This window comes from Humulus lupulus, chromosome 6, assembly GCF_963169125.1.
Source record: "Humulus lupulus chromosome 6, drHumLupu1.1, whole genome shotgun sequence".
In the NCBI taxonomy this organism is placed as follows: domain Eukaryota; kingdom Viridiplantae; phylum Streptophyta; class Magnoliopsida; order Rosales; family Cannabaceae; genus Humulus; species Humulus lupulus.
The window spans coordinates 29,112,257-29,184,345 of record NC_084798.1 but is presented as its reverse complement, the minus strand read 5'-3'; the positions used below and the strand labels follow the sequence as shown (position 1 = coordinate 29,184,345).

Below are 72,089 nucleotides of genomic sequence, written 5' to 3'. Positions count from 1 at the left end.
CTAAAAGATGGCATGACAAGCGCATTCAGCATAGAGTGTTTGAAGAAGGCCAGCGAGTATTACTTTTCAACTCGCGGCTGAAGTTGTTCCCAGGCAAGCTCAAGTCTCGTTGGTCGGGACCATTCACCGTAGTTAAGGTGTACCCATACGGAGCTGTTGATGTCAAAGAAGATCAGTCTGGGAGGGTATTCAAGGTGAATGGGCAACGGCTTAAACACTACCTTGGAGGGGAGGTCGATAGAGCAAAGACCTCCATCATTTTGAAGGATGCTTGAAGGAGAAGGCCTATGGGCTGCCATGTATTTAATGTATCACACTTGGGCAACCCATGAGTGAAAGAGACAGATTGTAAATAAATAATATATGTAACTAAGTTTGGGGTGTATCACCCTTTTTAAAGAAATATATATATAAATAAATAAAAGAAAAAAAAAAGAGAAAAATATGTACTATGTATATAAACTGTTGTTTTCTGGCGGTTACTAAGGATTTTGTCTGGTTGGAACAATTTTATGCAGGTGCAAGGGAATGAATGTGCAGAGTGGGGAACTTGGTGAAGCTGGTGTTAAAGGCAAAGGAATTTTTAGAAAGGTTGGGAAGTACCAGTTGTTACAGCAATTCCTCAGCATTTTGGGAAGGGAGCACAAGAGGAAAATGCTGTGCTGAAGCAATGCTATATCAACTGGGAGCACGATATTCTGAAAAAGAGATGAAGAAAGCAAAAAATTTGAAAGCCCCCCCCCCCCCCCCCCCCGTACGAATAATAAAGACAAAAAAAAACAAGAAAAATAAAAATATATAATCATACTACTCAGGGGGGCCCGTTCCTTCATCTTCTTCCTCTATCCACTTTACCCTTATGTTCTAAAACCCTAGCCACCGCATCCCACTTCTTTTTCACAGTCACCATCAACCCCGACCCCTATCTAAACCAGCACCATCCAAACCACCCCAAAAGCCGAACCAGAAACCAGCCACCCCCACACCCTCTCGGCATAACCTAGAAATCCCGACCCAGAGCCGCTTCATTCTTCACCAAAACCCAGAAAAACCAAGCACCCACAGCCACATTCCGAACACATATCTCGTTCCGTCACAGTCACCATGCCTAAAGTGAAGTACTGCGCCCACAAAGCCAACAATAAGCCATTCTCTGAAGTCCCCAAATTTGCCTCTGAAACAGCAGAGGTAAAATACTATGCTTCTATCTGCCACAAAGATTTCTACATGGAGCGAGGCCTGATAGCCGAGAATGCCATCTTTAGCGACCTACCCGACTGGTTAATGTACACTATACAAGAGAGGCGTTGGGAGAGTCTCTGTACACATCCCGAACCCGCAATCTCCGAATTAGTAAAAGAGTTCTACAACAACTTCTTGGCCAAGCAATGGCCTATAGAAATCATTGTTAGAGGAGTAGAAGTGCCATTTTTGGCTGAGGTCATTAACGAGATTTTCTTGTTGGAGCCAGTCGAGTGCGAGTTCACCAAGGGACGTGAACAGATGTCTGACGAACTGATTCAAGATATTATACCCGAGCTGGCCAAACCAGAGGCCGAGTGGGACATTGATGAGAATGGAACGTTTCGTTTTCGAAGAATGGATCTGCAACATGAGATGAAATGCCTCTACAGCTTTGTCCAGTCTACCTTGCTCCCAACCTCCCACGATTCCACAGTGAGCAGGGAGCGCATGTGGATGCTCTATTGCGTAATGAAAGGGATGTCGATTGATGTAGGTTTCGTGTTGGCGCAAGAAATTTTTGACTGTGCGCATCGGTCAAAAGGCAAGCTCTTCCTGCCTTCCACTGTTACCGCTATATGTCGCGAGACCGGTGTCCCGGTTTGGCCTGAGGAGGGCACAGTTCCACAAAAGGGCCTCATTAGCTTCGGTCCAGCTCGTGATCCAATACTGGAGCAATTGGCCAAGCGAGGAAAGATGCAACGCCTACTGTACATGAGGCAAACACAAATTTGTGAGCGTCTCCACACTCATTGGGGTTATTAGCAGCAGCGGGATGCAGCAATGAGGAGTGTGCTGCAAAAGGCTCTGCCCAAATCTGGTCCACAATTCCCAGCATTCCCGGAGCACATTTTGGAGCCTTGGACTAGCGTTGTTGACGAAAGAGAGGAGTCCCATGGTGAGGATTCCGAGTAAAGAGGGGGTTTCCTTTCCTTAGTTTATTTTATTTTCTGTTAATTGACTCTTTCTATTGTGTTTTCATTCTGTTGTTGTTTAAATTGTGTTTAAGTCATGCACTTTAGTAGTTGTGATTGTGTTTTTGTTTGTCTTTGTAATTGAGAGGTACTTTTGTTTAGTCTTGCTTAGCGTAGCGCTCGATGATGATGATATTCACTTTCCTCCATTTGTGATATGCCCTGATTTTATGTGTCGAATATGCTAATTTAGGTGCTATTGCTGTCCAAATGCCATCTATTAGTGATTCCTTCAATAGTTGTGTGCTTGTGCTATCCCACTATGCTTTGAATTTCTAGAATAACCAACACCATGAGAAAGTTTAAGCTTCTAGAATTGGTTAGTGTAATCCTTGAGGCGAAATCCTAGCTATCTTTACCACTTAGAAATGATCTAGGCTATCCTTGGAGGATTGAGCCTTTCAAGCTTTCCCGTTGAATATTAATTCCCCTTAGTTACCCTTAGTTGAGCCGATTTTCCTATTCCTTCTTAACACCTATCATTTATTCTAACCCCCTGCCTTGATTATTATTTTCATCCTTCAATAACCGAACCTAGCTGCTGAAATTTATCAAGAACAAGTTCTATACAGTTGGTTGGGTGAGTGGGTTAGTTTTTGACCATGTGGTGAGCTATTCCTAGTTTTATTTATTAGCCACATTGGGGACAATGATGGGATTTAAGTTTGGGGTGTGTGGGAATGAGCTCACAAGAAAATGTACATAATTCTCTTGCTATATATCTTTTTGCTATTTCAATGTCATGTTGTTTTTAGAAAAAAAAAAAAAAAGAAAATGAAAAAAAAGAAAAGAAAAGAAAAATTAAAAAATATATATAAAAAATAATAATAATAAATAAATAAATACAAATAATAGTAGCACGGGAATTAGAGCTAAATTAATGATTCATTGTGGGTTACAAATACATTTTGGGGTGAAAGCTTGAGAAAAAATAATAATAAGAGAGGTTCTTGATAAGTTGAGGTGGTTAGGTTAGGTTATAAGCCATTAGAAATATTATCTTTTATCCTACCCTAACCTAAGCCTTACACAACAAGCCGAGTAAAGTCCTTTTGATCTAGGGGGTAAAGCTAGACTACATTAGTGGAGAGGGTTGCACTAATTCAACCTATGGAAGCATATATTTTTAAACTTGAGGATCAAGGGTAGTTATTAGAGGAATTCAAGGTGTTGGTGGGAAGCATTTGCACACTCTAGTGATTGGGTTACTTTTGGGAGACATTAGTGATATCAATAGCACTTAAAATGAGATTGAGACATATAAAGTCAAGGCATATTCACTACCATCATATCATTCCATTCCATATAATTCTGAGAGCATTTTCTTCGCTAAGCTATGATTGATTGATCAGTACTCTCTCATTTACAAATCTGTGTTTGTTGTTGTCTTAGTGTTTGTAGTGTTTATTTTGCTTCTGTTTTTCATTACTCGAGGACGAGCAATATGCCAAGTTTGGGGTGTGATAACTCTATGATTTAGAGTTATTTTTATTAACTTTGAACTTGAATTTTGGGTGAAAAGAGTAATGAGTGTGATGTTATTTGTAAGTTTGTTTAGTTTTTACCTTTCTTTTCTAGTTAGTGTGTTAATTCAAGAGTCTTGTAAATTATTGGTAGTAATTGTAATTAATTAAGTAATTGTGTGTGTTTTGTTGTTTAGGAAAGGAACTTTTGACTCGCCAAGGGAAACTAAGGAATCCAAGGAAAAAGGGGACAAAAAGCTGGAAATGCTGCTCAAATGCTGGAGGCCGAAGTGTTAGCAAATCTGGAAATTGGGGACTGACGTGGACAAGAGCCAGCTGACCTTTCTTCACTTATCTCAGCGCCTACGTGGCACCCACTTAAAAATTAGGTCAGCTGGCTGAGGTGGCATGGACTAATGGACCAAGAAAGGAAAATGGGCTTTCTAATTAAGGAAAGAGAAGAGAAAAGTACCCTAAGGAGAGTACAGCCGTAATACAGGAAGGAAAAGAAAAAGGAGTACAGTCCTTTATTCAGAAAACAAGAAAGAGGGAAAAGAGCTGATGCAGAGAGATATACACAGAAATAGGCAGTACCCATAAGAGGAGACCCACGGCCAAGGAAGGAGGAGGACTCTAGAACCCGATTCTACTTCTTCTCTTTCTTCTATATTTCCTTTTCTGTAGTGTATACTCTTGATTCTATAATTTGTGAACTGAATATTTTCTATGGATGAACAATTTCTGTTTTGGGTTGTAATTTTCAGTTTGAACATGAGCTAATCCTTTTGAGATTTGAATGGCTATGGAACCCGATGTTATGAATTAATGATGAAAATTGCATGAGTTTAGCAACTTGCCTTTGTTCATTCAAGTGAGATGAATGTTAAATGATTGTTAATTACTGGCCATGACTAACAATTTGCTTAGCTAGATCTGATTCTGGAAAGGTTATATCTAGTGGAAATAACTTGGATGATGCAAGAGAATTACCATGTTTAGGTTGTTCTTAGTGAGTAAAATAGGAATATTTTGCTACCTTGTATAACTTGAGAATTGGTGTGTAATTGCTGTTTTGCAACCTGATTAAATATAGGAATGTATTAAATCAAGTTGTAGAATTAATTCACTGAGTTTTGGAAAAATCTCACGTGCTTATCTTAGAATTCTGTTAACTCTGTGCAACTTTGCTGAACGAATGCTGTAACAACTGGGCAGATTAACATAGGGGGAAATAGCTATTCAGATCTATCAATCCATAGACACTTTTTCTTGAATTCAATTTTGCTATCATTTTAGTTATATTTTAAATAGATTTAATTGCAGTCATTTAATTTCAGATTGATAGTACAATCATTCTCATAATTTCTTCCTTTAATTTTAAATTGTTGATTAGTTGGTTTTACATTTGCTTGATTTTGCATTCCCTGTGGAGACGATACTCAACTTACTACTATATTACTTGTTACTAACTGTGTACACTTGCACATTTTATTTGCTTAAAATTACGCAACAATCACCCCAGTAGGAAGCTGATTTCACTCTACCTTGAGATTTGACTTCGATGCGTTGAATAACGAAGCCGAATACGAGGCTCTACTGGCAGGACTTCATATAGCCAAGGAGCTCAAAGCCAAAGCGATACATTGCTACAGTGACTCCCAGCTGGTGGTTAATCAAATTTTAGGAGAATACTAGGCTCGTGGTACGAGAATGGCAGCATATTTAGAAAGGGAAAAATCAACACTGGAGCATTTCGAGTTTTATGCGATAGAACAAGTCCCCCGAGAACAGAACTTGAATGTGGATGCCTTAGCCAGGCTTGCTACTTCTACCGAGACTGATGAACTGAATGTCGTGCCAATCGAGCATCTCACGATGTCCAGTATTAATGAGCCTGATCAGGAGGATGTGTGCATGATCAATTCCGAGCCAACCTGGATGACTCTGATAATTGAATACCTTGAGACTGGCATTCTCCTGGAAGAACGGACCAAGGCTCAAAAATTGATGTATCAAATCCCTAGGTATACCATTGTAGATGGAAAGCTGTATAGAAGAGGATATTCCATGCCGCTACTCCGGTGTGTGACCCCACCCAAAGCTAAGAAAATCATAGAGGAAATTCATGAAGGGTTCTGTGGAGACCATACTGGGGGGCATAGCTTGTCCAAGAAGATCATATGTTAGGGATACTTCTGGCCTACCATCAAAACAGATTTGTTCGACTACGTCAAGAGGTGTGATAAGTGTCGGCAGTTTGCCACAATTCCTCGAGCTCCACCCTCCGAGCTAACTATGATGTCCTCCCTGTGGCCATTTGCGGTCTGGGGAATTGACCTCATAGGCTCGCTGCCGATTGGCAAGGGCGGAGTAAAATATGCATTAGTCGTCGTAGATTACTTCACGAAATGGACTGAAGTCAAACCTTTGGCAACAATAACCTCGAAGAAAGTCCTTGACTTCGTAGTGAAAAACATCATATGCCGATATGGGATGCCAAGGAAGATTGTGTCCGATAACGGTACTCAATTTGACAGCGATCTATTTACCAACTTTTGCGAAAATAATGGAATAATAAAGAGCTTTTCATGGTGGCCCATCCCCAGGCGAATGGCCAGGTCGAAGCTGTAAATAAGACCCTAAAGAGTTCGCTAAAGAAAAAGTTGGAAGAAGCTAAAGGAAGATGGCCCGAAGAATTGCCCCAAGTTCTATGAGCATATAGAACCACGGCCCGTACATCAATAGGACATACCCCATTTTCTCTGGCGTATGGTTGTGAGGCTATATTGCCAATCGAGGTCGAAATTCCCACAATTCAAACCCTCACTTATGACCAAACCTTGAACCATTCTCGGCTCGAAGAAACTCTGGACCTGATCGAAGAAAGAAGGAATGAAGCTCAATTAAAAAATGTTGCATACCAACAGCGAGCTACTCGGTACTTCAACAAAATAGTTCGAGATAGAAAATTCGGCATAGGAGATTTGGTGCTGAGGCGTGTATTCTTGGCAACACGGGATCCAGCAGCTGGCATGCTTAGGCCAAATTGGGAAGGACCTTATTAGATAGAATCAGCCATCTGACCCGGCGTGTACAAGTTGGCAAGATTGGATGGAAGTCTTGTACCACGTGCATGGAATGGCGAACACCTATGACCTTACTATCAATAGTGTAGGAAGGATGTCGCCTATAACCATGCTTGTTAATTGTACTATTTTTCTATTTTTGGATTTTTCAAATAAAGTTTGAATTCGTTTTAATATGTTGTATTTTTTGCAACCTCTCTTAATTGAATGACCTATGGTCACATTCATAGGATATTAAGGGGGAATTAGTGGTATATATACCATCAGCTTGAAAAAATAAAAGCATATACGAAAAATATACAAGTGTTTGGATATAACCAAATGCGCGGGCTAAGATAGTTTGGATATAACCAAACTATCAAAAACATACAAGTGTTTGGATGTAACCGAGATAAGAAAGTTTGAACATAATCAAATTATCAAGAGATAGAAATATAAGTTTATGGATTACAAACCAAACACAACCTTAATAGGTTTGGAACAAACCAGCTAAAACTAATCGACGGTAAGTTGGAGCATAAACCCACTTCGCATTAAGTCGAGAACAAGGCTTCGATCTCATAACCTCGGGGAGCTACCCGAGGACGAGAAAAAGTAACTAAAAAAGTAAGATATAACTAAACCATTTGCATTACACACCATATAAGTACTTTTGGGTGCATGGTAAAAGTAATCTCCGACCTTGATAAAATAACGAGATCGGAAATGGATATTTCGAGCAAACTGTGCATGAATGCATTGAACCTCGAGCTTAAATCCAAACTATGTTTGTATGAATAAACATGCATATATGACACTTTAATATAAAATGCGCAAAATATTTCAACCTAAGAAATGTAAAGCAAATGTACTAAAATAAAGTCAAAAAATGGTATCTCAAAAGGCAAATTGTCTTGGCCCCGGGGGCAAAAAAAACAAAAATCAATCATAAAAAACTGTTACAAGAAATTCAGAGGGACACAGCCCCGAGGCAAGATTTAAGAAGAAGGAGCGTTCTCCTTGGCCTTTTCAGCATCTTCCTTGGCCTTCTCGGCATCGACATCACCCTTGGCTCCCTCTGCCTCATCCCGAGCAATCTCCTCCTCATCGAGCCAAGCTTTCCATTTAGCCACGAGCTTCGCTTCAAAAGGGCCTAAGAAGTTGGTGTCGAGGTCGACATTGTTGGCCCAGATTCTGTACATGGCCAAGTTGATTGCCCGATCCTTTTTCTCCGTAAACTTTTCAAGAAGACGAGCCTTTTCACTCTCCATGATCTTGAAAGTGACGACCTTCTCTTCTTCAAGCTTGGCATTGATCTCCTTGACCTGAGCATTCTCCTTCTCAAGCTCCGCGAACCGGGCATTCAGCTTTTCAAGCTCGGATGTCTTGGCCTTTAGCTCCTCAGATCCTGCCTCCACCTTTGCTTTAGTTGCCTTGAGCTCGTCACTCAGTTTGAGCTGAAGATCCTTCGCCACCTGAGCAAGAGACATGCTCGAATAGACCTCGTTGTTCAACTTATAATTAAGCTAAGCAGAGACAGCAAGAGTCTGACATACAAAGAAATAAAATTAGCATATGGACCAAGTGAAAATACAGCTAACGACTAGAGAAGAAAGATTACCATAGCATGGAGCTCGATTCTCTTCTCGTAAAGAGTGTTGCAGTCCTGGGCATTGTTCAAAAACTGCCAGTGAAGAGCGTCGAAGTTTCCAAAACTCTAACCCACCCGAGACAGAACGTCCAAGCCTAGCGTAGCCCAGTGGGGTCTAGTTGCGTTGTCGATCACATACTCATCAACATGAGCATAAATCGAAAGCAGTGGTGTCTTTGAGGATGAGGGTTTCTTCGGGGGAGGGCCAACTGTGGGATTAACCTGGGGTGCAGGAGGAACACAAGACAAGGTCGAGGAGGAAGTCTTGACCTGAGCAGGTGGAATCAAAGCCGTGCTCGGTGCAACCGAAGCTGGGGGAGGTGGCATTTTCTTGGTCCTCTTAAGGACCTTAGCAGGCCGGTCTATTTTTCACGACCCCCTTAGGTGCTTACTCCTCTTGGTTCCGCCACTGACCAGAATGTTGTCAAGGTCGAAGTCCATCTCGCCTGCACATTTACACCACTTTATGAGTTATCCCAAAACAAAATAGATTAACATGATGCAGACATACAAGGGATAAAAAGACAAGTGGAGAGAAACCTAACTGGAACTCTCCCCCGAGCTTGTGCTCAGCGACCACGAAATTCCCCCATCTTCAGAAGAGGCGGGGGGAGTACCTTCCCTATAGGTGGAAGTCAACCTCGAAAAGTTCCTATAGTCGTTAGTTCCATATTGGACGACTATTCCGTCCCATACCTCATTCAGGCTATACATGGTGTCGTATTTCCCGAGCCAGTTATCGAACCTATGTACCCTCTCATCTACCCAAGACCATACATAGAAATGGTTCCTATCGTCCTCGCACAATATTAATCTATCGGGTTTATGTTTTAGTAGCGAGGGAGACCACAAATCTGAGCTAAGGATGACTGTATCTTGTTCATTTGAGCCCGAGCTCAAGGCCTCATCATTGGCCTCATTCCCTGATTGAGGACTCCTATGACGTTGAATTGGAGATGGAGGCCTCTCATTTCTCCTTGGGGGAAGGTTTCCGGTTGGCAGAGGCACGAGCTCCCACTGGTCATACTTCTTATTGGACCAGTCGGATGTAGACTGATCCTCCCCCAAGAGACTGCACGCCCGGAGCTTGTCTTCATGTAGGAGATAGGAGAGGGATCTCCTGCCATAGGGAAGTTGGAGCAGAGTCTCTCTGTGCTCCCTCATCTCCTTGGTGGGAGTAGGGCGATGGTAATTGGCTGGAAGATCAAACACAGTTCAGCTAAGCACGAGCCTAAATAAAATTCAAGCACAAAAAAGAATGAAGTTGAGATACTTACGAATCCATCTGAATGAGTAGAATCTAGACGGGGCTAGGCCATCTGTCCAGAAGAAGGCCTTCTTGAAATCAGGAGGATGGTTGGGAAGATCCTCAAACATCTTCTTCTCCTTGGGATATCTCGAGAGATAGTAGAAGCCATCTCCTCCCCGAGCTCGGGAGGGATTGCTTTTCAAGCAAAAAAGATATAAGATCTCTTCAGGCGAAGGTCCTTTCTACTTCAGCTCGTGGTAAAGTGACCTCAGGGCAGACAGAACCCTGTAAGAATTGGTGTTGAGCTGGAAGGGAGCTAGCCCAACGAAGTCTGTGAAGCCTTTGAAAAAAGACTTCAAGGGCAGTACTGCCCCTGCCTTCATATGTTCCTGGCTCCAAGCTGCGTATCTCAGCTTGCTGTCAGGATTTCCATCTCCCGGAGCGCGGAAACTCCGCTCATGGGAGGTCGGAGCTCGACACCTCAGCGAGCCCGATATTCCTATGCCATGAAAAGCCAAAATATCAGTTATCTGACCTAGCGATGTGACCGAGCTCCAATAATGCTCGGCCTCGAAGAATTCTCTCCTCAGCTGCGAGGTAGAAGGCTCCCCCATCAGCGAGAATTTAAGATCACCCGGCTTGAAGGAGATTATTACTTTGAGTGTAGGTTCGAGAGGAATCGGTCTAGGCTCGGTGTCTGGATCTGGATAAAGGGCGACCCTTAGTCTTTTCCTTTTCCCTTCTTTGACCTCATCTATCTGACGTCGGAAGTGGTCTCGAGTGTCCTCTTGCTCATGACTCAGTTCGTGCTCCCGAATTAAGCGCTGGTTTCGAGTAAATGGATATTCCAGGCTCGAAGCTACTGGTGAGTAAGGAATTGCGAGCTTTGACCCCCACCAGTTTCCCGAATTCTGCGGCATCTAACAAGAAAGCAAAAGGGTGAGGGCCAATCAAGCAAGAAATAATGAGATAAATAATACCTAAGCTCGAATGATCGAGGCTATGAGGCAAGCTCGATCCAAAGGATGAGGCCAATCTCAGAGCGTGTATTCCACCGAATGGAAAGAAAGTGGACATGTTATGGGAAATCCTGAAATATCAGGGACAAAAGGTGGCGGTTATTAAAAAGGTGATATTTTTGGAAATCGTGCATTCTTTAAAAAAAAAACCCCTGATTTTGTACCCGACATCTTGGTATGCAAGATATGTTCTCTAAAATTTGAAAACTCAAAAAAGGAACCATATTTGAGCTTTTTTACACAGAAACTGGGTTTGAGTCTAATATCTATCAGTCGAAGCATCCTAGTGCATTAAACTAATATATGGACCAAAAAGAATTCTAGTGTTCACGGTGCAACAGAAGGATAAACATACATGGAAAAGTTAATGCAAAGAAGCCATGAACAGAAAACTTACACAATGTGATTGACGGAAACAGAGAAATGGACGATTGTATAAGCGGTTGTAAGTGCGATCTCACAGAGTCAAAAAGTCCAACGTGGATTTGTCTTCCCGGCTTGGAGAACATGCAAGATGTGGGCAAGAAGGTTTCTGGTTTTTTCTTTCCTTTCTCTCTTGATGACCATGTTCACGAGATACCCCAAACATCCGTGTTGCAACATTTCTCTAGCTTTCATCTCTGATATGATAGGATGTCTGGGTTTCTTGCTTATGCCTTCGAACTCGAACGGATCTCCGCCTTCCGGTGCAAAGACCACTTTCTTGCATTTGCAGTCGATAGATGCTCCATATTTGGAAAGAAAATCCATCCCCAGAATTACATCAAAATCAGACAAATCTAATACAATTAGGTCTACATACAATTCCCTCCCATCTATCCATGAAGGTACAACTTTAACCCAATTGTTAGATATTACAATTTCCCCATAAGGTAACATAGTCCCAAACCCCACATTAAATAATTCACTAGGTGCATTTACAACATTTACAGTTCTACTAGAAATAAAAGAGTGTGATGCATCAGAATCAAATAAAACTTTACATGTGATATTAGCCATAGGGATCTGACCTGTTACGACGGAAGGGCTTGCCTCGGCTTCAGCTTGGGTGATGGTGAAGACTCTGGCTGGGATGTACTTGTCATCCTTCTTCTATTATTCCTTATTGCTAGATTGTTCCCATGTCGGACAATTGCGCTTCACGTGACCTTCCTTCCCACATTTGTAGCAAACTCCAGCTCTGCACTCACCAAAATGGCGTTTTGTGCATTTAGGGCAAGTTGGAATGTTTCTGCCACCATTTCCACCAGGAAGGTTGTCATTGTTGGGCTTGGGCTTTTTATCATTTCTGGCTTGGCTTGGCTGGTCCTGTCCCCTTTTCCTATTGTCATTGGAGGTGGTTGCCCCCACTCTTCTTGGCATCCCTTCTAGCAGCATTATCTTTCCAGATTCTTTCTTCGCTTCTTTCTGCCGTAAGAGCCATTTCCACCACTTCAGCATAGGTAAACACACATCTAGAAACAATCTCCACATCCCGAGCTATCATTGGTTTCAGACCTCTCACAAACCGGTCCACTCATACCTTGTCAGTAGGTACAAGACCCTTGGCAAACTTTTCCAGCCGGTCGAACTTCTGTGCATATTCTGTCACCGAGAGATTACCTTGAGTCAGCTTGGTAAATTCATCCATTTTTGCTGTTAACACTGCTGATTTATAGTATTTATCATTAAACACCTGTTAGAATCTGTCCCAATCCATAGTGTTAACATCCCATGATTGCTCCACCACCTCCCACCAAATCCGAGCATATTTTCTTAGCATGAAAGATGCACACACCACTCGTTCATTGCCTTGAACTCCCATCATGTTCAAGATCCTCTCCATCCCACTAATCCACTCCTCTGCCTGGACCGGATCGATGTTGCCTTCAAACACTGGCGGGTGTTGCTTTTGAAACCTTTCAAACAAAGGCTCCATACGATTCTCCACAACTGGTAACCCTATGATGGCAGGTGGCTGACTAACCATTGGTGCTTCAAACCTTACAGGTGGCCCAGCTTGCTGCCTCAGTTGATTGATCCCTGCGTTCTATCTTTGAATGATCTCTTCCATTCTCGCAAAACATTCCTCCCATCCTTGTGGCGGTTCAGGCTGTGCTGCATTCATTGCTGCTCTCCCCTTACCTCGACCACGTCCTACTCTGACTGATCTACGAGGGAGCATTCTCAATTTCCTGAACCACACACGTAAATAACTTATAACGAAAAGGAATTATTACAGTAAAGAGATCATTATAAGAGAACACTAAGTACGTAAATGTGCATAGTCAAAAAGCAAAAATTCTTAAGTAATCTTTAACCGCTTACAGTACAGTGAGTCAAGCTCGTCCTTGGCGATGAACTTTACATGTTAGGGCTTATCACAAATTCTTTAGGACCGTTTCTCTCTGATACCATACTGTAACGCCCCGATTTCCCGAGACGTTACTTAGGGAGTCCATTTAAAAATAATAAACAATAAATACTTTAAGACACCAAAAGAAAATATTTATTTAAAATTTAAACAGACAATGAGATCTCATTATTTAAAAATAAAACTGTTGGACGCTAGGTTTAATAACAACAACATAAAGAAAATAACCATTTAAGCCTGAAAATTTAAAAACATAACATTTATTTCTAAAAACATAAAATAACTGGAGCCCAGCCTCTAACATGTTCCGTCCATGCCTCAAGCCCGCACCATTCACTGCTTTGCTTTGCCTTCACCTACACACAGAGTACCTGTGAGCTAACGCCCAGTAAGAAAAGCTATGTAGGACATAACTCCCCAAACCAAAAAACATAAACTTTCAACTAAACATAAATAAACATCATAAGCATAATAATCATCGTGCGATATATAAACACCATATCACACTAACATAATGTGTGTTACACTCACACACATAAATACTAACAAGTCATGTTGATCGGACATGAAATGTAATCTGCCTTGCCTGCGCTGTACTCACACTCGGCATTCCCACGGTGGCACCTAGTCTAGCCAGCGCTGTATTCACACTCAGCCGTTCCCTCGAGACATCGTTGCCCTGCCTGCGTTGTACTCACACTAGGCAGTTCCATGGTGGCATCCTATTATCCTGAGTTATACACACCCAAGATAATTCCTGCAAGTGCTATACTCACACAAGCATTTAAAATCTAGCAGCATGCCTACTCCATCATCTAAGCATGTCTACTAACTAAAATCCCTAGCAATATCCTCATGCTAGTCAACCTAATGCAACAATTCAGGTCACAAATATAATTACATAACTAACAAATAAGAAAACAAGGTTGCACGCATAACGTGCACCCTGTGCGCAGATGTCCACTCTTCTTACCTTAAATAGTGTGTTTTCCGCTGACGTGTCTCGAACCACTCACTGCGCCACCTCGACGACCGCTAGCTCCTAGACGTCCAATTACACAGCGAAAATTCAGGAAAAATAAAATAGGCATTAAGGTTTTATTACGAAATCCTAATTATCGAAATAATTTAACTATGCCATTTTAACATGCATGACACGTAAATTAAAACAATTTTCCACAAAAGGTTTAAACCATCATGTCACATACACAAACAATGATGTTTCTAACATATCGCATGAATTCATATAAATACTTTTGTTGTACCCAGTTTTCGAGCCATGTTAAATGTGACCTCAAAAGTGGGATTCACAAACAATTGGACTTGTAAGGTTTAGAGTATGCTCCAGGACTAAATATCGAGCCTGCAAGACATAGACGACCTCGAATATGGTGACCTCGAAGTGTTCATGACCTCGAAAGGTAGCTCTAGAGATGCATCCATCCTCAGGGATGACCTCGGATCAGCGGTCCCGAGCTCGACGCACATACGATCTCGAAAGCCATGTGACCTCGGGAGATGTCTCTAGCTCGAAAGCTGACGAAAAACCTGGGAAGCTAAGGCCTTGGAGATATATGATAAAAACCTTGAATATCTATAAGTGTTGTCCATACGAGATGTAATCCTCATTTATTACTGTAAATCCCCTAGAATCGTGGGATATTATTTGGTCAGTTATACGTCCCCTGGTCTTCAGGGGACGTTTCCTTTTATATTTGATTATAGGCATTTAAAGCCATTTATTTTATTTACGCAAAAAGAGTAACTGCCCAAAATATGTGGGATAGTATTCTGCAGCCTTCTCTATAAATAGAGAGGTCATGCACCATTGTAATGGATCGAAATTCTGAAGCTTGAGAGAAAACTCTGAAGAATTCATGCTTAAGAATTTTCAGAGATAATCTTGAGTTTAATAACAGAGACTCGTTGACTAGGCAGATTTAACTGTTGAACCACGTAAAAATCGTGTGTTTGCATTGTCATATTGTAATTGGCCATTATCAGTTATTGTTTACGTGCTCTCCTTTCACTGTTGACGGAAAACAGCGTCAACAGTTTGGTGCTTTCATTGAGAGCCTTAAGCATTCATCCCTGAGAAAATCATGGCCACAAACAATCAGAACACACCTGAAGAAAATTACCCAAGACGTCCTGGAAAACAGCCAATGCAGAATCCGGATGTTGAAGAGAGAAGTGGGTCTTCTGATTCCTGGGGACCACCTCCTCCACCAAGAGATGAGGATATGTACTACAATCCTGAGCGGTACGTTCCTATTGTGGAACTTGAAAACCGGCAACTGAAGCAGCTGTTGGCAGAGGCCAACAAACGAAATGAGGAGTTGACAAGGATAGCCGCAGAGGCGCAGGTGGCTCAGCCCCCGCCTCCGCGCGAAAACCAAGTCCCTCCTCCAAGGGACGTGCATGTTCCTCCCCGGAGGCCCCGCGGGCGTCCACGAAAGGATGCTGCCACAAGGAGGCCGACTCAACCTCCGGCACCAATAGAGCCATCCGCTCCACCTAGGCCCCAGAGGAGTACTCGGGCTCGGGCCCCGTCTAACCCTCCTGTGGAAGTGCCTGCGGGAGCTGAGAATAACCGAACCCCTGCAGAGGCTCGTACTCAGGTACCTGGGAGCGCACCGAATGCGACTGACCCATCTCGGGCAAATTCTGGACCCTCTAGGCCGCGACAAGGGTGGCAGCCACCGTCGCCTATACGGTTCCCACCGTTACCCATAAGATATCCTTCGCCCCCCCCCCCTCCCCGCAGGAACGCTCAGCCCGTTCGAGGTCAGGATGAAGGGCATACGGGGGAAAGACCAGAAAACAGGGAGACTTTCCAGGAGTGGAGAGGCGCTCCATCTGAGAAAAGTCAAACGTCCCGGTCTCGCACTGCGGAGACGAGGCGATGTGGAAAGAATCCATCACGAAATAACCGAGCAATGAGTTTCACCAGTGATGAGTCCGGAGATACCAGGTCCATCAGTAAACATGACCGAGGTCGTAATAAAACTGGAAGCCGCAAGAATCGTCCCGACCTGCGAAATCATCTGAACCGGAGTCGGGGTAATGGAGATCAAACAAATCCGGACTTGAGGGATCGCTTGAATAGGTGTAGAGATCCCTCGCGGAGACGCGAGTCTGGGATTGTGATCGATGACAGCCAATTCCAGACAGTACCTCCTACTGACCCAGTCCAAGAAAGAATCGATCATCTCGAAAGAGCCTTTAGGCTTTTAAAGAATGAACGAGGAAATGGTCGATATGAGGACTCTGACGAGGAGCTCGAGCCGTTTGCTCCCCATATTTCCAACACTCAATTTCCTCAAGGGTTTCGGATCCCTCACGTCCCAACGTTTGAAGGAAAGACCGACCCGTGTAGCCACCTGAGCACGTTCAACACTATCATGAGAGCCAATAATGTGGGTTACGAGCTCAGGTGCATGTTGTTTCCAACATCATTGGCAGGACCTGCCAAAAGTTGGTTCGAAAAATATAAGAGACACTCAATAACTTCTTGGGAGCAGTTGTCTAAAGACTTTAAGAAGCAGTTCAGAGCAATGATGGGGGTCAGACCAGAAGCATCCACCTTAACTAACGTCCGGCAACAACCAGGCGAAACATTAAAAAGTTACCTAACAAGATTTAATCGAATGCAGATGCCTTAGCTCGACTCGCCACGTCCACCGAAAACGAAGAGCTGAATGTTGTACCCATAGAACACCTATCAACACCTAGCATTAACGAGCCAGAAGAAGAAGATGTGTGTATCATCGAAACAGAGCCGACCTGGATGACCCCGATAGTTGATTATCTCGAAAACGGAGTTCTTCCAAAAGATCGGAACCAAGCTCGAAAGTTGATGTATCAACTTCCCCGTTACACAATTTTGGATGGAAGGCTATACCGAATGGGATATTCCATGCCGTTACTCAGGGGTGTAACCCCTCCCGAAGCTAAGAAAATCATTGAAGAAATTCATGAAGGGTTCTGCGGAGACCACACCGGGGGGCATAGCCTGTCCAAGAAGATCATATGCCAGGGATATTTCTGGCCAACAATTAAAACGGATTCTTTCGAGTATGTGAAGAAATGCGACAAATGCTAGAGATTCACCACGATACCCCGAGCCCCACCATCCGAGCTAACCATGTTGACATCCCTATGGCCTTTCGTGGTATGGGGCATCGACCTCATAGGCTCACTCCCAACTGGCAAAGGTGGAGTGAAATATGTTGTAGTCGCCGTGAAATTTACAAAATGGACGGAGGCTGAACCATTGGTAACCATAACCTCAAAGAAGATCCTTGATTTCGTTGTAAAGAGCATCGTGTGCCGATACGGAGTGCCGAGGAAGATCGTATCCGACAACGGAACCCAGTTCGATTGCGACTTGTTCACCAACTTTTGTGAAAAGAACGGTATAATAAAGAGTTTTTCATCAGTGGCTCACCCTCAAACGAATGGCCAGGTCGAAGCTGTGAACAAAACTCTCAAAAGTTCTTTAAAGAAAAAGTTGGAAGAAGCAAAGGGATGGTGGCCCAAAGAATTGCCCCAAGTCCTTTGGGGATACAGGACCACAGCTCGAACCTCAACAGGACATACCCCGTTCTCTCTAGCATACAGCTGCGAGGTAATGTTGCCTATTGAGGTAGAAATCCCAACGATCCGAACTCAGATTTACGATCAAAGTTCAAACCACACTCAGCTCGAAGAAACCCTAGACTTGATTGAAGAAAAAAGAGAAGAGGCTCAGCTGAGAAATGCTGCCTACCAGCAACGAACTACCAGATATTTCAACAAGAGGGTTCGAGATCGAAAGTTCGGAATGGGAGATCTGGTGTTGAGACGCGTATTCTTGGCAACTCGAGATCCGGCAGCTGGAGTGCTCGGGCCGAATTGGGAAGGACCATACCAGATAGAGTCAGTCATCCGACCTGGTGTGTACAAACTTGCGAGATTAGACGGTAGCCTAGTACCACGAGCATGGAATGGCGAACACCTTAGACCTTACTATCAGTAGTGTAGGAAAAGTGTTACCTATAACCATGAGTTTCTATTTGTATTAGTTTGTTTGCCTTTTGATTACCATCAAATAAAGATTTATTTCATTCAGTATATTATCTCTTTTTATTTTTTATTTTTGTAATCTCTCTTAATTTAATAACCTATGGTCACACTCATAGGATATTAAGGGGGCATCATCGGTATTTATACCATCAGCTTAAAAAAATAAAAAATATATGAAGCATTTGGATATAACCAGATGCGCGAGCTTAGATAGTTTGGACATAACCGAGTTATCAAAAAACATGAAGCATTTGGAGCAAACTTAGATAGTTCGGACATAACCGAATTATCAAAAACATATAAAGCATTTGGATATAACCAGATGCGCGAGCTTAGATAGTTCGGACATAACCGAGTTATCAAAAAACATGAAGCATTTGGAGCAAGCTTAGATAGTTCGAACATAACCGAATTATCAAAAACATATAAAGTATTTGGATGTAACCTGATACGCGAGCTTAGATAGTTCAGACATAACTGAATAATCAAAAACCGAAAAACGTTTGGAGTTAACCAGATGTGCAAACTTAACAGGTTTGGAACAAACCAGCCAAAAAACTAATCGACGATAAGTAGGAACCTAAACCTACTTCGGGATAAGTCGAGATCGAGGCTGGAATGTCTTAAAGAAAAATAGTTTCGAACTCTTAACCTTGGAATGAAAACCGAGGATGAGGAAAAGTGACTAAGCAAAAAAGATATAACCAAATCATTCACATTACATACCATATAAGTACTTTTGGGTTCATGGTTAAAGTAATATCCGACTTTGAAAAATAACGAGGTTGGAAGCGGATAATTTGAACAAACTGTGCATGAATGCATTGAGCTTCGAACCTAAATCCACAATATGTTTGTATGAATAAATAAACATAAATGATTCATCCATAAAAAATGTGCAAAATATTTCGAGCCAAGAAATGTAAAGCATATATAAGTAATATTTAAAGAAATTGTATCAGCCCCGTGGGCATAAATTAAAATAGTTACACAAATAAGGGGACGCAGCCCCAATAAATGATTTCCCCAAGATCAGATTTAAGGAAGAGGAGTCTCCTTGGCCTTCTCAGCATCAGTAGAACCGGACCCCCCTGGACGAATAGCATGACTATCCTTCTGAGCAGCCTCTCAAGCAGCTTCACTTGCCTCAAGATGGGCATTCCACCGCTCAACATATGTGGCCTCGAGAGGGCCCAGGAAGCTGGTATCGAGGTCAGCATTATCAGCCCAAAGTTTGTACATGGCTTGCTCGACCGCTTTCTCCTTCTGCTCCTTATACTCGTCCAGGAGGCGAGCCTTCTCGCTCTCCATGATGTCGAAGGTGGCAGATTTCTCCTCTTCGAGCTTGGCATTGGCCTTCTCAAGACTAGTCTTTGCCTACTCAAGCTCGGCATTCGTCTTCTCCAGCTCCTCGAGACGGGTCTTCATTTTTTCAAGTTCAGACTTCGAGTCCTTGAGTTCGTCAGCCATCTTAAGCTCGAGATCCTTCGACTTTTGGGCCAGAGACATGCTCATGTGCACCTCGTTGGTCAGCTTATGGTTAAGTTGTGCTGAGACGACAAGGGCCTGAAATACAAAGAACGAATTAGATCACGAGCTGAGGAACAAACATTTAAAGGAGAGTTGTGAAGATTACCGCGGCAGTAAGCTCGATACTCTTATCGTAAAGAGTATTGCAGTCTGAGGCCTTGTGCACAAGGTCCCAATGGTCGGCGCCGAAGCCTGAAAAGCTCTGACCCACTCGAGAGAGGACATCCGAGCTGAGCATAGCCCCTTGGGTCCCAGCAGTGCCATCAAGAACGAACTCCTCGATATGAGGTTGGCCCATCGGTAGTTGGACCTTGGAAACAGAAGGTTTCTTCGGGTTCCGACCGACTGTTATTTGAGTATCGGTCGGAGGAAACGAGAGGGGCGCGGTCGAGCCAGACGCATCAACCTGGACAGTCGGTTCCGTGGTTGTGCTCGCAGTAGTCTGGGCCGTTGGGGTCGTCTCGTGGCGTCTGGGAATCTTGGATGGTCGGTCAGACCTCCGTGGTGTGGTATTCTCGGACGTTTGCTCTTCTGAGCTCCGGCTCCCCCATCACTAAAAAGCACAGCGTCGAGATCGGGATCCATGGCACCTGCGCCGTTCCAATCTAAGTTAGACAATGATAATAAGTTTGGAAAGAGAGAAGAAAACCAGGTAAAGAAAAGACCTAACTAGAACTCTTCCCCGAACTAGAGCTCGGGACCATGAAATTCCCCCATCTTCAGAAGAAGCAGGGGGAGGACCTTCCCTATAGGTGGGTGATAACCTCGAAAGGTCCCTATAATCGTTGGTCCTGTACTGAAGAGCTATCCCGTTCCACACCTCGTCCGTAGTATACATGGTGTCATACTTCCCGAGCCCACTATCAAACCTATGAACACAGTCGTCTACCCAACTCCATATGTAGAAGTGGTATCTATCCTGTGGGCATGAGACTAACCTATTGGGCTTATGCTTTAGTAGAGTGGGGGACCACATTCTCGAGGTATGGAGGGCTTTACCTTCATCCGAATCTGGGCTCGAGGCTTCGTCATTGGCCTCGTTCCCCGACGGCGGACTCCTCCTACGGACTGGAAGTAGGGGCCTTGCCTCCCTCCTCGGAGGGAGGACGCCTGTGGGCAGAGGCACCTGCTCCCAAAGTTCATACTTTTTATTGGACCAATCAGAGGTGGACTGGCCCTCCCCCAAAAGTCCGCACTTTCGGAGCCTATCCTCGTGTAAAAGGTATAATAGAGACCTCCTGCCATGGGGGAGTTGGAGCAGGGTCTCTCTATGCTCCTTCATTGTCTCGTCAGGAGTGGGACACTGAAAATTGGCTGAAAGACAAGACATATTTCTACTAAGTACGGATCTAAGAGCCAAAATCTTGAGCACAGAAATAAAGATAACGAGAATACTTACGAATCCGCCTGAACGAGTAGTATCGAGACGGGGACAGACCGTCTGTCCAGAAGAAGGCCCTTTTGAAATCAGGCGGATGATTAGGAAGATCTTCAAAGACCTTCTTCTCCTTGGGATAGCTCGAGAGATAATAAAAGCCATCCCCTCCCCGAGCTCGGGAGGGGTTACTTTTCAGACAAAAGAGATACAAGATCTCTTGAGGCGAAGGTCCTTTCCACCCCATCTCGTGGTATAAGGACCTCAGGGCAGACAGCTCCCTGTAAGAATTGGTGTTGAGTTGGAATGGGGCCAACCCAACGAAATCCGTGAAGTCCTTGAAAAAAGACTTCAAGGGCAACAGTGCTCCCGCCCTCATGTGTTGTTGGCTCCATGCCGCGTACTTCAATCTGGCGTCATGGCCCCCAGGGGCGAAACAGCTTCGTTCATGGTTGGCCGGAGCTCGACACTTCAAGGAGCCTGACAGGCTGAGGCCGTGCAAAGCCAGGATTTCAGTTATCTGACTAGTTGTGGTAACCGAGCTCCAATAGTGCTCGGCCTCAAACATTTCTCTCCTCGGCTGCGAGGAAGAAGGTTCCCCCATTAGTGAAAATTGGAGCTCTCCTGGATGGTATGCGACAGTGAGATTTAGTGCAGGGTCGAGGGGAATCGGCCTAGGTCCTGAATTGGATTCTGGATAGAGGGCCTCCCGAAGAACTCTCCTCTTCCCCTCTATGACGTCGTCTATCTGGCAGTGGTAGTGAGCTCGAATGTCCTCTTGCTCGCGCGCAAGCTCGTACTCCCTTATCCGACGTTGATTCCGGACGAACAGCGATTCTGGGCTCGGAGTTTTTGGCTCGTAAGGGATTGCCAGCAACGACCCCCACCGTCTTTCCAGATTCTGTGACATCTAGCGAGAAAGAAAAAATGGTGAGGGCCATGCATGCAAGAGTTGCGAGCTCGAAGTTATGAGCTCGGGGTTTAGGAACAAAACAAGCTATATATTAAGGCCCTTATTAAAGAGTCTGGACGTGCGTTACACGAGAAAGGAAGGAGAGTGGATAATTTTTTGAAAATCCCGAAAATCAAGGGAAAAAAGAGTGGCGGTTAACCAGGAAAGGCAGCCTTGGGTTTCGTGCATTTGTCAAGGCCAATGTTTTTTACCCGAAATCTTGGTGTACAAGAAACGTCTCTTAAAATTTTAAAACCCAGAAAACAGGAATCTTGTTCAAACATCAAAACTGGATATGAACCAGTGATGTAAATTCTATGTTGGGAGTCTAAAAAAGCACAAGAGTCTATCGGATAGAAGTCTCCTATCGTATTATGCTAAGAATGTAAACTAGTACATACACAGACACAGCAAGAAAAACATGAACAAAAACTGACAAAATGAAAAACAAAGATTGCATACTTACACAATAATGTCGATTGCAAAGAGATTGTCGATCGAAGAAGAGGTTGCAAATAAGAACTCACGGACTCGAACAAACCAAGGTTTCTTTGTTTCTTTGACTGAGAAAACATGCACAGAATAGAAACTTTATAGGAAGGTCTCTGGTTTCGTTTTTTCTTCTTTTCTTGCTTTTGGCGAACGAAGATAAAAAAGAAGATGACGAGTGGGGTCTCGTATATATAGATGGAAAAAGGGGGATTAATCCGGGGCGTTGAATGAAATCCTTGCTAGATCCAACGAATGGGGATCAATGACAAGATGGCGCCGAAAAGGTGGCAGACAGATGATCGTGGACATGTTTCCAAGGTACTCAAGTACCAAAAGTGAGCAATGCCTGGCTGACGCGTGTCCATTTTCAAAAAGTGTATGACGGTATGGTTCCCGAGGAAAGTAGTTCAAAAGTTTCCTTCTCTTAGGATTCGAACAAATACTTTTGAGGGGGCAAGATGTTGTACCCAGTTTTCGAGCCATGTTAAATGTGACCTCGAAAGTGGGATTCACAAACAATTGGACTCGTAAGGTTTAGAGTATGCTCCAGGACTAAATATCGAGCCTGCAAGACATAGACGACCTCGAATATGGTGACCTCGAAGTGTTAATGACTTCGAAAGGTAGCTCTGGAGACGCATCCATCCTCAGGGATGACCTCGGATCAGCGGTCCCGAGCTCGACGCACATACGATCTCGAAAGCCATGTGACCTCGGGAGATGTCTCTAGCTCGAAAGCTGACGAAAAACCTAGGAAGCTAAGGCCTTGGAGATATATGATAAAAACCTTGAATATCTATAAGTGTTGCCCATACGAGATGTAATCCTCATTTATTACTGTAAATCCCCTAGAATCGTGGGATATTATTTGGTCAGTTATACGTCCCCTAGTCTTCAGGGGACGTTTCCTTTTATATTTGATTATAGGCATTTAAAGCCATTTATTTTATTTACGCAAAAAGAGTAACTACCCAAAATATGTGGGATAGTATTCTGCAGCCTTCTCTATAAATAGAGAGGTCATGCACCATTGTAATGGATCGAAATTCTGAAACTTGAGAGAAAACTCTGAAGGATTCATGCTTAAGAATTTTAAGAGATAATCTTGAGTTTAATAACAGAGACTCGTGGACTAGGCAGATTTAACTGCTGAACCACGTAAAAATCGTGTGTTTGCATTGTCATATTGTAATTGGCCATTATCAGTTATTGTTTACGTGCTCTCCTTTCACTGTTGACGAAAAACGGCGTCAACAACTTTTTATGTGAAAATTACCAAAATTCCCTTTAATATCATAATTACATTAAAGACTCAATAATTTTATAAAAATTATCATATGACAACAAAATTTAATAAATAACTTTTCTGAAATCCTAAATAATCAGAAAATTCTCATATAAGACCAGAAAACAATTTTTAACATTTATAAATTATTTTTCCTCAATCTTTCAATAAAACCCAAATAATATAAATAAATACACAACCAAGCCCAAAAATCAAACTAACATACAGAACTGTTTAAATATCTAAAATAAACTTATAAAAATTATTTTAGAATTTTCTGGGAAAAATAACTATTTTTCTTAATTAATTTTATAGAAAAACTAATTAATTAAATAAAAAGTCATAACTGATTAAAAATAGAATCTAACTATACAGATCAGTTTCTACATCCTACAGTAACACATAAAAATTACCTAGGGTTCAGAACAGTAGCATTAATATTTTTTTATATTTAAAATATAAAATAAGCCAAATAAATCATGAAAATTACATAAATGATTCAAATTCAAAATAAAATTACAGAGATCCTTAAAATCTCATTTTAAACATATACACAAATTCTCAGAATTTTTAGAATACTTTAAATAATTTTTCACATGTATTTTCTTAAATCACATATTTAAAAGCAAATAATTGAAGAAAATGATCAAATACGATCAAAACTTAAATCCAAACGTACAAAGCCATTCTAAATCATACACATAGCATTGAAACATAAAATCATATTTTTCTGAATAATAAAAATATTTTTCATAAATAATCTTTATTTAAACTTCAATAAATCGTAATAATTCAAAGAAAAATCAAAAAAATATGAAATCAGTTGGAAAATGCTCTAAAATTAATGTACTAATTTTTAAGATTGAAAAACCAAAGAAAACACCTCAGTAAACACCCAGATCGGGTTCGCCGGAGTTGTTGTCTTCTTCGACGCCAACAAGGTTGTTTCTTCCGTTTTCGGCTACCCCAACGTTCCAAACCACTTGGAAACTTCCCACATGTGTTCCAGAAGTCCAAAAAGACCCTAAGACACACAAAAATCACGCGACAGACGCCTTGGTTGAAGTCTTCTTCTCCAACGCCGGTGTACCGCCAACAATGGAGCTCAAAATTGGTTTTTCTTGCTCTAGACCATTTCAGCCTGTTTCTTCACGTCAAAACCGATTCTTGGAGTCCCCTAAACTTGTTTATCACCAAACACGCACACCATACACTCTTGAACACACTTAAATCCAAAATTATCCAAGAATATGCATTTTCTTGGATAAAAATGGTGAATCACAATCTGAGCCTTTATAAATGTATTTCTCACACTCAAAATGTTTATTTCCTCCCCTTGAATGATTCTACAATGTTCATTACAACCCAAATTTTTCCCAAGTGCAAGAACTCAAAAATTTATTCTCTTTTAAAAAAAATGATAATAACACTCTCTCTCTCTTCAATCCTTTGCTTCCCTCAATATTTCCACGATTTCTCCTTCAGATTATCAGTTAAATTTTGAAAATTTAACCAATTTTAAATTTCAAAAATTTTCACGATTATCATGGTAACACGTTTTAGAATAGGTTTAGAAAATAAGTTAGCGTTTGAAGTGGTAAAATCCTCTTTTCAAGGAATACATTATTTTTTTTCTTTAAAAAAATAAAATAAAATGACTAAGTTCCACAACTGATATTATTTGTTAAATTTAAAAAATTTAACCAATTTTATGAATATTTAATCATGTTAAAACAGAAGAAATAATGTCTCTAAAATGCCCCTTGAACCAATCCCAAACTTGAGGGTATTATGGTTGTTATCCCCAAAAATTGGATATCGATGACGTGGCAATAGAGGTGACAAGTGGCAGTACATGGTCTGTAAATGACACATTAATAGTCAATAAATATATTGGCTCTTTGGAGTTGTGATAAAGTGATTTGGCTTAGGAGTGACCCGGTAGACCAATGAAGAATTTTGACTGGCCAGTCAAGTGTCATGACCGACCAGGCATGACCTTGTCCGACCAGTCATATGGTTGTCTGCCCAGGCATGACCTTGTCTGCCCAGTCATGACCATGTCCGACCAGTCATGACCTGTCTGCCCAGTCAAGTGCATGTCTGCCCAGCCAAGTGCATGTCTGCCCAGCTAGGTGCATGTCTGCCCAGTGAAGGTTTGGCTGACCAAACTGAATGTGATATGGATCGACTAGATAGAGTAGGACTACGTCGAGATTCCCAGAAACGGCTTCAACAAGAATCGGTCTTGGCATACGCGGGAATCTCTCAGTTTATCCCACAAATTTAGTGTATTGTTATCTTTTGAATATTATTGTAAATTAAATATAATGAGAATAGCAAAATATCCCGATTATGGGGGATATCATCTGTACGATCTTGAGCCTATAAATACAAGGCTTATGGCATCATAAAGGGGACTTTGGGACTTTTGGGAACTTTTGATTGAATTCTTATTTCTAGAGAGAGTACTTGTATTTGAGAGAATTCTTGTATTCTTGTAATCTCACTGAAGAAACTTAGTTGACTCAGGTTCATCTAATCTTAAGTGTAGATCTATAATCACAACTCTAAGTGGATTAGGCTATTACGAACATATTGGGGCTGAACCACTATAAAATCGTCTGTGTCGTTTATTTCTCTTGAAGGTTTTTGTCATTTTTGACGTCTACACGTCGTTGGCCAAAAATGTGGTCAACATTTTGGTGCTTTCATTGAGAGCCTGAAGAGAAAGACAGACGGTCCCTGAAGTATTATGGCGCCTAAGAGCACCAATGCGGCCTCCAAGAAGACAGGCTCCTTTAAAGAGCCTGCTAGATCAGAAGGTCCTGGCCCACAAGACCATGAGACTGAGCCTAGGGTCATGCTCGAGGACGTGACTCCAGAAGTCGAAGAACTCCAGGAAGCCATGGGAGCCTTCTAGGAGGAGATGGCATAATTCCACGCCAGACAGGAGGCGTTCGCTGAAGAGATGGCCAGGCAGAAAGCTGCGTTAGAGCAGCAAAGGCGCGATATGGAGGCCATAAGCGAAGAGCTCAGACAACAACAGGAGGAGGTCAACCGGAGACATCGTGAAGCAGCACTTGCTCTAGAAGCAGCTACCCAATTGGCCAAAGCCAATGCTGAAGCCGCAGCACAAGCAGCCACCCAGGAGCAAGAAATAATGACGCTGGTCGGAGGACCACTGACAGAGTCGATTCTCGAGGACCGGGAAGATGATGGTGACCGATCCAGAACTGCCTCGACGCAAAGGGAGCACTCTAGAAGCCCCTCCAGGAGCCACCAATCAGAGACTTCTAGATCAGGGAGTAACCGGTCAGGCAATAAAAAGACTCCACCCAGGCAGGATCAAACCAAGACTCCTCGAGAGAAGAGGACTTCACAATTCAAAGATGGGCATGGTCGTGATAAGGCTGATCATCATCACACTGATCAGTCAAAAGAAAAGGAGGGAAATGACCAACAAGGAAGGAAAGACTACCCAGGACATACCGAAAGGCCTCCACTGCACCCCGACCAGCACCGTAGTAGGAGAGAGCAAGTCCCGCGTAGTAAGACCTCTGGGAAATCGAAGAGTATGGTGTTTGATCGGGCAGGAGAGCATGCTTCCCGGAAGGATCTAAGGAATGTTATCACCAACAAGAGGAGGATCGTCCTGCCAGTCAAGTAGAAATACTTGATGACAGCGCGCCAGATGGTAATGCCCGACCAGGCAGTCAAGATCTTGGAACTTCATCAGTTGCACCAACCATCCAAGCCCAGCTTGACATGTTAGCAGCTGCAGTGCAAGGTTTGTCAAAACGACCTTCTGGGATAGATGCAATAGACCACCGGAGTGGCAGCCCGCCATTTTGTGCCCGGATTAGAGCAGCCCAACCACCGGCAAAATATAAAGCACTGGTTCTGCCAGTATATACAGAAAAGGCAGATCCCATCAAACATATTGGGAAGTTTGAGGACCAGATGGAATTGCTAGGAGTAAGTGACGATTATCGGTGTAGAGTTTTCCCGACTACATTATCGGATACTGCCCAGGAATGGTATTGGAAGTTTAAGCCGAACTCCATAACCTCTTGGGAAGCATTCAGGAAGGAGTTTTGTACACAATTCAACACTGCCCGGACTCCACCAGTTTATGCCAACCACTTGGCAAATATCAAACAAGGAAATGATGAGTCTCTAAACAATTATATACAGAGATTCATGAGAGAAGCCAATAGAGCAACTGCCATAGGAGACGAGGAGAAGATGGTTGCCATATCTGCTGGGATAACTTATCAAAGCCCTTTTTGGGATAGCATACATAGAAATCCAATTTCAACACTTCAACAATTTCTTGACCGAGCAGACAAGTATATGAAATTGGATGATGCAATAGAGAAATAGGAGAATGGCATAAACAATCCGGGCGGATCAATTGACTCTGGTGGAAAGAAACGTGGAAATAACGGGTCTGACTACCATGAGGAAAAGAAAGCAAAGTTGAATTCAAGTGAAAATCCAACCAAGTATGAGCCTCAATTCACTAACTACACCACTCTCTCGGCTAGCCGAGCGGAAATATATCTTGCTAGTCATGAAGAGGTTCCCTACAAGAAACCTCCACCCATCAGGAAAGAGATGAGGAAGAGAGATATGAATAAGTTTTGTCGTTTCCATAGAGATTATGGTCACGACACGAATGAATGTAATCACCTCAAGGATGAGAAAGAATTTCTTCTCCGGTCGGGCAAGGTTAGGAAGTACCGGGCAGAGACACCCCAAGGAGAAGGAGGTAGCAGCAATCCTGGTTTCGAGCGACAAAGATCTCCACCCTTGCAGCCCGAACCTGTGGACTTTACCTTAGACACTATATGTGGAGGTCCACACTTGGCTGAGGAGAGCAACGAAGCAAGGGAGAGGTATGCTGAGTGGGAGTGCTAGGATCAGAAACCACTGGAGTGGCGAGCATCGAAGGATATCTTATTTCTAAATACCGCTTTCAGAGTAGTAGCTTGATTTCGAGTTGTTTGACTTGTTATTTAATTTTTGTTTATGAGCTGGTTATTTGCTAACCAATCATTTTATTTTTGAACAATTTTGGTTGCTTAAGACTCGTTATTAGACATGTTTGTCCTTTTTAATTTACGAGTAATAAAAGAGACTACGCGCAGCGTAATCGATTCTTGCTACAAATGTGCATGTGTGTTAATTATCCGAACAGTGTTCAACTAGTCGGTAAAATCGAACAGTGTTCAACTGGTCGATACATTCAAGCAGTGTTCAACTGCTCGAATATTTTCCATATATTCTATGTATTTCACGAGTAATTAACTGCTCGAACAGATTCGGTCAAGTAGCAAGTGACTAAGGATCTTTCAACCCTCGATCACCTGGGGGGCACATGGGGTATACTGGTATATAATTTAACACAGGAAATAAGAGCACGAGTTAATATATCTATTTTTAGGCTGACTTGTAAGTTTTCGAAGTCCAAAAAGGCCATTAAGCTAACTTGTTTGACAAAGCTTAAGTAACTTGGAATTTTTTAAAATTTCAAGTTAGAAGCAGATATTCATGTGACAATAAACATTATGCTCATAAAATTTAGAGCAATAAGAGTGTGAGAAAGTATACTTAGTATGGACTTATGAAATGTCTAAAATTTCTAAGTTAGAAAACTAAGTACTCATGCGAAAATATAAGGCATACATTAGAGTGACTTTACTATTCACAAAAAACTTAAAACTTTTTATGTCTAAAAAGACTTAGAATGTTTTAAGTTAGAAAAGAAAAGTAAAGTATAAATGCCAACAACTCAGCTATACAAGAATAAAGAGTAAACTAATAGCCAGGTACAAGTTTAGCTGATCAGGTGCAAAGTTTTCTTGCTCGGGAGAGCAGATACAACTTCCCTGGTCGGCTAAGCATGTATCACCGATCGAGTAGGAAACTCTGTTGTTTAGAATAAATAACATCGACGAGTCCCTAGAGTGAATCAAACAAACATAAATCGATAAATGAAGAATATTTGTTACTACTCAGAAATTATTTTATTGGGTAGTAAAAATATATTTTATCCCTTAGAAAAAACATGTATGAAGGAAAAAAAATAAAAGGCCCAGGAATTTGGTGCCTAAGGTGCGGCATCTGAGCAGTTTCCCTTGGTGTGCGAGCATGGTGGTGTTGTGTCTGATCGGATGGGCAGCATGTCCGAACAGCCTGAAGGATGCTGGCAGCGTGTCCAAGCGAGGGTGCGTATGTCCAAGGAGCAGCAGTCCGTGCAATGCTGGCTGGGAGATGGTGCGTACGTCCGAGGAACAGCGTGTGGTGTCCGCTCGGAGCTGTGCGCCTGATCCGAGGAGATGCGCGCCTGGGTTCGAGGAGCTGCGCCTCATCCGAGCTGTGTACATGTCTGAGTGGCTGGCTGGGGCATCCGAGGAGCAGATGCATGGTGTCCGACCGGCTAGATGCGTCCGAGCAGCTGCATGGTGTCCGACCGGTTAAATGCGTCCGAGCGGCTGGGTGATGGTCCGAACAGATGCCGTCGTGCTTGAGTGGTTTGCATGGAGTGTCCGAGCAGCTTAGGGGCATACCCAAATGTCCAAGCGGTTAGATGAAAATGACCAATTAACTATAAGGTCCAAAAGGATAATAAATCTCAAGGACATGGGGCACAAACATGATTTCTCATCCAAAACACATACTACAACAAGATCAAACAAATAGAATTTGAAGAAATCACAAGACAAGTTCAGTCGTGGGGGTTTACGTGAAAGTTATCAACTGGATGGGAGCTTTTGAATGACCTCAAGAACATTTTGCTAGAAGAAAAGTTTATCATATGAGAAAATCGTATAATAAACTTGGGGGGCAAATGTTATCCCCAAAAATTGGAGATTGATGACGTGGCAATCGAGGTGACAAGTGGCAGTACATGGTCCATAAACGACACATTAATAGTCAATAAATATATTGGCTCCTCGGAGTTGTGATAAAGTGATCTGGCTTAGGAGTGACCCGGTAAACCAATGAATAATTTTGACTGGCCAGTCAAGTGTCATGACCGACCAGGCATGACCTTGTCCGACCAGTCATATGGTTGTCTGCCCAGGCATGACCTTATCTGCCCAGTCATGACCTGTCTGCCCAGTCAAGTGCATGTCTGCCCAGTCAAGTGTATCTCTGCCCAGCTAGGTGCATGTCTGCCCAGTGAAGGTTTGGCCGACCAGACTGAATGTGATTTGGATTGACTAGATAGAGCAGGACTACGTCAAGATTCCCAGAAACGGCTTCAACAAGAATCGGTCATGGCATATGCGGGAATCTCTCAGTTTATCCCACAAATTTAGTGTATTGTTATATTTTGAATATTATTGTAAATTAAATATAATGAGAATAGCAAAATATCTCGATTATGGGGGATATCATCTGTATGATCCTGAGCCTATAAATACAAGGCTTATGGCATCATAAAGGGGTCTTTGGGCCTTTTGGGAACTTTTGATTGAATTCTTATTTCTAGAGAGAGAGAGAGCACTTATATTTGAGAGAATTCTTGTATTCTTGTAATCTCACTGAAGAAACTCAGTTGACTCAGTTTCATCTGATCTTGAGTGCAGATCTATAATCACAACTCTAAGTGGATCAGGTTATTACCAACATATTGGGGCTGAACCACTATAAAATCGTCTGTGTCGTTTATTTCTCTTGAAGGTTTTTGTCTTTTTTGACGTCTACACGTCGTTGGCCAAAAACACGGTCAACAATGGTCTTTTCGCAAATTCAAATATTTAGTATTATGGCAAACCAAAAATTACACCTAATATGATAAAATAATTTCAAGCATATTATTATTACTATTATGCTCATAATAATAATAATAATTTTTAAGTAAATAAATAACTTAACCCGAGTCATTATTTATTCACTTGACATTATTCTCATGTTGTGATTCCACAAAAACTCAAACATGAGAAACCATGAATTTTATTTCCATTGGAAGTCATACATATCCAATAATCCATCAAAGGAAAAGGAAAAAAAAATGACAAGGATGCACACAATGGAAAAATTACGAAATTGCCCTTCCGGGAAAACGGATATTACATAAAGAGTACAAGCTCGAAATGTAACAGCCTCGATGGTATTTATCTGCTCTGAGCTGGTCTTGGAATAAGGCGGCTAGTTCGTAACTTATCCATAAACCTTGATTGACATGATGCTGGTTGCTGACCTCGAAGATTTGATGAGTCATCTGATGTAACGTGTTCCGTACGTTTGAAGATATTTATTGTTGTAACATCCCAACATTAAAGGGATATTAACAATTATGTTACCCGTGTGCATAGGTAGTAACCCCTGCCACAGTGGTGATACGTACATCACGAGCTAATCTAGGATGTAGCCCCTGAAGGAATCTCTCCCTCCTGGTCCCATCAGTGGGCACCAGTTCCTTGGCAAACTTTGCCAAACGATCAAATTTCAAGGTATACTCAGTGACTGATAAACTTCCCTGAAGTAGCCTGATGAATTCCTCAGCTTTAGCTGCCCTGATGGCATCATTGTAGTACTTTTCATTAAACAATGTCTGAAACTTCTCCCAACTCAGGGCATTAACATTCTTGGTCTGGGTAATCACTTCCCACAAAATCCGGGCATCCTCCCGAAACATATAGGTAGCACAGGCCACCCTCTCACTACCAGCTACCCTCATAAAGTCAAGGATAGTGGTAATCATACACATCCATTGTTCTGCCTTGGCAAGATCTGCACTGCCCTCAAATACAGGAGGTTGTTGTTTCCTGAACCTTTCATAAAGAGGCTCCTATTTATTTCCAACCTCAGGTAACTACCTTGCTGCTGGCACCGACACAGAAGATGCCTCTGATACACTAATCACTGCAGGCACTTGTTGCTGTCTCAGGAGACGAAGCTCCTCTCCTTGTTTCAACACTGTTGCCTACAAATCATTAAACAGTTGATGCCAGTTTGCAGGAGCTGGCTGTGGAATCTGTGACTGGTCATTCTCTTGACCCTGACTGTTATTATTATTCTGGCCCTGATCACTTTGGCCAGCAGAAGTGTTTGTCTGCCCTGGATTCATTCTTATCTGTTACTTTGCTGAAATAATGATCAATACGGCCAGTCAGGTAGTAATAACTAAACCTCTTGTCGCCTTACGGTCCAAGAAAAAGCAGACAATTATCATATTCCACAGTCATACAAATATTCAAGCAGATACATGTCTATAGCATTTAGCACTCAGCATGTATCACATAATAATTCATAATCAACAATACTAATGAGTATGTTCCAGCAATTTCAGTACTAATTAGCATACAGTTGCTGAGGATATGACGTTTCAGGGCACATGTTCAACATGGTGTCTCATGCATACAGGCAAAGCATATATACCACATTGAAGTAGTTATGCAAATAACTACATAAATAGTTACCAAACCATGAGTCGAGCTTGACTTCAGTGATGTGTGTACATGCCCAGCCAGTCTGCAGGAACCTTAACCTTGGCATTGCTCTGATACCAAGTTGTAACACCCTGGTTACCCCAGAACCGTTACGGTGAACCGGAAATTTGACCCGCTACCCGAGTCCTTTGGTTAAAAACGTGTTTTAAGTGTAATTAACAGGCTAAGGTGAAAATCAATAAAAATGGAAAGGATATGTTTTATTAAGTACATAAAACTGTTCATGAGCTCATCAAAACGTTTACAAGTTATTTACAACTCAAAATGGTCATTACAGTTTCAAAAGTATAAACCTGCCGATCTAAGCGGCAAAAATAGGGTAAACTCCCTAGTTCCTCTGAGAACTCCTTGGCCGTGGTGGTCAAGCGGCCGCATATGTACACATCACCACCTAAGCTCTCCTCTCAAGGCTGGGTGAGCTTTTCTTTCCCTTTACCTGCACCACATAGCACCCATGAGCCAAGGCCCAGGAAGAAAACACAATAAAGCATGATATAATATCAACAATGATCATAATAATCATTCAGGACTATCAGTCCAAAACAGATAGGTGACAGTAGCAAAAGTCACAAAAGTGGGTACAACTCCCTCTAGCCATGTGACGATAGGGTCACCAGGGCTTAACTGATAAGTGATCCTTTCATAAGTTTGACCAGGATAGGTGTAAGGTGAATAGTCACCAACATAACCTTCCTCATGACCATAAAGTCATAACCCTGGAACATCGTTCCCTAGCCATGTGACAACAGTCACCGGGGCCTTATGCCCTAGCTCTGAGTACTAGTCTTAGACTAGTCAAGCGCTTATAAGTTCATCGACCTTAGGGTCAGTCTAGCATCAATGTCATAGGACCATTCAATGCTAATATCGATTAGATCTAATCTTCATTTGGCTCGACGTTCATGACGCTATGCCATTTCTGACTCTTAGGTCAGTGTCCCTGACTAGTCAGTGCCATATACAGATAAACAATATTTGCTAGCATTCAATATGCAATCCATGTCCACATTTATCAATCAACATGCCTCAATACAAACACGCATGTCACATAAACTCAGGGTGCAGTTTTCTTACCTCTTATTCGAACTAGAATGAACAAAAGAACGACCCTTGAGAACGATCAACCTTTAGATTCCTTAGCGGTTACCTAATCATAACCAATTAGAAACCATCAATAAAGTAAATTAATGAATGGTTCACAATCTAAACCACACTCCCGGGATCAATCCCTCACTCTCGGGACTCTCAAACTACTCAAAAGGGGCAAAGGAACCAACCCCCGAGCCCTAAAGACAACACACCCTGAAACTGACCTAGCGCCTAGGCGCTGCCCACCAGCGCTGGGGCGCTGCCCCAGAAACAGAGAGGGCTGCTCTCTGCCCTACATAGCGCTGGGGCGTTAGGACTGGCGCTGGGGCGCCAGCTTCAGACCAGCAACTACACTGAATTTCCCTCCTTGCGCTTCCTCTTGAAACCAACCTTCCAAACCAATCCCAAACCTTTCCACAACATCCAATTCAACCCCTAAATCTCATCTACATCACCCCCTCACCAAAACCCAATCAAACATACACAAAAACTCCCCTTGATTCCAACTTTCCACATCAAAATCTAGAGCTGAAAACTAAAAGAAAAACAGAGTAACACCTTAAATTCATGGACAATTCCTTACCTCCAACTGGTTTGAATCCTCCTTAGTAGAAGAATTAAGTCCACAACCTCCAAGCTTTGATTTCCTAGCTTGCTACTTCAATTTGAAACCAAAAACCTCAAAGAAAGATAGGGAGGAAATGATGCACGGGAAGGAGAAGACCTTGCACTGTTTTTGTTCTATAACCTTCTATAGCCACTTAAAACATATATAACCCAAGCCAAATGACCTTAATGCCCCTAGGTCATTTAAAGCTTCTAAAGTCTCCCCAAGGGTAAAATCGTCATCCTTCACCTATTTCGTTAATCATAATTAACGCTCCCCAATTCCCGCTATTCTCAAAATTCCCAAACACCAATAATTCATATCCCGTTACCCTTTTACTCCCGGCAACGTTCTAATCATTAGAACATCCCGAGACTCACCCCGAGCCTCGAACTTAATCTCATTATGACTAAACCGCTACTTAACATTCAAAGATCGTCTCATGCCGAATAGCTCGAACAAATCCACATTATAATGTGGCCTCAACAATATATCATCGACATGCATACAAATATTCAATTTACCCTCAACGGGCCAAATTACCATCACACCCCTGTAATTTAAAAAATATGGACTCACATGCATGCATCTAACATCATATTATAATATAATCCACATATACATGCATTTTATCAATTAATGACATAATTAAACAAGTATGGCCCTCCCGGCCTACTAATCCCGCTATTAAACCACATCGGAGAATTCGGGGCATTACAAATGAACTCTGAGAACTCTCTCTAAATAGAGAGGTCGTGAGCATTTGTAGAGGACAAATCTTATGATATCTGGAGAGAAACTCTGGAGAATTCATCTCTGAAGGATTTCCAGAAAACTCCAAGTCTAAATAAATTAGACTCGTGGATTAGGCGGATTTAACTGCTGAACCACGTAAAACTCTTGTTGTTCTACCATATTATTCATCTGCGCCATAGCTCTTATTGTTTAATTGCTCTACATTTACTGTTGATGAAAAACGTTGTCAACACTAGGTTTAGTTACCTCTTTTTGTACTTCATTCTTATTTGTAAAAGAGAGTCTTTGTTTTATAAAGGTGAGTGAGTTCGACTCTACCTCTGTTTTTCAGTGTCCTTGTAATTGTTTTGAGTCTTCAAACAGTTCTACAAAGGAGGTGATATTCCACAATAGAAAAATAAAATGGAACGAATTTACCGAACAAAATTTTCTAGCTGAGTCGCGGACAAAGTCGCTCTCTTTAAGACGTTTCGCGGCTCTGCCCCAAGTGTGCATGGCAATTTATCAACCACGCCGTCCCCAGGATAAAACAGCCTCTGTACGAATCCTCCCTGCACCGAGAGGATCGTTCTTGTACACCCTTTATAAAATTGCTCTCTGAGAAATTTCGTAGAACCAAGAAAGAACTCTGTGTATTTGTTCTATATTTTCCAAAATGGTTCTATCTTATTTATACACAGAAAAATCCCCAAAACAGTCAAAAAACGTTTTTTTTTTCTTAATAAATCAGAGGAGGATTAAGGATTAAACGGCTAAAAAACGTTTATCTTCAATTAATAAAAATAAAACTGTTTTGGTATTATTAAAATGAACGTTTTAAAATTAATTTAATTAATAAAATGATATAAATGTTTAGATACCTTTGTTTAAAAAATAAAACGTTAATACGACACCACCCACCCGCCAGCCAGCTCAGCTCGGCTCGGTCGGACGGACGGCGGCGGCGGCGCGCGCGCGTGTGTGTGGTGGTCAAGTGTGTGAGTCCTCACCCATTCGCACAAAACTGGGTACCCCTTGGGGCACACCCCAAGTCATTGCATTTGAAATATATATACACTCCAAGAAGAGTGTTCCAAATCCATGTGGGACTTTTCCCATATCACACACAAATGTATCAATTTTTAATAATTCATAACAAAAGGTTCCAACAATCCCCCACTTGAATTTTTAAAAATATTTTCTTGAGCAATTTCAGAATCTATAAGATTGTGCATAAACAAATGTATCTTTCGATTTGAACATTTGCGTAGTGAATACAATTTAGATTATACTAGAGTGACACGTAGTCTTGAACTCTATTTCTAACATCGTACCACGCACCAACCTTTCAAGGGTGTAATCAAAACAGCCCGTGCGTTAATGGCCATGCACGTCTATCCTAGTATAGTGAATGCTCTAGAAATTTTGCCCAAATTCCATAGGAAGAGGCCCCACTTCCACATTCACGTAGGTGAGTCTATCAAGAGTACTCCTGTAGCTCGGTACTCCACTCCACATAGAGTATAGATCTCATTAAGAGTTTCTATTAACTCATCCTCTCATCGCTTCAGGAATTCATGCTTCTATTTGCTTTAATGGAAATAGCATGATTCAACTCATATCACTTCACAACTTGTTATTACCCATTGAACCTAGTTCTTGGGATCTCCAGTCTTTAGGTTGGGTTACCATCATGAGTGATTCATCATTCTAAGGGCAATAGTCCCATTCCCTTCGATGTTTTATGGACTTTCTCTCTAGCTAATCCTTTCGTCAAAGGATCTGCTAGGTTATCATCAGTGCGTACATGATCCACTCTAATAGCTCCTGTTGAGATAAACTCTCTAACAGTACTATGCTTACGACGTATCTGTCGTCCCTTACCATTGTAATAACGGTTCTGAATTTTTGCAATAGCCGCGGTACTATCGCAGTGGATCAACACAGCTGGTATCGGTTTTTCCCATAAAGGGATCTCAGCTAGCAGGCTTCTCAGCCAACCTGCTTCTCACTAGCTGTAGCTAGTGCTATCATTTCTGACTCCATGGTGGACTGTGCCAAAATAGTGTGTTTCTTTGATTTCCAAGAAACAGCTCCACCAGCTATACTAAAGATATAGCCACTTGTTGCTTTGGAGTCATCAGACAGAGAGTTCCAGTCTGCATCACTATAACCTTCGAGAACAGCTGGAAACTTCTGATAATGTAATCCAAGGTTCATGGTTCTCTTTAGGTATCTCATGACCCTTTCAATAGCATGTCAATGCTCTATACTAGGTCTGCTAGTAAACCTGCACAATAATCCCACGACATAGGCAATGTCAGGTCTCGTACAATCAGTGGCATATCGAAGACTGCCAATGATGCTCGCATAGTCAGATTGTCTTACACCGTCACCAGTATTCTTAAATAACTTTACACTTGGATCATATGGTGTGCAGGCAGGTTTACAATCAAAGTAATTATATTTCTTTAGAATCTTCTCAATATAGTGAGATTGATCCAAAGAAATTCCCTTTTCGGACCTAGTAATCTTAATACCAAGGATTACATTCGCTTCTCCGAGGTCCTTCATATCAAAGTTAGCACACAACAGAGATTTCACAACATTCACAGCTTGGATATTCGAACCAAATATGAGCAAGTCATCCACATATAGACATACAATAGTGCAAATGTCATTATCAGATTTATAATAAATGCATTTGTCACTTTCATTCACTTTAAATCCATGTGAGATAACTAAATTGTCAAATTTCTCATGCCATTGCTTAGGTGCCTGCTTAAGACCATACAGAGATTTATCTAACTTGCAAGCCTTATGTTCCTGGCCATGGATCACAAACCCTTCCGGTTGATCCATATAGATTTCTTCTTCTAATTCACCATTCAAAAAAGCAGTCTTAACATCCATTTGGTGTACAACTAGATTGTGTATTGCAGCTAGGGAAATCAAAACTCTAATGGATGTGATCCTCATAACAGGTGAAAAGGTGTTAAAGAAATCTATGTTTTCTCTCTGCCTAAAACCCTTGGCTACCAAACGAGCCTTGTATTTTTCAACAGTACCATCGGGTTTCAATTTCTTTTTCAAAATCCACTTACAACCTATAGGCTTACAACCAGGACGTAAATCAACTAAGTGCCACGTTTTGTTAGACTCAAGAGACTCCATCTCATCATTTATTGCTTCTTGCCAGAGGTCAGCATCTAGAGAGCACAAGGCTTCTTGGAGGTTAGCAGGATCCTCCTCTAATGTATAGACACAGAAATCAGAACCATAATCTTTAGCAACTCTAGTTCTCTTACTTCTCCTAGGTTCTGATTCTCTATCCTCAATATGTTCATTATTCCTAATCACAGGAATGTTGCTAGTAGATGCGCCCCCACTATTTCTCAATTTAAAAGGGAATCTATGTTCATAAAAATCAGCATCATTTGATTCCACAATAACATGCGCATTTAAATCATAGAACCTATATGCCTTACTATTCATTGCATATCCAATAAATACACATTCATAGGCTCTACTTGCTAGTTTAATTCTCTTAGGATCAGGAATACGAACATAAGCCAGACAACCCCAAGTTCTAAAATAAGACAGGTTAGGTTGCCTATTTTTCAAGATCTCATAAGGTGAAACTTTACTTTTAGACTTAGGAACTCTATTAAGCACATAACAAACAGTCAAAAGAATTTCACCCCACCAATGAGATGCAGCACCAGAATTCTATAAAACAGCCACAACAGATTCAGTAAAAGTTCGATTCTTCCTTTCAGCTTTACCGTTCATTTCAGGTGAATATGGTGCAGTGGTTTCGTGTACAATGCCATGTGAATTATAAAAATCAACAAACATGTTTGAATCATATTCAGTTCCTCTATCACTACGAAACCTTTTAATTTTCTTATTGAATTGATTCTCAATTTCAGTCACAAATAATTTGAACATGTCAAGCGCATCACTTTTATTTTTCATCAAGTACACATAAGTAAAGTCAGAACAATCATCAATAAAAGTGATAAAATAACGTTTACCATTCCTAGTTAACGTTCCGTCAAGTTCACAAATATCTGAATGAATTAAATCTAGTGGCTCAGATTCTCTAGTAACAGACTTATGAGGAGTCTTAGTTATTTTTGCTTGACTACAAAAATCACATTTTTCAAAATCGTTTTCTGACACTTTAGGAATCATTCCTATGTTACTCATGTTCTTAATAATGCGCTTATTCACATGACAAAGTCTAGCATGCCAACCATTAAAATCACACAACATATAAGCAGAAGGAGAAACTTTATTGGATTCAACATTTAACTTAAACATACCATCAGTAGCATAACCCTTCCCAACAAAAATACCATTCTTAGTGATGGTGTACAAATCAGCCCCAATAGTTTGAGTAAACCCAGCCTTATTAAGCAGAAAACCAGAAACCAGATTCTTTCTCATCTCAGGAGTATGCATTACATCTTTCAGTAATAAAGTCTTTCCTGAGGTAAACTTAAGCTCCACATTTCCCATCCCAGCAACAATAGTGGTGTGGGAATCTCCCAACAGCACTTTCTTATCATCAGCAGCAGTGTATGTTTTAAACATAGCACGATCATAGCAGACATGGCGAGAAGCGCCAGTGTCTACCCACCACCCATCTGATCCACCAATAAGGTTGATCTCAGAAATCATAGCTATAAAAGCTTCTTCAGTCAAGTTAGCCTGCGGAGCAGTGCTTGGCTTGTTCCTACACTTACGTGCCATATGACCTGGCTTGTTACAAACGTAACAAAGGAATTGTCCAGAGTCATTCTGTTTAGGTGGAGGCTGCTGCCTTCCATGTTGGTTCATGTTATGGTTCCAATTCTGATTGTTGTTTCGAGGATTGTCCTGGTTGTTGCGGTTGGAATTTGAATTCACGTTTCGGTTAGAATTTGAATTCGAGTTGCGGTTCTGATTCTTAAAGGTTTTGCCATTTGGCTTCAGAACCGCAGGTGTGGGCTTCTTAGGGATGCTGTTAGAGACAACAAGCACCTCTTCTTTCTGGTCTTGTTTCCTTGCTTCCTCCTCGATACGAAGGCGGGTGATCAAACTTTCTAAGGAAAATTCCTTAGTCTTATGCCTGAGAACATTTTTAAAGTCCTTCCAAGAAGGAGGTAATTTGTCAATTAAAACAGCAACTTGAAATTGTTCATCAAGGGCCATACCTTCTAAGATAATCTCATGAGCAATTTTCTGAATTTCGTGAGATTGGGCCTCCACAGATTTATCATCAACCATCTGATACTTCAGGTAGCGACTAACAGCGTATTTTTTAGTCCCCGCTTCCTCTGTATCATATTTCTTTTGCAACGCCTCCCAAATCTCCTTTGCTGACTTGTCTGAGTTATAATAGTCATAAAGATCATCAGATAAACCGTTAAGAATAAAATTCTTACATAGGAAATCGTTTTCCACCCAGGAGTCCAAGTCCTTCTGTTGCTTCTCACGTTCAGTCTGATTGTCCTTGTCAGTTGAGGCTTCAGGGACAACCGGCTTCAGAGCAGTGAGCACAAACGCCACCTTCTTCATGGTCAGATAAAAAAGCATCTTCTGTTTCCAACGCTTAAAGTGCAAACCCTCAAAGCGAAATGGTTTGTTAATATCAACAGAGGTAGAACCAGAAAATTCATCGGTCGCAGCCATAGCAGAACAGAACGTCTTAAAATTGATATTCCACAATAGAAAAATAAAATGGAACGAATTTACCGAACAAAATTTTCTAGCTGAGTCGCGGACAAAGTCGCTCTCTTTAAGACGTTTCGCGGCTCTGCCCCAAGTGTGCACGGCAGTCTATCAACCACGCCGTCCCCAGGATAAAACAGCCTCTGTACGAATCCTCCCTGCACCGAGAGGATCGTTCTTGTACACCCTTTATAAAATTGCTCTCTGAGAAATTTCGTAGAACCAAGAAAGAACTCTGTGTATTTGTTCTATATTTTCCAAAATGGTTCTATCTTATTTATACACAGAAAAATCCCCAAAACGGTCAAAAAACAATTTTTTTTTTCTTAATAAATCAGAGGAGGATTAAGGATTAAACGGCTAAAAAATGTTTATCTTCAATTAATAAAAATAAAATCGTTTTGGTATTATTAAAATGAACGTTTTAAAATTCATTTAATTAATAAAATGATATAAACGTTTAGATACCTTTGTTTAAAAAATAAAACGTTAATACGACACCACCCACCCGCCAGCCAGCTCAGCTCGGCTCGGTCGGACGGACGGACGGCGGCGGCGGCGCGCGCGCGTGTGTGTGGTGGTCAAGTGTGTGATTCCTCACCCATTCGCACAAAACTGGGTACCCCTTGGGGCACACCCCAAGTCATTGCATTTGCAATATATATACACTCCAAGAAGAGTGTTCCAAATCCATGTGGGACTTTTCCCATATCACACACAAATGTATCAATTTTTAATAATTCATAACAAAAGGTTCCAACAGGAGGAGAACAAAGTGCAAACCTTCGAGAGAAGGTTCTTCAAGCCTTCGGGAGAAGGTGGTTCAAGTCTTGCTTCGGGAGGAAGCAAGCACACTTCAAGCATATCGAAGGGAGTTTGTATTCTTGAAGGTTCAGCAAGGTTCATTTGTCAAGTTGGAATACATCAAGCTTGTGGCATATAATAAGGAGTCTATTTATGCATAAGTCAAAAACTTTGTATTTTTGAGATCTTATTAATGAATCTTATCTCTAGGCGTGGCCCCGTGGACTAGTAGCAATCCTTGCAGATTGCTGATGCCACGTATAAAAACCTTTGTGTGTTTTTATTTTCTGCACTTTAGTTCTTTTCTGGTTTTCTTGTATGTAGTTATAGAACCCTGGTCTCTAGCTACAGAATATTCGTTTCAATACCAACTTAATTATTCCACATTTAATTAATTGATTAATTAAATAATAAGTTGGTAATTATAAAATACGAAATTTCAAAAGGGTATGAATAGACTTCACACTACAACAAATGCAGGTAGTTGCGGCGAGGTCATTAGCGGCGGGCTCAGTCCGCCGCCATTGTAGAGGTTATTAGCGGCAGACTAGGATATTCCGCCGCTAATAATATTTATATTTTATTAGCGGCGGATATACGATTATTCGCAGTGGACAGTCCGCCGCCAATACCCATAATAAAAAAGCCCAGGAATTTTTCATTTATTATTAGCGGCGGGTAATTACTATAATTAGCCGCGGACTACCCGCCGCTAATAATATTAGCCGCGGGTATTTACTATTATTAGCCGCGGATGGCCCGCCGCTAATAATATTAGCGGCGGGTAATTACTGTTATTAGCCGCGGACTACCCGTCGCTAATAATAATATTAGCCGCGGGGACTAATAATAGCGGCGAGCCCCGCCGCTAATGCTCTTGAGCAGTTTAAATTTTCCATGCATCCCTTCTTCTTCCTCGCGTCTCGCATCCCTTCTTCAACCGTTCTCTCTTCTTCATCTCCAACGTTTCTTCACAGTTGCAGAGAAAAACATCCGAGACAAGTAAGTTTCTTGAGAAAACTTAAACCATTTTCTTCTTCGTTGAGTTCTTCAATATGATTCTGAGTCTTACATCTTCTCTTAATCATTCTTAGTCTCATTGTCTCTGTTCTTGCTTTCTCTGTCAAATATGTCCAGGTTCAGGGCTCTCTGCTCGCACTGCAATCTGATTCTCTCTGGTTTAGCTGCTTTCTACAAAGGTAAGCAAGCAAACTCCATTTTCATATTCTAATTCTCAGATTAATTTGTTAATTTATATTTTAAATATCTGAGATTATTATTTGAACAGATTCTTTTATTATTATTATTATTATTATTATTATTATTATTATTATTATTTGTAAAAAATGCTAATATTGATTGATATTATTAATAATGATTGCTTTTGCCATGGAAAATGTGTTGATATTTGCCTACTTTTTACGTTCATATTTCTTGTTCCACGTATTAGTGTTAGATTTTTTATTTGGTGCTTCTTAGATTTTTTTAAAATTTTTGCTCATATATGTTAGTGAGACAGCTATTGAGAGATTTAGGAAAGGTCTTATTCTCCTATCTCTTGCACTATATTTACAAAAAGAAGACAGGAAAAAAAAAAAAGCTTTTGGATTGAGATTGTGTGTGTTGTTTAAGGTCGGGGGATTGAGATTGTGGGTGGACCGGGGGCATGGGTTTGGGGTTGTGATGTCAGGAGGTTTCGAGGTTGGGGTTGTGGCTGAGTGATGAGGTTGGTAGGGTTTGCGGTTGGGGTTGGGGCAATTTTTTGTAGCAATTTTCTGAGTCTCTGTATTGAACTTGTTTTATACAGAAAATATAATGTAATGATTTTTTATGACATTAATTTTATTTTGTGATTGTAGATAATTTTTTAAATATGTAACTGAGTCAAATTATTTAAAAATTTAGCAATTAGTTGTTTAAGTTTGTGACTTGATTTTATGCTTAATTTGTTTAAGTTTGTGATTTTTTTTTATTTTGCATCCATACATGACATGGAAGGTTTCATTGAAGACCAAGAAATTGAAAAAGAGAAAAATGAAGAATATAGATGAAAGTTATTTGTTTCTTCTATTTTAGACTTTATGTGTATTAGATTATTATCTGTAAATTTTGTGTATAAGGTTTTAAATATTGTATTGTGGAAATATTAATTATATTTCATAAAAGTATAAAAAATTAAGAATAAATATAGAAATTGATAATTATAGTTCATAAAAGTATAAAAAATTAAGAATAAATAATTATATATATAATAAATTATTTGTTGATTAATTTTTAATAATTTAATGAATTAAATAATAATAGTTTGATATAATATTATCTAAATAAATAATTTAATTTAATTTGTTTATTGAATAATATTGTTAAATATAAATTACATGAATATAGAAATTGATAATAATATTTAATAAAAGTATAAAAAAATTAAGAATAAATAATTATATAAATAATAATTTAATTTTTGATTAATTTTTCATAATTTAATTTATTAAATTATAAAAGTTTGATATATTATTATTTAATTAAATAATTTAATTTAATTTGTTTATTGAATAATATTGTTTAATATAAATTACATTAATATAAAAATTGATAATTATATTTAATAAAATTATAAAAAATTATGAATAAATAATAATTTATTTTTAATTATTTTTTATTAATTTAATTAATTAAATAATATCTAATTAAATTATATAATTTAATTTGTTTATTGAATAACATTATCCAATATTAAATAGTTATAAATTACATGAATATAGAAATTGATAATTATATTTAATAAAAGTATAAAAAATTATGAATAAATAATTATATAAATAATAACTTATTTTTTGATTAATTTTTAATAATTTAATGAATTAAATAATAAAAGTTTGATATAATATTATCTAAATAAATAGTTTAATTTAATTTGTTATTGAATAATATTATCTAATATTAAATAGTTATAAATTACATGTATATAGAAATTGATAATAATATTTAATAAAAGTAGAAAAAATTAATAATAAATAATTATTTAAATAATAATTTAATTTTTGATTAATTTTTAATAATTTAATGAATTAAATAATAAAAGTTTGATATAATATTATCTAAATAAATAATTTAATTTAATTTCTATTCATGTCAAGTTTTTATTTCATATATTTGTTGGTAGCTTTCATTTATATCAGCAATAATAAATTTCTTTATATTTTTTTATGTAACTTATCCATATCATATTTTATACTTTCATAAACTTAATTCCTAGAATTTAGTTACTCAATGTAATTGATTTTATTATTTTAATTTAAATCAAACAAGTGCATGGATTTTAAGCACTTGCAAAAGTTAGATTAATAAATTGACTAAAATAAATATACTTGTGTATGTCATTGTTGTAAGTGGTATAGAAACACTTATTTTATACTAGCTACTTTTGTGCTCTCTGCTTTAATCATCTTCAATGGTGAATAATGGTGTATTTTATACTTATTTGCAATGTAATGCCTAACCAACATATTGCATTTTTTTTATACTTAGTTTTATATTATTTTGGTTTGAATTTTTTTCATGTATCTTTTGGTATTAATTTTTTTTTATCAGGACAGCGACACACCCATGACCCCGACACACACACGACCTTGGCACACCCTCAACAGGTGTGGATATATTTTTCGTAATTAATATCTTTTGTATTTTTTGAATAATTTATTTTGTATTTGTTTAGTGTATAATATTTGAGTTTTGAGTCCTTTAGTTAGTATCCTTGGTATGTAAATCTTGACATCTATTGTTAAGATATATGTGTTTGTTCTTACTTTATTTTTTAATCTTGGTATGTAAATAATTATAGGACTGTTTTGGTTAAAAACAAAATTTAAGTGATAATTTAAATTAATTTATAAAATATAATAATAGATGATTTATTATTAAGTAAAATATAGTGTTTTTGTTAATATTGAATAAAGAAGATTTAAACTTGATCAATCAGATTATTAGCACCCATATTTTCTTTATCACCATTTTCTTAATTATATAATATTAATTAAACTAAGTGCTAGAAAAATATACAAATTCAATTAAAATTAATTTAAATTTTAAAATATTTTTTTAATGTTTGAATCATTTTTAAATTTTAGTAATAAATTTTGAATTATTTTTTATTTTAAAAAAATTTGTAATTATTTTTTAAATTAAAATTGAAACAATCTAATTATATCACGTCTGTGTTACTCCATTGCCATTATTAGCGGCCACACCAAATTTTTTGAACTACTTATTAATTTTTGTCAAAAAAAAAATGTATTTAGTCAAATAAGTGAAAGTTTTTATACTACTAACTAACTTTCACCGCAACTTGATATTTTTAATAGGAAAACTAGTTTTGTTTAGATTGTGAAATTTTTTGAAAAAAATTTAAGATAGTTTATTTAATAAAAAAAAAGTGAGTATAGAAAAAAAAAAAAACAACAATAAGTGCATATTATCATGTTATTTTGTTCTTTTTTCTCCATTTTGCTTGAACATATATTATTATTATTATTATAATTTGTAAAAATAGAACAAAAAAAATTAATTAGTAGTTAATTTATTTTCTTAGTCTCGGTATGTTTGTGATTGATGGTTGTTGACTACAACCATCAATTACATGGATATCGGCACATAAATTATAAGTTTAAAATATTATTAATAAAATTTATCTAATTATTTAAAAATATAAATTAGTCTTAAAGTCAAATAATAATTAATTTATAAAATTATTATTATTATTATTAAAAATTAAAAAATTATGAATAAATAATAATTTATAAATTACATGAATATAGAAATTGATAATTATATTTAATAAAAGTTTAAAAAATTAAGAATAAATAATAATTTATTTTTTAATTAATTTATAATAATGTAATTAATTAAATAATAAAAGTTAGATATAATATTTAATAAAATTTTAATAAATAATAAATTAGTTTAGGAAAAAAAAATTAATTTGTTTATAAATAACATTATCAAATAAAACATCATAAAATAGCATAAGATATTATAATATTGCATAAGATTTCAAAAATGATAACAAATCTCCTTTGTTATCCATTTTTATTCACATTACTAAAACTCACACTCTTATAACACTTTAGATGGCGATTGACAAGACTTGGACAACATTGAGAAATCGTGGTTGTCAAGAATATTGGAATGGTCTGCAAGCTTTTTTGAGGATGGCGCCGGAACATAAAGATTCTGATGGAAGAATTAGGTGCCCGTGTGTGAGATGCAATAATAATAGATTTGAATCTTTGGATGTAGTTCGGGCACACGTATTCGATAGGGGTTTTCATCAAGCTTATGATAAGTGGATTTTTCATGGTGAGGTGGAAGAAATTGTTGCTGATGAGGTGGTTGATGAGAATGAAGACGGTGAGATGATTCAAGTTGTGGAAGACTTCCTTTTACCGACAACTGAGGAAGTAGAAAGGGATCCCGGTGGGAGTCAGTATTATGACGAGTTATTTGAGGAGATTGAAGCGGAGTTGTATCCTGGCTGTGATTGGATTTCATCCCTGAACTTTTTAGCAAAGTTATTGCATCTAAAAGTTAGAGGGAAGATATCTAACAACATATTTGATGAATTGCTGAAGTTGTTAAAGCTTGCATTTCCTAAGGAGAACAAAATCCCCGGATCGTACTACGAGGCGAAAAAGAGATTGAAAAAATTAGGGTTGGGATACGAGTCCATTCATGTGTGTCAGTTTGATTGCTGCTTATTTTACAATGAGCATGCATCTAAAGAGACATGTCCAGTATGCGAAAGTAGTAGATGGATTACTTCTGAAATGACGAAAGGAAAAAAAGTGCCACGCAAGGTGATGCGTTACTTTCCGTTGACCCCTCGGTTGAAAAGATTATACAGTTCAAGGATTACAGCAAAACACATGATATGGCATCACGTCGGGAAATCAAAAGATGAAGGGGTGATGCGACACCCGGTGGACGGCTCTGCGTGGAAGGACTTTGATGCCAAGCTTCCTGATTTTTCAAGGGATCCCAGAAATGTTCGTCTGGGCTTAGCTGCTGATGGATTTAATCCATTTGGCAACATGAATCTTGCATACAACATGTGGCCTGTGGTGTTGGCAAACTATAATCTGCCACCTTGGTTGTGCATGAAAGACAATTATTTCATGTTGACCCTCCTTATTCCTGGGCCAAAATCACCCGGTAAGGACATGGATGTATTTCTGAGACCATTGGTGGATGAGTTGAAGGATCTGTGGGTTAACGGAGTTGATACAAGAGATAGTATGACCAACAGGATGTTCAAGATGCGGGCAGCCCTTTTGTGGACAGTGAACGATTTTCCAGCTCGTAGTAGTTTGTCTGGATGGAGTGGTCAGGGATACAAAGCTTTTCCTACGTGTAATGAGGACACAACTTCCATCTGAGTGATCGGTAAGACTTCTTACGTTGGTCACAGAAGATTCTTGCCAAGTACTCATCGAATGAGAAGAGACAAAGAGTTCGATGGAGAAGTTGAGAGAAGACGTCCTCCGAGACGGTTTACTTGTGAGGATATACTAGAACAAGTTAATGCTCTTGCAGCGCAAGTTCCAGGAAAACATGTCCAGTTTGGGGGTGTGAAACGTAAAAGAGGAGTAGATGAAGGTAATTGGAGGAAAAAAAATATTTTTTACGAGCTTGAGTATTGGTGTACAAACAAATTAAAACACAATATAGATGTCATGCATGTTGAGAAGAATGTGTGTGATAGTCTCCTTGGCACCATCTTAGACAGTGATCAATCTAAGGACACCACTAATGCCAGACATGATTTGAAAAAGATGGGTGTGAGAGAATCATTGTGGATTTATGAAGATGAGAATGGGAAGCTGATGAAGCCGCACGCTCCTTATGTGTTAACTCCGGCGCAGAGGCAACAGTTTTGTCAGTTTATAAAAGGAGTTAGATTTCCAGATGGTTTTTGTTCAAATTTGAAGAAGAAAGTGTCCAAGAATGATACAAATATTCTTGGGTTGAAGTCACACGATTGTCATGTGATAATGCAACGATTACTTTCTCTCGGTGTTCGTAAGTTTCTTCCAAAATCTATATCGACCACTATTGCAGAATTGTGCAATTTCTTCAGGCAAATATGTTCGAGGACTTTAAATGTTAAAGATATGGAGGAAGCACAAAATGATCTTATTCAGATATTCTGCAAGACGGAGTTCATTTTTCCTCCAGCTTTTTTTCACATAATGATTCATTTGGTATTGCATTTGCCAGAAGAAGCAATATTGGGTGGTCCGGTATTTATGAGGTGGATGTATCCTTTTGAAAGATACATGAAAAAATTAAAGAATTATGTGGGAAATAAAGCTCGCCCTGAAGGGTCGATCGCCGAAGGCTATGTTGCAGACGAGGCTTTGACCTTTTGTTCAATGTATTTCAAAGGCATTGAAACAAGATTTAACCGTCTTGATCGAAATGAAGATGCAACTTATATCCCACAAAATCTTGCAATTTTCCAATCTCAATGTCGTCCACTCACAAAGGGAACTTTGAAGACTCTCGATCATAAGACTCGTGAAATAGCTGAGTGGTTCATACTTGAGAATTCTCCTGAAATTGAGCCTTATTTAGAGTAAGTTTATTCTCTTATAAATTAGAACATGTGTGGTTATTATCATTTTTTTATTATCAAGAATCGTAACACTATTCTAATTAACAGCGAACACCTACAAAAGATTAAACAAAAATACCCAGATGATGATCATGATCGTTTGCATAGGAAAAATTTATGTTCGTGGTTTCATAAAAAGGTAGCTTTGAACTTTGAACTTTGAACTTTGAACAGTGATTTTATTAATGATATATTTTGTGAATCTAATATCATTCTATGTATTTAGATATATGACCTGCACAAGCTTGGGTCTTTGGATAACGGTGATGAACTGTTAGCTTTAGCATCTGGGTCAGATCATTTGTCAACCTTTTACCAAGGTTGTATAGTCAATGGTGTTCGATTTATTGCACACGATCGAGACAAAAAGCGCACCACACAGAATAGTGGAGTGTCTGCTGCCGGAACAGAAGGTTTTAATTTTTACGGCACGCTTGAAGAAGTGGTAATACTTTCTTTCACTGGTGCATATTCAGTGGCATTATTTCGGTGCAAATGGTTTAATACAAATCCAAGAATGAAGAAAACAGTCATTGAAAATAATGTCACCAGTATAAACGTCAATGGCGAATGGTACAAAGATGAGCCGTACATACTTGCTACTCAAGCTAAGCAAGTTTTCTATCTCGATGATTTACTTAGAGGTCGTGATTGGAAAGTTGTAGAAGATGTGAATCATCGACAGATTTGGGACATTAAGGACAATTCTGATGGGGTTAATGATGTTATTGATGTTGTACATGAAACAAGTTCATCAAATTTTTTGTTGACTGTGGACCTCGGAGAGTTGATTATGCAATCTGATCAACCTGCTGCATATGTTGGAGCTGATGAAGATGGTGACGACGAAGCTGATATGTCAGAACATGAGGACGTTGCAGATGCAGAAGATGAATTGGTTGTTGAACTTTGTGAAGATGAAAATGTGTCTCCGATTACTGATGGAAATGATAGTGATTACTCTGTTTAGTTTTTTTCTATTTGTGTAACAGAACTATGTATTTAAATATAATGAAGTGTATTTTTGTAATTATAATATAAGATATTTGAGCTTTGTGAAGATGAAAATGTATCTCCGATTACTGATGGAAATGATAGTGATTACTATGTTTAGTTTTTTCTATTTGTGTAACAGAACTATATATTTAAATATAATGAAGTTTTTTTTTGTAATTATTATTATTATGAATTCAATGTGATATACTTCTATTTAATGCTAATTACTAACTAATAAATTTTAAACTGAAGTATAATGTCAGCTGATATAGCTACTTATCATGGCGGAGATGGTGGGGGTCAAGACCCGCCAGATCCTTCTAGGGTACCAACATCTTGCGAGTCAGGTTAAATATTGCATATCAAAATTATTTTTAGAAATTATATTGTTAGATAAATATAACATCAATACTAATACTGATTATTGTTAATAAATTTTAAAGCCTCGTCGACGAGAAGAAAAGGTCGTGGCCCTGCTAGTAATAATGTTCTTGAAGAACGAAGGAAAAAAGCTGGGAAACCATTGGATCTAGAGCTTGATCCTGTGACCAACAAAGTGGTTGGGCAGGAGGATCAAGCTTTTATTCGCATGTTGGGAACTCTAGTATCCATGTTGTGTCCGGGGCATTATTTGGATTTTGCTGATGTACCTCAACAGTTTAAGGATCAAGTGATTGATCGTATGAGGGTAAAAAAATTACAAATCTTGTACTTTTCATTATTTAATTCCATTATTTACAAGTTATCTAATATTTTTTTTCCTAATGCAGTATTACTATAATATAGACGGTCATCCATAACGTGAGTCAGTTCTAGCAACTCTCAACAAGGAGATGGGGGAAAGATTTCGCGAGAGAAAGAACTATAGACATAGACACTTCAAAAATCATTATGCTGGACCAGAAGATTTGGAGAATGTCCTCTCTAAGCCACCTAACCATTGCACTAAGGAGGCTTGGCAGCTTATTTGTGAAATGTTTTTGAGCGAAAGATTTTTGGTTCGTTCCGCTAAAAATCAAGCAAACAAAAGACAAATGAAGTATGTAACAACACAAGGCACAAAGTCGTTGGCAGCTAAGCGTCACGAATATGTAAGTAAAGATGTTAATTTAATTTTATAAAATAACACATTCTGAAACATTTTGTTTACTTTTGTATAGGAGAACCTGGATGCGCATGTTGTTGATACTTGGAGGGATGCTCATATGAGAAAATCGACAAAATCTTTTGTCAATGAGGCAGCTCAACAAGATTATGTAAGTGAATAGTATTGTTTTCTTGTTTCTAATGTTTATAATGTTTCTAATTTTTGTTTATAATGTTATCTTTATACAGGAAAAAATGGCGGCTGAGGTTGAGAGGTCACAGAATGAGAGGCAAAGTCAACAGCAGAGTGAGGCATCTCTAAATGTATCTGGTGTTGATTCGTCCCCGGTCGATCAATACGAGATACTAAGTAAAGTACTCGGGGAGAGATCTGACTACCAAAGAGGAGTGGGTTATAGGGCGAAAGGGAAGGCAAAAAAGACATCCTCTAGCTCTACAGATCAAAGTCAGTCCCAAGCAAATACTGCTGCTTCGCCTAATGAAGATATGAGAGTTATGGCTTTGCTGGTGAAGGCAATTCGTGAGACGTTTGAGACTTCGACAACTGTGCATCCCAGTAAACTGTATAACCGAATGTTTGACAGTTTTCTGCAGAGGCATTTTCCACCACAATCCGAAGGTGCTTCGTCTTCTCAGTCTCCGTCACAGCAGTATCAGCCTCCGTCACAGCAGTATCAGCCTCCTTCACAGCAGTATCAGCCTCCTTCACATCAGCAGTATCAGCCTCCTTCACATCAGCAGTATCAGCCTCCTTCACAGCAGCAATTCCAGCCTCCTTCACAGTATCCGCCGCAGCAGCTGTACCAGCCTCATCCAATGTATCCGCCACACATGTCGTCGCAACAACCTCCTCAGTATCAAAACCAATACATTTTTGGACCCCATTCTCAGTCTCCTTCACAATATTTTAGTTTTACCGATTTTCTAGGAGGATCGATGCAGCCTCCGCCACAGCCACAGCCTCGAGATCTGTTTGGGGACCGCACGCTCGGACGATCATCACAACCACCATATATTCCTTCACCGCCACCGCCATCGTCACAGCCAGACCAAAATGTTGAAGATGAGGACAATTTCAATATTAATCTTAATGACTTTCTTTAGTTACTAGTTTATATATTTGGACTGAATTAATACTCTATTTATTTTTAATGACTATAGTGATATTTACTAGGTTGATAAATATTAAAACTATTTATATTAATTTTAATGTTAGTTATGTTTAAATTAATTAAATGTTTATTTTTATTAAATTATATTATAAATTATTTTTAAAAATAATTAAATTTAATAAATATTAATTTATTTAAAATTTAATTTTAAAAAAATTATAAATACAATAATAGCGGCGGACCCCGCGGCTAATATTAATGCCTCGAACATAGTTATTAGCGGCGGAACCCGCCGCTAATGTCCGCTGCTAATAGTTGCTTATTAGCGGCGGGTGTGTCAGTCCGCCGCTAATAATCATTATTAGCGACACTTTTTTAGGCGCGGGGTATTAGCGGCGGAGGCCCGTCGCTAAAGCCTATTAGCGGCGGACGTGGCATTTATTAGCGGCGGAGTCCTCCTCCGCTAATAATGAAATTTGTTGTAGTGTCAGTTTTTATGTAATAACCGAAGTCTATTCTTAATTTTTAACTTCGGTTTTTGTACAACTTTTAACTTCGCATGAATAGACTTCGGTTCCTATTTCAACGATAACCAAAATCTATTAGCCTAAAAAACCGAAGTTAAATGTTATTTTTATAGTAGTGTGTATTCAGAAAAAAAATACAAGGGCCAAAATGGTATTTTCTCATTACTTAATTTAATAATTTGTATGATAATATATATTTGAACATTTAGACATGTGAGACAATAAAATTATGGTATATGCTAGGTGCTCTATAGCCATACTATTCTTATATAGTCCTTTCTAATGAATGAATGCGTATATGGGTTAAGTTGCTGCAATTAATAAACAGTTAAGTATATAGATATATATTTACTGTGTCTGTCTAATTACGTAGCTCATCAAAAGTTCATTGATTCTTATAACCAAACATACACAGTACTCTAGACACCCAATACTTGTACAGTAGTCATTTCAAAATAATAATACTTGAATTAGCCGAACCAACTGCAGAAAAGTTAGGGTTTTGAGAATGGAACCAATACCTCTGCGATCATCTTATCAAAATTCACCAAAGAAGAACCACCAGGCTCAGTTGAGTCCTCCGCCGTTCTCTTCCACTCCATGGCCTTTTTTCTCATCTCCTTTCCTTTCTCTCCATCAATCAACTCTCTCACAAGTTTTTCCACTTCATCTCTTTTCACATCTGAGTCAATTTCCATTCCAACCCCCAAATCAGAACACAAAAACCAACAATTAGTTTGTTGGTCAGCAAAGAAAGGCCAACAGATGATTGGAACTCCGGCACTTAAGCTTTCGAGTGTCGAGTACCAACCACAATGCGATAAGAAACCTCCAATTGCAGGGTGGTTCAGAACCTCTGTTTGTGGGCACCAACTACAAATCACACTTCTCTCTCTTGTCTCTTCCACAAACTCAATTGGTAAAATCACTGAGTTTTCATTAACAAGGTCTGGCCTTATAACCCAAACAAATGGTTTCCCACTATTGGCCAAACCCCAAGCGAATTCAATGAGTTGTTGAGGGGTCAGGGCGGTGATGCTGCCAAAATTGGCATAGATTACTGAGTTGGCTTGCTTTGAATTCAGCCATTCCAGGCATTCAGTCTCTTCTTTCCACAAATTAGATTGGATGGAAGACAAAATTTTTGGTTGAGTTTTCTCGACAAGTTGATGGATGGGGCCTACAATGTAAATTGGACATGGGAACATGGACGAGAGAGCATCCAAGACTTTGTGCTCAAATGTGTGGAAAGTGTTAAATATAATAGCAGAAGCTTTAGCAGATGCCTCAGCAATTTCTATACAAAAATTTAACATATAATCATTTCGATCAGTGGTGCGTATAAATGTAGGAAGATCCTTCAGTCGAATGTTGTTCATGCCAGGAATATAGTCTAAAGTTGTGTCCAAATAGCCGCTTGCCAAATAGCTCTCATCTGTACAAATAAGTTTTAGATATTGTTAATAACTTGAAAAAAGAAAAAACACTTTATATATTTATTTTATAACTTATTAATCATTCTTCTCTTAGTGGAAAATGACTATCAGCTGCTTATGTAACTATACCAAACACTTCAATAATAAGGGATATTTGCTAATCAAATGCCTTTTCTTTTTTTTTTTCTTGGGTAAATTCTATTTGTTTTGTACTTTTTTTTTATATACTTAAAATGTCGGAACATTGCATCTGTTACTATCTTCTATATATTAACTTTTCATTAGACTAACACATGTCACAGTGTAATTGGTCCTGCTTATAAATTATAAAATTGATTAACCATTTATAAATTTGTTTGAATTTTTTTTTAAAAAAAAATAAAAGTATATTTTGACATCTTTAATGCATTAATATATTTATAATATTTTATATAAAAAATCAATATAATTCATCAATTCATTCAAAAATTAAATAAATAAAATCTAACAACTAAAAAAATATGTACTTTTATTTTTTATTTTAAGTTTAATCAATTTTATAAATTATTTAATGATTTAAATATATCTCTTCTATATATAAAAAGTATATAAATAACGGAAATTCTTGGTTTTAATATTTTTTTTATTTTTTTCGGTTAACTTTAACAGAATATTCTTATATTTAATAAAATATTTTTATATTTAACGGTAGATTATATACATGACTTAAACTTAAATAAAATTAAATAATTAATTAATTAAACAAATTAAAATAAGATATTTTTGAAATATTTTACCATGATAATTATTTAAAAATAATAAACTAGATAATTTATAACTTAAATAAAATTTAATTTAACTTAATATTATATTAAACATATAATATATATAATCTTTTGTTGTTAATGCCAAATTCAAAAACTAGAACAAATAGAAACTTAAACAAAAAAAAAATTAATTGATTAATTAAAATACGATATTTTAAAGATATTTTATGATAGTTTAAATAATTAAATCATATTTATTTTAAAATAATAAAGACATATATATCATTTTTTTAATTTATCTTATAAATTTGTGTGATAGTTTGTTTTTTATCAAGTGATTTGAGCTTTTTTTCTTCATCAAATTCACCAAAGGACATTGTGAGATACATTAGAAACTCAAAATAATTGATAAATGTATACTACTATCTACACTATGACTTTTTCTATTCTTACTTTATTTTTATTATTAATTTCTTTTTAAATATATTATTATATTTTATATATATGTCATGTAAACATATAAATATATATATTGTGTTTAGATGTGATATATGTAAGAATTATTAATATAAATATTTATATATAATATAGAACTATAATTTATTCTATTATATATATATTTAAATAAGAGTGAACTATTTTTTTATTAAAATTATATACAATATTTACAATTTTAAAACTAAGCAAATATGCATTTTAAGTTGATTCTACCTAATATACTAATAAATTTTAAATGAGGGTATTTTTGTTTTCATTAAAAAAAATTTAAGATTAAAAACAAATGAAATGAACCATTTTAAACTATGTAAAATAACTTTTTGTTATTTTTAACTTATTTAGAAATTCAGATTTTTTTTTTGCCCTAAAAATCTAGAAATTAACTTGATAATTAACTTAAATGAAGAGAGAGCAAAAGTAACTTTTCTTTTTAGGCTGGGTATTAAAATTAATAAGGGTGACATATAACCAATAAAAATAGGCTATTTATCCTGTATGGGCCGCTATGCTACTGAGGGAAGTGTTAGAATATTATTTGTTTGGTATATAAAATCAACTAATTGATTTAATATATTAAAGTCAACATTTAATTTATTGACAAAATATTCTAATTAATGGTCAACATTATTTGTTACCTGATTTTGTTGTTACCCGATTTTTCATATCCCAACTGATTGAGGAAATATCACAATCTGTGGCAGAGACTCTGATGGTAGGTCTCACTCTATAAATATAGAGTACCGGTCCCCAAGCTCGCTGCTCATTCTGACTTTCAGTAACTCCATCTAAAAGAGTTAGTGAGAGCTTGGAAGTCCGTGTACTCGTTCTAATTATTTTCTTTTCTTTTGTAGATCTAAAGCTAGATCGAGGTTATCAATAGCAATGGCTGGAGGTATACAATATTCGATTCTTTTGTATATGTTCATTCTATATATTAATTCCGCCTACATGTATATAGGATTGTTCATATGCCCACTTTCATATTATTCTAACATTTGGTATCAGTCGCCAGTCTACATCTCTGCCTTGCTAATTTTATCTGCATATATATTTATTTGATTTATATATGTCTTCATATTCATATTCATATATATATACATATATCTACGTTTTTTTTTTGTTGGCCTACATTTAACAAAATTTCTTTTGGTAATTTTATTGTTTTTGTATTGTTTTGTGTTTACATATATGTTATATCTAACATATTTTGGCAATATAAACAAATTATACACATATATTTTTTTTATGATTTATAGATGTGCATATGTCTTCATCTATACACATATATTATATATTCGTGTATATAGTTTTATATATTGTTTGAGGGCCATATTCATAATTTTTATTTTTTTTATTTTTATTTTGATAGAGAGTTTTAATGTCTCATATTTTTTGATTTTTTGTTTCAAAACTAATTTTCCACATAAGTACCATTAGAAATCCTTCAAATTATTTTTTCTAATGATCTATGTTTCCAAATCAAGTTTTGAGAATCAAAAATCAGTTTTGCAACCTTCATGTACCCGGTTATGGCCAAAAACAATTTTGATATTAAAGTTCTATTTTTTGTTGTAGTTTAATCAATCTAATGTCATGAATCTCTTTAGACATGAATTTCGAACCAATTTGGACAATAAATTTTATCTTGCCAATTTAATTAAAACATATAATTTTGGTAAATTATATATTTGGAAATTAATTAAAATGTGCACTTACTTGATTTTGGTGTATGGTATATTTCTTTTATTCATGCAATATTAAATAATTGTGCTATTTTAAGAATGTAATAAATTTTTACAATTAAGTTTGTGCAATTATTTTATTAATTCACGAAATCAGTAAATGATGTTATTGTCTTATTAAGCATGATTTTTTCTGCCATTAAGTATATATATGGAATTATTGTATTTTCGTACATATAATTAATTATACTAATTTGTATGATTATTTTGTTCTTATTCATGCAAAATTTATTTTGAGTATAATTATCTTTAATTTTATATGTATGCCTTTATAATTTTAAATACATTATATATATATTCCATTATTGTGCTAGATATATTTAGATTATATTCAAAACATTAAGGTAGGTTGAATAATATTTAGCACATTAATCTTCATAATTTATTCATAAAACATTTAGGGTGAATAAAATTATGAATAATTCATAAAAAATTTTGTGGTTGACATAAGAACGCATGAAACTGAGACAAATGCTCAAATCTAGAACGGTTTTTAATGATCTTCGGACGACCACACTAGGAGCACTACTCTCTGTGATTGCCTATTATGTTATAACGAAATTGTTCTTAGGTCTTCCTAGAGCCTAAAACATAATGTCTAGTGAACCATATAATTTTACTTAATTAGGGAGTAGCCACAGCATCTTTAATTATATAAAATTATATATTAATTTGAAAGGATCACATAATGGACAAAATTGTGATTGATTATATAAATATAACAATTTTACCCCACAGGGATTTTATTATATTTATATAATCAATTAGGATAATATATTAAATTAATTTTCTTAATTTACCTACAGGAGTTATGATAATTAATTTAATAGTTTTATCATAAAGTTTAATAAAGATAGAAGTATCAAACCTTACTTTATCCCAAATAATTCGTTTGAATATTCTATCATCCTTTACATCCAATTTTATTAAATTAAAAATTTAGCCCACAGGCAATTTTTGTTTAATAAAATTTCAATCTTCAGCATGTTATACATTGGTAAAACATGACTTCATTAAGCCTCAATCTTCTAAATCTAAGTTTGTAATCCTATTCATGCAGCTTCTTCATCATCCTCTAGTTTCGCTGAAATCCTTACCGAAATTCCTAAGCTTAGGGGTGATAATTTCAAAATCTGGAAGGAACGAGTTCTTCTTCATTTAGGCTGCGCCGACATGGACTACGCAATAAGGAAGGACGAACCTGCTGCAATCACTGCGACTAGCACTGCTGCTCAGATCGCACTATATGAGAAATGGGAGCGGTCCAATCGCCTCAGCATCATGTTCATCATGTCCAAGATCCCTCTGGGAATGCGTGGATCGGTGGAGCAACCTGAGAAAGTCAAAGACTTGATCAAACTGATCGATGAGCAGTTCGACACTTCGGACAAACCACTTTACAACAACCTCATCCACCAGTTCTCATCCACAAAACTCACTGGTGTCAAAGGAGTTAGAGAACATATTTCAAAGATGAGGGACATTTCTGCTCAACTGAAGAAACTCGATGTAGTCATTCCTGAAACCTTCTTAGTCCACTACATCCTTAACCATCTTCCACCTCAATATGGGCCTTTCAAAATTTCCTACAACACACATAAGGACAAATGGAGTATCAATGAACTGATAACCATGTGTGCTCAAGAAGAAGCAAGGCTCCTGCAGGAACAAGGTGAAAGTGCTCACATGGCCACCCAAGGCAAGAAACGCAAACCATCCAAGAAGGACAAGGGGAAAAGTAAAGTGCCTCCCCAAGGCGATATAAAGAAGGATTCCATCAAATGTTTCTTCTGCAAAAAGAAGGGACATGCGAAAAAGGAATGCGCCAAGTTCAAGAAATAGATGGACGACAAAGGTAATCCAATTTCATTCGTATGTTATGAATCTAATATGGCTAATGTTAATATTAACACATGGTGGATTGATTCTGGATCGACAATTCACATTTCAAATTCCTTGCAGGGTTTACAAAACCTAAGGAAGCCAGTGGGAAGTGAGCAAAGCATCTTATCCGGAAACAAGATGGGCTCACATGTGGAGGCTATAGGAACGTGCCATTTAGTTTTAAGTAGCGGTTTTGTTTTAAAGTTAGAAAAGACATTTTATGTACCAAGTTTCTCTAGAAACTTGATTTCCGTTTCAAGACTTGTACCTTTTGGTTTTTCCTTTACATTTTCAGACAAATCTTTTAATTTATATAATAAATCTGAATGTGTTGGAAATGGTATTTTGTCTGATGGTCTTTACTTCCTTAATTTACAAAACAATACCGCTTATAATATTGTGCACGTTCACGCTGGCAATAAAAGATGTGTTATGAATGAGAATTCCTCTACATTATGGCACCGGAGATTGGGACATATCTCTATTGATAGAATTAGAAGGTTAGTAAATGATGGGGTACTCAATACCTTAGATTTTACTGATTTTGATACTTGTGTGGATTGCATTAAGGGAAAGCATACCTCCAAGTCTAAGAAAAGTGGTGTCCATAGGAGTTCCGACCTATTAGAAATCATACATACTGATATATGTAGTCCAGACATGGACTCATATGGTCAGAAATACTTCATCTCTTTCATAGATGATTACTCACGCTACATGTATATCTACTTACTTCATAACAAAAGCGAAGCGTTAGATGTCTTTAAGATATTTAAAGCTGAAGTAGAGAAACAATGCAACAAGCAAATTAAGATAGTGAGATCAGATAGAGGTGGAGAATATTATGGTAGATACACTGAAGATGGACAAGCACCTGGTCCTTTTGCAAAGTTTCTTCAAGAAAATGGGATTGTTGCCCAATATACCATGCCCGGTACACCCGAGCAAAATGGTGTTGCAGAAAGGAGAAACCGAACATTGATGGACATGGTGCGAAGTATGCTTAGCAGCAACCCTAAACTTCCTAAATCGTTGTGGACTGAAGCTCTAAAGACATCCGTGTACATATTAAATCGAGTTCCAACCAAGGCAGTCTCCAAAACTCCTTTTGAATTATGGAAAGGTTGGAAACTGAGTTTGCAACATGTACGCATTTGGGGATGCCCATCTAAAGTTAGGGTATACAATCCACAAGAAAAGAAACTAGACCCAAGGACCATAAGTGGATACTTTATTGGTTACATTGAAAGGTCTAAAGGTTACAAGTTTTATTGTCCATCTCATAGCACTAGGATTGTGGAATCAAGGAATGCAAAATTTCTTGAAAATGCCTTGATTAGTGGGAGTGATCAATCCAAGGACTTAGGTTCTGAGAAAGATCCTTCAGAATCCTCCACCTCAAGAGCAAGATTGATTGTGGTCGATAACACCCCTGCAGTCCAAATGGATGTTGAACCACCACAGCCAATTGTTGAAGATCCACAAGTCAATGATGAAGTTCAAATGGATCAAGTTGTTCAAGAGTTGCCTATAATTGTTGAACAACAAGCTGAACCACCCGCTCCTCAAGAGCCTGCTGGTGTAGCCTTAAGAAGATCCACTAGGACAATAAAATCGACGATACCTAGTGACTACATTGTGTATTTGCAAGAATCTGACTACAATATTGGAGCCGAAAATGATCCAGAAACGTTTTCACAAGCTATGAATAGCAAAGAATCGGAACTGTGGTACAATGCCATGAATGAAGAAATGAATTCTATGAAAAGCAACGGAGTCTGGGATCTTGTTGAGTTGCCTAATGGGGCGAGGGCTATTGGGTGTAAATGGGTCTTCAAAACAAAGAAAGACTCATTAGGCAACATTGAGAGACACAAAGCGAGACTCGTTGCTAAGGGATTCACTCAAAAAGAAGGAATTGACTACACGGAGACCTTTTCTCCGGTATCTAAGAAAGATTCCCTCAGAGTTATCCTGGCATTAGTTGCTCATTTCGATTTAGAGCTACAGCAGATGGATATGAAAACTGCCTTCCTAAATGGTGACCTAGAAGAGGAGGTATACATGAAACAACCAGAAGGATTCTCCTCTAGTGATGGTGAGCATTTGGTGTGCAAGCTTAAGAAGTCCATCTATGGTTTAAAACAAGCGTCCCGCCAATGGTATTTAAAATTCCATGATGTCATCTCTTCTTTTGGATTTGAAGAGAATGTCATGGATCAATGTATATACTAGAAGGTCAGTGGGAGTAAGATTTGTTTTCTTGTTTTATATGTGGACGATATTCTTCTTGCAACCAATGATAAGGGCATGCTACATGAGGTGAAGCAATTTCTCTCAAAGAACTTTGAGATGAAGGATATGGGTGATGCGTCTTATGTCATTGGCATTAAGATCCATCGAGATAGATTCAAAGGTATCTTAGGTCTATCTCAAGAAACCTACATTAACAAAGTTTTAGAGAGATTTTGGATGAAAGATTGTTCACCAAGTGTTGCTCCTATCGTTAAGGGTGATAAATTAAATTTGAGCCAGTGTCCAAAGAATGATTTTGAAAAGGAAGAAATGAAGAACACCCCATATGCTTCTGTTGTTGGAAGCTTGATGTATGCTCAGGTATGCACACGACCCGACATTGCCTTTGCTGTCGGAATGCTAGGAAGATTTCAGAGTAACCCGGGATTAGACCACTGGAAAGCTGCAAAGAAAGTTATGAGGTATCTTCAGGGTACTAAGGATTACAAACTCATGTTCAGACGAACCGACAACCTGGAAGTAGTTGGCTACTCAGATTCAGACTTTGCTGGTTGTACTGATTCACGTAAATCAACTTCTGGTTACGTGTTTATGTTTGCCGATGAAGCTATATCATGGAGGAGTAACAAACAGACCTTGACTGCTACTTCTACTATGGAAGCCGAGTTCGTTTCGTGTTTTGAGGCTACATCTCATGGTGTATGGCTAAAGAGTTTCATTTCAGGCCTTAGAGTTGTAGATTCTATATCTAGGCCATTGAGAATGTTCTGCGACAATTCAGCTGCTGTAGTCATGGCTAAGAACAACAAGAGTGGTAGTCGAAGCAAGCACATCGACATCAAGTACTTAGCTGTGAGAGAACGTGTTAAAGAAAATAAAGTGGTCATTCAACACATTAGCACTGAATTGATGATTGCTGATCCTATGACGAAAGGCTTGCCACCTCATAAATTCAAGGATCATGTAGTGAACATGGGACTTGGTTCCCTTATGTAAATTTATTGTACAAACTGAAGTTATTATCAATGAAACTCTTATTTTGATGTTTTCTCATATTTATGCGCATCTTAATTTTATTTGAGAAAATTTTATCTTCACAGGACCTGAATAAACATAAGGTTTATTCGTTTAAGTACATAGCCACATAAATTACATTGTTATGTAATAAATATATTGTAATGCATGGAAGATAATACTCGTCATAAAAGAGGACCTATCGCCATGATTCATGTGTTTATTATCTAACAGGGATGATCGTCGGGCTTAAGTAATACATTAATTTAAATGCTGACCAAGTGGGAGAATGTTAGAATATTATTTGTTTGGTATATAAAATCAACTAATTGATTTAATATATTAAAGTCAATATTTAATTTATTGACAAAATATTATAATTAATGGTCAACATTATTTGTTACCTGATTTTGTTGTTACCCGATTTTTCATATCCCAACTGATTGAGGAAATATCTCAATCTGTGGCAGAGACTCTGATGGTAGGTCTCACTCTATAAATATAGAGTACCGGTCCCCAAGCTCGCTGCTCATTCTAACTTTCAGTAACTCCATCTAAAAGAGTTAGTGAGAGCTTGGAAGTCCGTGTACTCGTTCTAATTATTTTCTTTTCTTTTGTAGATCTAAAGTTAGATCGAGGTTATCAATAGCAATGGCTGGAGGTATACAATATTCGATTCTTTTGTATATGTTCATTCTATATATTAATTCCGCCTACATGTATATAGGATTGTTCATATGCCCACTTTCATATTATTCTAACAGGAAGTACGTATATTATTTACCTTTCAATGGTACGAGACCTTTTTCAACTAGTTTCCGATAATGTAGAATTCCCATGAAGCTGCAGGCACCAATGGTCCAGTAATGCGCAACAGGTACTCCAAGTTCTTCCGCAACCTCAGCCGCAAACCCCATAGTGCCATCGGAAACGATACAACTCACCGGAGGAACACCACTCGAGCTGTTGTTGCTGAGCTTCTCGAGAAGCTTCCGAAAAGGTTCCAAGCAGTACTTTGGGATGCTTTTGCAGAGAGACAAGATGTCCTGCGTGGCGACGGCTTTGCTCTCCGTCGGCGGAAGGCCGTCGGGGATCGATTCGAAGCGAAAATCGGGCGGGCCGTCGAGGGAGTGAGGGCCTCTGGATTTGAGGAGACGGTTGTGGTTGAAGTGGGTGTTTACGAAGGTTATGTGGAAGCCTCTGTGGTGTAGAAGCTTGGCCAGTTTCATCATAGGGTTTATATGGCCTTGCGCCGGGAATGGAATGCACACCGCATGAGGCTTAGACATTATTGGCTTTTGAAGTAATAATCTTTGCTAGCTGTGTGTTTTTACGATATGCTGATGATCTGTTATCGAACAAGTATAGGCATATATATATATATATATATATATATTAGTCAAGAGCTGGTGTGGGCACGAGCAACCGTTTGAATGTTACTCTTTTTTTTTTTAGCATTTTGCTAAAAGAACGAGTAAGAAATATATTTTTGTTTTGAATTATTTATATGAGAAGAGAGTAACTAATAATATAAATAAATAGTTCATACTTAATAATTTATTTATTTTAATTTTGGAAATTGAATTGATTGTTTAAGATTTTATATTATTATTATTATTATTATTATTTTTATTATTATGTTTTTTTGCCACTTTTCTATTTCACTTATAATTTTTCTTTATTTAATAAATTAAAATATATATTGTGAGAAAATAATTTCGTTGCAAACTAATATTTTTTTAAATATTTAATTCAACTATTTACAACTTTACAGATATTTTTTTTTATTTAAGAAGAGTTAAATTATATTTCAAACAAAAGATGTATATATTACATAAATAACAAGTTGGAGTATTAGTGAAATGAGTCAATGGAACAATATTTTTTTGTTGGAAAAAAAGTAGTCTTAATTAGTTATTAAAAAAGTAGTCTTAATTAATTGTTTATTTTAAAAAATGAATCTATTATTAAATGTATAAATATTCATGCTTAAAATTATATAAAAATTATATTTGAATATTGAGGAATTATATATTTTTTTTGTTTGAAAAATTTGTAAATAGTATTAACAGGTTGTAAATTATTTGTTTATAACTAATATGATCTTAGAGAATTAGAGTAGTGATATGTGCACTCAAAATACGATAAATGTAATTGGCTAAAATATATGTAATTGACTAAGTTAAATTACCACATCACTATGCGTAATATTTACTAATTGAAATTGACTTTAACAAATAGTTTTATATTGTTTGTTGAATACGAATCCGTTAGTTGTAATTCTTCTGTTGTCTTTTTGTATTGTGATTTTTCTTTTGCTATTTTTTTCACACACTAATGTACTATATATATAATACTACTTTTTACTATTTTTACTTTAATTTATGATAAGTCGATTGTGGTTTAAGTTGCTCAACATAGATAGATATATTTTTCAGTATTTTTGTCACATATATATAAAAACAAAAAATTTATAGATCATGTAATAATTACGAAAAATTGTCACTTTACTATTTTGTATTTTATTTATATTATTACTAATATATTTTATATTTTTAATAAGATAAATTGAACAAACCTAATACATGAAAGATTAGGTTTTACCGGCTGTAATATAAAATAAGTAAATAAATTTGTTAGAAATATATAAATAGCGTAAACATGTCAAAAAAAATTTGTAGTGTAAATTTATTTTTCAAAATAAAAGTATAAGTATAAAAATCAGAATAGGTAAATAATTTGTACTTATATAATGTCAATGAATTTTTTTTAACTATATATAAACTAAATAAATAGATAATGTAGGTCCCCAAGTAAATATTAATTTTCTCACATTATATATAAATATAGTAAGTTCTCTACTTTTAATATATTTGTTGTCAGTAAAATAATATAACTAACGGACACGTACTATAGTATTTATATGTAATACATGTGGCGGATAATTTTAGAATTAAAGATTCGGACCAAAAATTGAAAAACATATTAGAAAACAACAAAATAAGAAAAAAAGAAAGGAGAAGAAAGTGTGAGGAGCTTATTCATAAATATATATAGCATAGATATATTACGAGCTAGTGAGTATATTGCCATTTATTTCTATACCTACCACCAATTGATGAGTATATTTGCATGTCTTCTCAAGAGCAACACAAATCTATAAATTAAGGTGCGTATCCGACAGACCCATTTATAGTTGCACGTACGATATGACATATAAGGTGGATCTTTAACAATTAAATAAATAAGGGTAGGTATATAAGGTATGATTTTATACCTACTATTAGGGCACAGTCATGAAAATTCATCAAGATTATACAGAACATATCTTACCGGTAATTATTGCCCGCTGTAAAAAAATTCATGTATAAATAATTTCAAAAGAAAATTTTGAAGAAATATGTTTCTAGTTTCTTTATATTTTTTTTAAAAAAATACTTCATTTTTTAAATGTTGTAAAGGGTGCTTCAATCACTTAATTCTCCCCAATTAATTAATTATTTCTAAATACATTTTTGTTATAAATTTATATAAATATTCTAACCAACTATTTAATAATAACATTATATTGTTTTCACTCCACTTTTAACCAATAAACTTAATAACAAATATAAAATAAATATATATTTACAAATATAAAATAAAAAATATTACATATTATCCTTATACATTATACATGTGAGTTTAATAGAAATTGTTGTGTTTCCGTTAGATGCAACACTTTTATTTTATTATTTTCTAACACAGTTAGTTTCAAAGTTATCTAAATAAGGTAAATAAATTAAAACAAAAAAAAATTAATAAAATCATCTAAATAAGGTAAATAAATTGAAAAAATAAATAAAATGTAATAAATGAGTCATAATAATTTTTTATCACATATTTTAAAATTAGGAAATTTGCGACAAAAATCATTAAATAGTTCAAAAGATTACACTTAAATCACTAAATAGTTTTTTTGGTAGCAAAATTGAGGAAGTTGTTTGAAAGATTACATTTAAGTCATTAAGTAGTTTTTTTGGCGACAGAAATTAGTAAGTAGTATAAAATGTTGCACTTAAGTCACTAAGTAATTGGTTTTGTTGCAAAATTCATATTTTACACAATTTTTATTTTTATTTTAATTAATCATAAAATGTCTAAAAATATATAACATCAGTATAATAAATAGAATCTCTTTTAAAAATAAAAAAATAATTTAAAATTTTTTAATATAAAAATATTATTCACTAATTTTGTTTAAATAATACAACTTAAATTGAATTAAAACTTAGTTTATTCGAAATTAAATCATTTTTCATGTTATAACTTTTGATTTTTTTTAATTTGTAAAATAAATTTCAAATAATTTTTCAATGTTAGAATTATATATTTTATGTCTTTATTGATTAATTAAAATTGAGATAAAATAAGTATAAAATATGACTTTTGCAACTAAAAAATTATTAGTGACTTAAGTGTAATATTTCAAATTACTTAACAACTTTTGCCACCAAAAAATCTATTTATAATGGTTTAAGTGCAACATTTAAGCCTACTTATTGACTATTGCTGCAAAAAAAAAAACTATTTAGTGACTTAAGTGTAATTTTCAGACTATTTCATGATTTTCGCCGTAAATTTTTCTTATTAGAGTATTTATGTGCTTAATTTTTTTTCTTTCTTTTATTAGTTATTTATTTTATAATAAATAAAACTTAACTATATTGTAATTCTATAAATATAAAACTTTTATAAACATATGAAATAAAAAATTATTCAAAAAAGTCACTTATAACATTTAAAATATTTTTTTCCTCTAAACTTTTTTTGGAAAAATCCAATATTAAAAAAAAAAAAGTCTTATAACGGTAAGAAAATATATAACTAGTGGTGGAAAAAAATTGAAATAATCAAGAAAGAATGCAAAACTTGATGGGGTCTACAGTTGATCTTATTGTTTGAAGATATTCGATATTATTTATTTATTTATTTGTAGTGTTGGTTCTTGTCATTTTATTTCTGGTTATAGATTAGGAATAGTTTGGAGATGACTATGATTTATTGTCTATAGATATTATTGGCATGCCGATCACACAAAACAAAATTTGTCTTCTCAATTCCAAATCATGAGTCCCACATGCTTTATCTCTCCAGTTGCTAAAGCTCTCAAGTTGCAATACAACTTGGAGCTTTATCTCTGTTGACCAACCCATTCGGTACGGCATTCTATCGGACCGAAAATCAAACAAACGACAAGCCATTTATCTCTCTGAGCAACCCATTCCTTACGGCATTCTCTCTCTATCTCTCTCCAATACAATCTCTGTCTCTCTTTTTCAAGCCTCACCCAGATGCTACCGCCCCTTTCCATGTGCCTTCCCATTATAATACTTTATAATTGTATTGTTTAAAATTTATAAACCACAAAATCAATAATAAGGTGTACACAAGTTATCATTTGGAGAAGATTTTGTAACTTAATAAACTGTGTAAGAAGAGTTAAACAAGTTTTAATTTATAATCGAAACCTTTTAAATTTTATCTTTTGTGTTATTTATGTGAATTAAACATATATACATGGATGTATGCATGTAAATGGGGCGGGTCTGCCCCGCACTACTACGAAAATGGGATTTCTCGACAGTTTTTAATTGTCGCTATTGAGCAATGACGACAGTCGACTAACTGTCGTATTTGCCTATGCCGGCATAGGGTAGCTACGCCGACAGTTAATAAGTGTCGCCGTTGCTGGCTACGCCGACAGTTAATACGTGTCGCCGTTGCTGACTACGCCGACAGTTAATACGTGTCGCCGTTGCTGGCAACGCCGACAGTTAATACGTGTCGCCGTTGCTGGCAACGCCGACAGTTAATACGTGTCGCCGTTGCTGGCAACGCCGACAGTTAATAGGTGTCGCCATAACATTGAATTTATATATATAATAATTTTTCGATATATATTTTTTTAAAACTTTTAATTATATTTTTAACAAGTGAAGTTTGATATAAATTTAAATAAAAAAATTACTCACATAATTAATTATTATTACCATAATTTGTAAAAAAAAATATATTTATCATAATAAAAATTCATATACATACAACATTTATTCATACAATTGAAATGTAAATAATATATCAAATCTCCATGAGACTAAATAAGTCTCAATGAAAATTCATTATAATTTTCAATAAAAATTCATTATTCTCAATGTAAATAATACATCAAATCATCACTATACATAATTCTTACAAGCAAGAAAGAAAATAATACCCAACAACTTGAAGAAGAATTTCGTGTTGCATTGGTTCTCTTATATAATTGTCTTGGTTCTCTTAAATATCCAAGTAGAGTTTTAGCCTACAATACAGAATAAACACCATTAAAGTTAAACCAAAACTAAAATAAATAGAGAACTTGAGGTTGCAGAATAAATAAAAAGGATGATTGTGGTTTTCAGTCACAAAAATAATTTATATAAAAGTTGTATTTTTCTTATGAAATTAGATAGCCTCATGGCTTAAGTAGTTAGTCTTAATTCTTTAAACTAAGGAATGCATACCTGTCAGTCTCAATTTAAAAGTGCTCAAGCTAGTTAGTTTATGAAATCACGTAGACATTAATAAACAAAATTACCAATCATTCATAGCACATTAGCAAATATACGATAAACATCGAGAAATTAATATACATATATACACATATAAAGACATGCACTGTGTAAGTAATATGCATAAGATTCTAAGTCCATAGTACTTAACAAGAAAAGAAAAGATAATATAGTTATAAACAAGAGCACCAAGAACATAAATATAATAGATCATTAATATATAACACAAGCATACCAGGTGACATTTGATAAAGTTATTAAAGTAACACAATGAGCATACCAGACAAAGTTGTTAAAGTAACACGAGTTGTGAATAAGCCTAATCCAAATTTATAAATCTAATTCACATTTGAAAGTCTACGCTAAATCATAATTTCTTTTGGTCAAGCATATATATTTATTTTAATAAATAGCCATATAATTATGAATTCTATGCAAACGCATCATTTTTAACAAAGTGATAATCAATCCATTTTAGAAAATTTTCAATTGTTTAAAAAATACATTGTTTCAACTAAGGCCATCGAACATGGTAAAAACAATCACAGTTTGGAAGAAAAAAATAACTTAGATATTATTTAAGTAAGAAAATGATCAAACTATTAGACTACAATGAAACACAAAGCTATGCTTCAATTAAAATAAACACAAATTGTGATAGTAGTTCTGGTGCAGAAAAGGAAATCATCGAGTAAATATATAAATATATATCCTATGTCTCAATTGATTGAACCCAAAACTCACCAATTGATTTTTTTAGAAAATTTTCAATTGTTTAAAGAATACATTGTTTCAGCTAAGGCCATCGAACATGGTGAAAACAATTACAGTTTGGAAGAAAAAAAATAACTTAGATATTATTTAAGTAAGAAAATGATCAAACTATAAGACTATAATGAAAGATAAAGCTATGCTTCAATTAAAATAAACACAAATTGAGATAGTAGTTCTGGTGCAAAAAAAAGAAATCATGAATTATCAACCAATATGCTAATAACGTCAAACTTTTGTATAACACTTTATACTATTGAACCTACAAGTGATCACAAGAACCAAAAGTGATGCTCAATGTTATAAATCACCTCACCAAAGACATTAGACAAGGGACAAGAAGAAAACTAACATATACAAAACAAGAAATACAAAAGGTTATGCTATATGTGTATGCCAACACGCAATATGTGCATTCATACAAGTATATGTTATAATCAAACCAATCAAACAAACACAATTCAATTATAGGATGATCATAGACAAGTCTACATCAATTCAAACAACACACAAGTTTTCTTTCTTATCTCCGCAGCACACAAATTTCTCAGATCCTACTTCACTAAAACACACAAGTTCTCAACCTTCCGTTATCACCGCAACACACAGTAACAATCTCAGAACCTACTTCACTATGGATGAATATTTAAAATATTCAAACTCCTCTAACATTTGCATAGTATTAAAATAAAAGTTAGAGGCATACCTCTTGCAAACTGTTGCAAAATAGTTTCTTTGAAGTCTGTCTCTGCACATGCACACATTTACAATGTTATAATATAATGAAAGTGAGTCAAATCTGAATTAAATAATTAAATAATAATGCAAAAAAGAGAAAAACCAAATGCTCATCTTACTCTTTCTTCTCAGCCTTGGGTTGAGTCAAATGCTTAGCTTGTCCACCTAAAATACATAGAAAACTACATCATAACTTAGTTTATGCTATTTTCAAAATGCAAAGAAGTATTACATTTTGACAAAAAAACTAATATAAATATATATATATACATATATTTATACCTACAATCTTTATAATATTTATGTGCATGTAGAAGAGTCACCACCAACTATCTATATATTATATATGTTGTAGCTAGAGTGATAATAAATATAAATAATATTCCATATTTCAATCACATGTCCAATAAGTGCCCAACCATATCTCAAATCAAGTTTTCTTCAACTCTTCTTTGCGCTGCCCAAGAAATGAATAATAATAGTGAATGAATACAAGAAGAGAATAAATCTTACCAAGAAAAAACACAGATAAAGTTGAACAAAGATTTTCTTTAAGTCAAAATTTAAACAAGTTTTAGTAACATATTCATTTGAATTATGAGGGATTTAATTCCTAAAACAATTGCCTTAAAAATTAGAACAAATAAATTCAAGAAGGAACCGCAAAACTCAACAATTATATACATTTATATAAGAGAATTTGCAATCTAAATGAGAGCCAGAAAATCTTTAACTCAAGATGAAGTTTTATAGATCTAGCAACAAGACAAGAGTGAAAGAACCACATCAAGAATAAAAAACCCAGAAGTTAAGATATCAAGATGAACCTATACTCCAATCAATTGCAAGTCAGCAAATCAATC

At 37.1% G+C, this 72,089-nt stretch overlaps 3 protein-coding genes and 1 long non-coding RNA gene across 5 annotated transcripts in view; 1 reads left to right on the top strand and 3 right to left on the bottom strand.

The window, feature by feature from the left end:
- Positions 1–11,758: 11,758 nt before the first annotated feature.
- LOC133784904 (uncharacterized) lies at positions 11,759–12,632 on the bottom strand. Its single transcript, XM_062224171.1, has 3 exons — positions 12,441–12,632; positions 12,186–12,338; positions 11,759–12,094 (listed from the first exon to the last, which is right to left on the bottom strand). The coding sequence occupies exons 1-3, from the start codon at positions 12,630–12,632 to the stop codon at positions 11,759–11,761; spliced, it is 681 nt and encodes a 226-aa protein (XP_062080155.1).
- Positions 12,633–49,934: 37,302 nt separating this feature from the next.
- LOC133783931 (uncharacterized) lies at positions 49,935–50,841 on the top strand. The gene is made up of 2 exons (XM_062223512.1): positions 49,935–49,945; positions 50,033–50,841. Exon 2 carries the CDS (start codon positions 50,324–50,326, stop codon positions 50,774–50,776), a length of 453 nt encoding a protein of 150 aa, XP_062079496.1. The 5' UTR covers positions 49,935–49,945; positions 50,033–50,323; the 3' UTR covers positions 50,777–50,841.
- A 3,069-nt stretch (positions 50,842–53,910) lies between these two features.
- On the bottom strand, positions 53,911–64,425 carry LOC133781976 (7-deoxyloganetin glucosyltransferase-like). The gene is made up of 2 exons (XM_062221100.1): positions 63,909–64,425; positions 53,911–54,983 (listed from the first exon to the last, which is right to left on the bottom strand). Exons 1-2 carry the CDS (start codon positions 64,411–64,413, stop codon positions 54,043–54,045), a joined length of 1,446 nt encoding a protein of 481 aa, XP_062077084.1. The 5' UTR covers positions 64,414–64,425; the 3' UTR covers positions 53,911–54,042.
- A 4,780-nt stretch (positions 64,426–69,205) lies between these two features.
- LOC133781975 (uncharacterized) overlaps positions 69,206–72,089 on the bottom strand; it is a 4,320-nt gene continuing 1,436 nt past the window's right edge. The window contains exons 1-3 of one of the 2 annotated variants that reach the window (XR_009870297.1): positions 71,346–72,089; positions 71,195–71,236; positions 69,206–69,467 (exon numbers count right to left, since the gene is read on the bottom strand). The exon at positions 71,346–72,089 is cut by the window's right edge and continues 1,436 nt beyond it. This is a non-coding gene — a long non-coding RNA (uncharacterized LOC133781975). The remainder of the gene's footprint in view (positions 69,468–71,194; positions 71,237–71,345) is intronic. The other variant, XR_009870298.1, reaches the window with a different exon arrangement.

What these genes read in the sequence shown, in the direction of transcription:
- LOC133784904 (XM_062224171.1), bottom strand. Translation starts at nt 12,632, where the DNA reads ATGGTTAGTCAGCCACCTGCCATCATAGGGTTACCAGTTGTGGAGAAT. An exon ending in TTCAAGGCAATGAACGAGTG is followed by an intron (nt 12,339 to 12,440) that starts GTGTGTGCATCT and finishes AGATTCTAACAG; the next exon opens with GTGTTTAATGATAAATACTA. An exon ending in GTCTTGTACCTACTGACAAG is followed by an intron (nt 12,095 to 12,185) that starts GTATGAGTGGAC and finishes CCTATGCTGAAG; the next exon opens with TGGTGGAAATGGCTCTTACG.
- LOC133783931 (XM_062223512.1), top strand. Translation starts at nt 50,324, where the DNA reads ATGAAGAAAACAGTCATTGAAAATAATGTCACCAGTATAAACGTCAAT.
- LOC133781976 (XM_062221100.1), bottom strand. Translation starts at nt 64,413, where the DNA reads ATGTCTAAGCCTCATGCGGTGTGCATTCCATTCCCGGCGCAAGGCCAT. An exon ending in AGGTCTCGTACCATTGAAAG is followed by an intron (nt 54,984 to 63,908) that starts GTAAATAATATA and finishes TTATTTGTACAG; the next exon opens with ATGAGAGCTATTTGGCAAGC.